The sequence below is a fragment of the Somniosus microcephalus genome, chromosome 2, assembly GCF_052327205.1.
Source record: "Somniosus microcephalus isolate GS21.2 chromosome 2, FLI_Smic_1.0, whole genome shotgun sequence".
NCBI classification, from domain to species: domain Eukaryota; kingdom Metazoa; phylum Chordata; class Chondrichthyes; order Squaliformes; family Somniosidae; genus Somniosus; species Somniosus microcephalus.
This window is the reverse complement of record NC_140988.1, coordinates 132,456,725-132,528,813: the sequence shown is the minus strand read 5'-3', so window position 1 is coordinate 132,528,813 and position 72,089 is coordinate 132,456,725. Positions and strand designations below refer to the sequence as shown.

The 72,089-nt window shown below is 48.9% G+C and overlaps 1 pseudogene; it reads right to left on the bottom strand.

Moving 5' to 3' along the window:
* Positions 1 to 21,222: 21,222 nt before the first annotated feature.
* On the bottom strand, positions 21,223 to 36,488 carry LOC147122957 (uncharacterized; annotated as a pseudogene).
* Between the last annotated feature and the right edge of the window lie 35,601 nt (positions 36,489 to 72,089).

The following is a 72,089-nucleotide window of genomic DNA, read 5'->3' as shown; positions in this document are numbered from 1 at the left end:
GACTGAAAAATAATGGCACCAGTAAATGTATTTATATTCAAAGTGATCAAATTATTGATTAACATAAAATAAATCCTCTGCTCATATTTAATTCTTAACTAAAACCCATCAAAACACTTCTTCGTCATTAGGTACTTTGTTAGTGTATACTGTCTGCATGGTGTAGGGCACCGAAGTGCCTGCATGTGGCATTGGTGAAAGTGAGACTGGGGGAGAAATTCGCTTAGACCCATTTTTGGTCCCAAAATGGTCAACGCGCTCGCAGCACATGACAGAAACCGGAGGCCCGAGGCTCATTTGAAATTGAGCCTCATTGGAATAATCCAGTGGGCTGCAGGTGCCTGTCAGGCCTCCTGAGGCAGCTCACCAATTTGGGCCAGCTGCAGCCCTTGGGGGGAGACGAATGGGAGCAGGGCAAGCACAGGAGGGCAGCCTGTAGTGGTGCTGTAGAGACATGTGGAGCATTCCTGCTCCTCCTGGCTCCACATTAAGGTAAGTTAAAAAGAAAAAAAACACCTTTCTATTAATGGCCTCTAGCGGTCCCTTTAAGGACCACTGGTTAGGCCACACAGAGAACTGGAGAAACTGAGCATGTCTTTTCTTAGTTTCTGACCAATTTCAGAGACCGGTCCTTAAACAGGTGTTAGGCCTCTCATTAGCATATGTAAGGGGCCTAACACATGATTAAGGCGGCCGCCATGGTTTCCTGAATATTGCCTGAGGCAATGTGACATCAGATGTATTTCAGGCATCCTTGCAGCGTGGGACATAGCCGTGCAAAATTGGACCCTTTTGCCCCCTTTTCTCACATGAGAAGTGGAGGCAACACAGGATCCAGTTACACCCCACGTTTCACAGAATCACACAGAAACCCCACAGTGCAGATAGAGGCCATTTCGGCCCATCGAGCCTGCACCGACACATATCCCACCCTCTGAGAATTTTTAGGCCGTTTACATGGTTAATGCCATCTTCTAAATGAATGGTTAAAAAAACAAATCTGTAACTTAGAATGGTCCTGAAATCTGAATACAGCGGCCGAGTGTGTCCGTAACAAATTTCTGCAAGTGATCAAGTTAAGCAGTGAAAGGATTTAAAATTCTGAATTTATCTCCATTAAAAAAGCAGTGAAAAATTTGAGATGAGTATGTTAAAGATTGATATGCTAACACCCCTGATTGATTTCTACCCCAAATTGTCTAAATATTTATTTAAATGTCCAACTTTGTCCTCAAAAGAACTGTACAAATATTTACTGTGTTTATTATATACTTCTGTTTCTTTAGCAATGCAAGGATTATAACTCTGTTGGTTAAAACTAGAACTAGAAAAGAGGCCACATTTCATTTAAAATGATGCCAGTGAGCCTAAATGGTGGAAAATCCAGAATCATGGGACTGCTTTAGCAGCAGAGAACGCAATATTATTAGATTTGTTATTGTAGCATGGTGAGGAGCGAGAGATAATAAAATGAATTTACTAGATTTCAGGAAAGCTGATTGTAAAGCCATGAGAGTTGAAATAGGACCAACTAGGAAAAAAGTGCCAGAGGGGAAAAGATTAACCAAAAAATAAAAAGCTTTCAAGGATACACCAGTGAGGGTGCAAATTAAAGATACATTATCTAGAAATAGAAGGTTAATAACAAGACCTAGCGTGAGGAATTGTAAAGGGGATTAAACTGAGAACGTGTTTGCTGGTGCTCATATGCATATGACCACATGAGGCGTGCATTGTCGACAGGGGCTCCTGGTTTGCTACATGTGTTATAAGAAGGGGATCATTTGTGAAATTCTCATCTGCTCAAGTCAGCTTCATTTTTTTTTAAAGTTCAAATAGTAAGAAAATAGGCATTTGCAGCCAGATTTCCAGTAATGTTTTTCAAATGGTTGGGGTAGCTGCTTTTTTATTTATCTGCAAGTATGATAGGTGAGAGAGAAGACAAGAAAAAAGAGAAAAATGGTTAATTTAAAAAGAGGAAAAATCCCAGAAGGGCTGTACTTTTAATCAAATTTAAAGAGGGAGTTCTGAAAAAATAGACCAGAATTTCAGCATATTGGGACCGAAAATCCATGGCCCTTAGGATTGAATCGTAACATTGTACAGCACAGGACAAGACCATTTGGCCCATCATACCTGTGCCAATTCTTTGAAAGAGCTATCTGTAAGGGGTGGTGTGTGTGGTCAGCTTTGCCTCTGACTCTCTGAGCGGTTCGAATCACTCCCACTCCCTTGGTTCTAGACTTTGGACTTATTTGGGTGTTGTAATGAAATTGCAACAGACAACTGAGTTGGTCAAAAGAATTGAGATTTTATTTTGAGACAGGAAAATATACAACAAAATGTTATACTCTAAAAGGGGGGACACTTTGGAATATGCAAGGGAGAATGACAATAGACAAAATACCTTACCCCTCCCAATCCCACTATACTAACTAGGTTGAATTCCAGAGGACCAGGAAATGCTCACCAAACGACTTTCTTGACAATTGTAGAGGTTCACGATTTCAGGGTTCTCTCTAGTTGTGGTGGTTGGGGCCTGCCGTACCCCGGACGTGGTGGAAGACTGCACCTGCATTGGGTTTTCAGTCTTCGCGAGTCCGCTGATGCGGTCGGGTGCGTATTTGGATTTATCGGGTAAGTACCCAATTTCCTTTGGTTAGGTATAGTTTTTAGAGTCTTTTGTGTTAAATCTTACCCAGGGGTAAGTCAGGCTAGCTTGTAGAGTGGAAACAAGTTTGCGAATCTTCGGTTTTTCCCAGGTTGGTTTCTTGATGGTCGCGGTGGCCCAGTATTACCTAGTTGGTGGTAATATTGTTAGTTGTTGGTTTCTTGGGGCCTTTGGTTGCCGCAATTCCTTCCGTTCTCCTCCTGTTGTCCTTTCGTTGATTGGTCATCCCGAGGCTGATGTCTTTCAAATGAGATGTGCCTCTTTCTGTGTATGTCCGACCTGTACTGTACAGTCTTGGACATTCTCTTCTGTGAACTGAACTGCCTTCTGTGTCAAAGCAGGCCTCAATTATGCTGTTTTGAGGCCTGGCTTATCTGACCGCCAAATCTCCTCTGGTCCATTGTTAATTTTGGCGGGCTCGTTAATTTTAATAGTTTTAAAATTCTTATCGAGTTTCGGGGCTGGTCCCATCTATTTTTAATTGACTTTTAACTAGTTTCAGGATTGCTTCGAAATCAGTTTAAGTGTGCAAAGTGGTTTTGGATGTCTCCCTGAGTAGTTAAACTGTTGTTTGATTGTCTTCTGCTGGGGCCAGGGTCTCTTTTGTTGATTAGTGGCATGTATTGTATTATTCATGTTCTTGATGGCCCTGTAGGTTTCGGCGGGAACTGTCCTCCCGTGGGCCTATTGTCTTTATGTAGAATGACTGGGACGGTCCTGAACATTCTCAGACAATCTGGCCTTTTCCAATATTCAAACTGTCTGTCGCACAGTGCCCAACCCAGTTGCTTTGGTTAGCTTTTCCACAGGCCTGGACATGCCTTTTAAAATAGCCAAATCTTCCTGGGGTTTTCACTTTAAGTCACTTTTGGCCCAATATTCTTTCAAACAGTCCAATATCTCTCCTTTTCTTGGTTTGGGGGAATCTGTAGAATTTTGCGAGCCTTACATAATCCAATTAGTCCCATTCCCCTGCTCTTTCCTCTTAGCCCTATTATTTTCTCCCTTTCAAGTATCTATTCAATTCCTTTTTGAAAGTTATTATTGAATGTGCTTCCTTGCATTCCAGATCATAATAACTTGCTGTGTAAAATAATAAGGGGGGAGGGGAGGAAAAAACAAAAGGGTAGGTCTGTGATAGGGTGGAAGGCAGGAGTGATTAAATGACAAAAGTGATGATGGTGCAAGGTGAAAGGAGATGGTAATGGGACAAGTAGAGAAATAAAAGATGGGTCGAGAGGAGGTGTAAATGGGAATATCAGAATCATCAGCAACAGTTGCCATTGAAAAAATGGTGGCAGAGGTTATGATCTGAAATTATTGAACTCAATGTTGAGTCCAGAAGGCTGTAAAGTGCCTAATAGAAAGATGAGGTGCTGCTCCTCAAGCTTATGTTGAGCTTCATCGGATTGGTGTAGGAGACCGAGGATAGAGAGGTTAGAGTGGGAGTGGTCCAGAGAATTAAAATTTCCCTTTTCCCTGCCTCTGTACTTGCTTAAAACCTGTTACATCTGTAACCTTTTCCAGTTCTGACAAAAGGCCATGGGCGTGAAATGTTTCTCTCTCCACAGAAACTGCCCGACCTGCTGAGCATTTCCAGCATTTTGTGTTTTTATTTCAGATGTCCAGCATCTGCAGTGTTTCACTTTTGTATTGATGAATGATGGTACTGTGATACCAGTCATCCAGTCATATAACAGTTATATATCTTGACCATGGAACTAGAAATATGGTGGGACAGCACTTCCACCCACTTACTGGCCCACTCTTAACTCTGCTGTAAATTGTGAGATCACACAACTAACAGCTGCAGAGAAGGACGTGCTAGTGATCAATGGACTTTCAGCGTGCCTGGCTGTTGGAGATGGGAAGATGGGGGCCCCCCAGCTATCTGCTGACAGAATTAAATATCAGACAGCCACATGGCATACAGCACTCAGTCATGTTGACTTGATGTCAGCAACGAGTGAAATATAATCATGAGTATAATGATAACTTCAAAAATTCTTATCATGACAGTACTCATTCATGTCTTTTATCTCCCACAGGGCCTTCACACATCCAGAGGTCGGCGGCAACGACTCCTCCTCAGACGAGCTCACCCCCTCTGAGGGTGGTCCGTCACAGGACTTATACAGGCCATGCACCAGCTCAGATACTCGCACTTCAGTGGGACTAGCTAGAGAGATAGTTGGGTTTTTACATGGTGACATGCACTTCACAAATGAGCAGAGCAGATGGTGGCGTTAGGGACAGCAGCGGAGAGTCCGTGTTGGAGGGCACAGGACTCGCCAAGCTCTGTTCAGCTGGACACAGATGCTGAACCTCGGGGGCTATCGATGAAGAGGATACTTATTGAGAGCAGCAGCAGAGATTGTGCAATGTACTGGCAGGCGTTCCAAGTGCACTGTGCACGCTTGCAGAGAGATTGGAGGAGTTTGCCTCAAGCTTGAGCGGCATGCTGTCGCAGGCTACTGAGATGATTTCTTCTTCCATGGAAAGAGTGGCCATCTGCATGGAGCATCAAAAGCGGAAATCGAATGAGTGCATGCAGGCCTTCAACGAGGGCTTGCACACTCTGGATGCTACCTTAAATAGGATGAATGATACCCTAGCCTTGGCCTTTCAGCACCCCATTCATCTGTAGCAAAGTGTTCTCCAGCACAGTGGTAGCAGGGAAGTGCAGCTGGGCGATGAGAGAGATGATGACAAAAGGGGACATGGAAATGGGGACTCCACTCAAAGCGCTTCCACTTCTCACCCGTTGGCCCCCCATCAGTCAGTAGCCCACATGCTGTCCCATCTCCCGATGCATGAGGTTGTGAGATGGATGCACTGTTGGAACGTAAGTGAACCTCGCAATAATCAAAGAAGCCTAGGCAGCAATGTGCACCGCTAGTGATGCATTGCCTTCATTTCCGCCTCTTCGTCTTCCTCCTCATCTTTCTCCTCCTCCTCCACCTCCTCCTCCGAAGAGGTTCTGTGCTCTGCACCTTGGTCCTCCTGCAGGTCCAAAACTTGCTGCTGGGTAATGTTGTGCAGAGCGCAGCACAGCACAACCATTCTGGAGACCCTGGCTGGTACATACTGAAGGGCACTTCCAGACCTGCCTAGGCATCTGAAGCGCATTTTCGGTATGCCAATGGCTTGTTCGATGACACATCTGGTGATCATATGGCATTTATTGTAGTGTTACAGGGCCTCATTCCTTGGGTTTCTGAGAGGGGTCATCAGCCACGATTTAAGTGGGTATCACTTGTCTCCGAGCAACCTGCTGAGAATTCTGTTTCCAGGTACGAAGATGTCTGGGAGGGTGGACTGCCTCAGGACGAAAGCATCATGGCAGCTGCCCAGGAATCTTGCGCACACCTGCATAAAGATCTTTCTGTGGTTGCACACCAGCTGCACATTGATGGAGTGGAAGCCCTTGCAGTTGACGAATACTCCTGGGTGATCTATGGGTGCCTTATTTGCCACATGTATGCAGTCAATGTTGCCCTGCATCTGTGGAAAGCCAGCCAGAGATGCAAACCCGAGCGCCCATTCATTCCAACTGGCATCATCGCAGGCAAAGTTGACATAATTGCCAGCCCTGGCAAACAAGTCATCAGTCACCTGTCTTATGCATTTGTGTGCCACTGACTGCAAGATCCTGCAAATGTCTCCAGCAGAGCCCTGAAAGAATCCAGAGGCAAAAAAGTTGAGGGTGGTGGTATTGCTCATATTGCTGCTGCTGTTGCTGTTGCTGGTGCTGGTCCTCATCTGATGTCCAATCTAAGGCAGCATAAGAGGCACCCATTTTCCTCCAAAGATATATTATCCTGTCTTTTTTCCACCAATATTCATTTCTAATCTTTCCTGGGCCCTGGACCAGCTGCACTAAAGAGGGCACCAGGAAACCACAAATGCTACTCCTGCCCAGTTGCCAGGAGACACATAAGAACAGCCTTATGTTGATTCCTCTCCTGGACAGGTTGCAGGCTATCGTGCCTCTGCACAGCTACACAGCTGAAATCACAAACTCAGTCGAGTGTCTTTTCATTGCTTTTTTCATCTCACTTTTTCTTTCATGTCGGAATCATCTAGACTATGGCCTAGAAATTCACTAGCCTTAGCGCCGCTTTTGAGGCGCTAGAGGGACTAGCGCCAGAGTTATGGCCAGTTGAACAATTCCCTGGGGCCCTAAAGCGGCGTTGCACCGATAGCGCTGCGCCGGCACCGATGACGTCATCGGTGTGCGCAGCGTCCCGGTTGCCATGCCGACGGGCCCCAGCGCCGAAATTCAGTTGCGGCCGCCTCGCCCGTGGCAGCCGCAACTAAGGCCTAGAAATTCACTAGCCTTAGCGCCGCTTTTGAGGCGCTAGAGGGACTAGCGCCAGAGTTATGGCCAGTTGAAAAATTCCCTGGGGCCCTAAAGCGGCGTTGCACCGATAGCGCTGCGCCGGCACCGATGACGTCATCGGTGTGCGCAGCGTCCCGGTTGCCATGCCGACTGGCCCCAGCGCCGAAATTCAGTTGCGGCCGCCTCGCCCGTGGCAGCCGCAACTAAGACTCTGGCAACAGAGTCCAACATGTGTTTGCGCCGGCGCATTAAAGGCCCCGCGGCGGCCAGCCGCTTTCCCGCCGGCCGCCTGCCTGCAGCTCCCTCCCCGGACTTCTCCCCCCCCCCCCCCCCGGAACAGATGCAAGCCCGGCACTTGTCCGAGGTGCCGGGCTCATTTTTAAACAGATTTGCGCGGGCCGCGGCCGGGTGCAGGCAGCTCCTCCTTAACGGAAGGAGGAGGCCTGCACTTCCCCAGCCTGCCGCACCGCATCGGGTGCCGCAGCGCCGGAATTGCGGCGCTAAACGGCAGTTAGCGCCCTTTTCCAGGCGCTAAGACCCTTCAGTAGCGCCGGCAGCCGTTTGGGCGCGGCGCTACTGAATTTTTGGCGCGCGCAGGGGGACTTAGCGCCGGCACTAACTTCTGGCGCTAAAGCCCTGGCTAAGCCAAAACCCAATTTCTAGGCCTATATTCCTTAATCAATGGAAATTTCATAGAATCATAGAATCATAAAATAGTTACAGCATGGAAAAAGGCCATTCGGCCCGTCGAGCCCGTGCTGGCTCTCTGCAAGAACAATTCAGCTAGCCCCACTCCCCAGCCCTTTCCCCGTAGCCCTGCAAATGTTTTTCTTTCAGGTATTTATCCAACTCCCTTTTGAAAGCTGTGATTGAGTCTGCCTCCACCACCCTTTCAGGCAGTGCATTCCAGATCCTAACCACTCACTGCGTAATAAAGATTTTCCTCATGTCGCCTTTGGTTCTTCTGCTAATCACCTTAAATCTGTGTCCTCTGGTTCTCGACCCTTCCACCAATGGGAACAGTTTCTCTCTATCTACTCTGTCTAGACCCCCTCATGATTTTAAACACCTCTATCAAATCTCCTCTGAAACTTCTCTGCTCTAAGGAGAACAACCCCAGTCTCTCTAGTCTATCCACGTAACTGAAGTCCCTCAACCCTGGAACCATTCTTGTAAATCTCTTCTGCACCCTGTCTAAGGCCTTCACATTCTTTTAGCAGTCTTTTTTTTACGAAAAAATAGCAAATGCCGGAAATCTGAAATATAGATAGAAAATGTTGGAAAGAAACAGCAGGGGAAATTTTAACTCTCCCAGATTGATGAGAAAGGAGTGGGGGAGCATTTAAAATGGAGCAGCTCCATTTCCCACCCGGTTTCCGCCCATTCACCATGTTACCACCGTTGGTTTTGATGGTGCATGAAACTCCCACCGGAGTCCATTGGCGTCATTAATAAATACAAATCAGGGTCCCATGGTGTACGTTGGCACCTCGATGGCATGTTAACCCACTCCTGAGTGGGTCACCCACCACAGTCACCCCACCGGCAAAGCTGACGGGAAGCCAACAAAGCCCTCCAAAATAAATTTTTAAAATACTATCCTCCCCCGGGCTTCCCCACCCACAACTGTGAGACCCAGGCAATACCCCTCCTCCCAGGCTTACCTTGCTGCCGGAAGCCTTTTCTTAGTGCCACCAGGTGGCCTCCACCGGCGAGCTGCTGCTCTCCCCCCATAAATGGGCAAGCAGGTGACTGGCGGCATTCAAGTGAGGCTTGGAGGTTCAAATCTGCCAGGCCTCCAACAAAGACTTCCGCATGGGATTGCCCTCTGCTTCCTTCGGCTTCTTGCCGGGAGTTAGAATGGGCCCTACCAGTTTACTCAGCATGATCTTAATGTTTTGGCCATAATCGTTCTGACCTGGTGCAGTGCTGGGTGTTGCTTACCACTGTTTATATCAGAGCAGAGCAAACAACAGAACTATAGTGAACTTATGGGGGTGAAATTGGTCTTCGTCAGGAGCACAAAATGCGGTTATAGCGAGCCGGTGGCCTGTGTTACACTGCACTTGATTTCCTTTTCCATTAACTTCAGTGTAAAACGGGCTGCCGATTCAACATGAGCAGGTTTCACACTACTGCTTAAGACCAGATTCACCCCTTATGAGTTGAATTTTGCAAACCAAAAAACACTTAAAACAGTGAGGTGCCTTTTTACCTGTCAATTCTGGATCAGGTTATATATTTCAGACTAAACTAACCAATAATCCTCTAGAGGTGATTCTCCGATTCGATACTCCCAGAGGGGAACAACATTTGGGGGGATTACATGTCAGAAGACCATGAGCACACCTGCAATTTCCCCAGTTTCACTCCCTGTGAGCAGCAGTCCCCACTGAGTGTACCAGATATGTCCTATAAACATATCACTGTGTAAAAATTAAATAAGAGCAATGATAAAATGTTTAACATGGACAATACCCATATTATTGATACAGATTTCCATATAGATCGAGGAAAGGTCTTGGAAAAAAGAATATTGCTACTTTGAATACACTTAAGGGCCATTTCCACAAAACACAAATCTGCATTTATCTTTAATTTTGGACCCATAAAAATATTTATTCAACCAGCCGCACAATAAAGTAAAGCTTTATCTGTCAGGGGTACCTACATGAGGACTCAATTTTCTGCTGCACTGTTCTTCCAAACTCGCCATATGTTATCTTGTCCTCCTAGCTGTTTCTGTATTTTCCCCAACCAATTCCCTTTCCTCCTGTGACCAACTCCATATGTTCTCAGCTGAATTAGCTTTCATCCCAAGTCTGATTTCATATATTCCCTGATGAATTTTCTTAAATCCCAGCCAGCTGGCTGTCTCCTTTTGATCTCTGGTTGCGTTATGGAAAGGAATAAGATGTATGTGTGGTCATTGAAAAGGAACACTAACTTGAAAACAATGCCCCAATTTGAATAAGTAATGCTGTATGCATAACCTGGTGGAAAATGTTCCATTATTGCAGATATACTGTCTGAGGCTGAACCAGACCATTCGCAACCTTGGCGACCTATTTGACCCTGAGCTGAACTTCCGACCCCATATCCTATCCATCAAGAATACCTACTTCCACCTCCGTAGCATCGCCTGTCTCTACCCCGACTCAGCTCATCTGCTGTTGAAATCCTCATCTAAGTCTCTGTTACCTCCAGAATTGATTATTCCAATGCTTTCCTGGCCGGCCAACCACCTTGCACTCTCCATAACTTGAGCTCATCCAAAACTCTGCCTCCTGTAACCTAACTCGCACCAAGTCTCACTCACCCATCACCACTGTGCTCGCTAACCTGCATTGACTCCTGGTCTGACAATGGCTTGATTTTAAAATTCTCATCTTTGTTTTCCAATCCCTCCATGGCCTGACCCCTCCCCATATCTGTAATCTCCTTCAGCCCTACAATCCTCCATGTTCTCTGCAATCCTCTAATTCTGGCATTTGCGCATCTTTGATTTTAATCGCTCCACCATTGGCGGCCGTGCCTTCAGCTGCCAAGGCCCTAAACTTTGGAATTCCCTCCTTAAACCTCTTCGCCTCTCTACCTCTCTTTCCAACTTTAAGACGTTCTTTAAAACCTACCTCCACCTGTCCTACTATCTCCTTATGTGGATCAGTGTCAAATTTTGTTTGATAACAATCCCATGAAGTGCCTTGGGATGTTTTACTACATTAAAGGCGCTATATAAATACAAGTTGTTGTTGTCGTATATATGCATAGCTAATCTAACACAGCCAGTTTTCTCTCTGGATTGGACAGTCAATTTTTCATTGAACTGTCTGGAAATTTTTTAGCTGCAAAAAATCATTGATGTGTAAATTTGTGTTGGGTGGTCGTGCATAACACGTGATAGCGAATCGACAGCCACGTCAGTCTTCCACTTACTTCCGTATATTGTGGAAGCAATAGTTATTTTGATTATTAATGTTCTTAATGATTTATCATCAGCAGAATAGGGAACGTGAAAGTCAAGACAAGGTTACCTACCCGCCCCCCTCCCCCACTCCTGTCTGGTTTTAAACCTAAAAAAGGGTACTAACCCTATCCCTCTCTATCATAAAACCTATGGACATGTAGTACTAACAGAATGTAGAGAATCGATGGGCTGAAGTTTAATCTGCAGGAGCACGTGGGTGTGGGTACGGGTGGGGAGGGTAAAACCAGCAAAATAGTCAGCGCGTCAGGAAGCGGCTTCAACCCGCCAACTTACACATTTCACTCAAGCGTGTTAGGCTGCATGTGCACAACACCCTCGGGAGATGCGGGTTGTCAATGTCCATATGCTAATTGCTCAATTAGAGCGATACTTACACACACTTGAGTTTAGCGTCGGGTCCACGAGTTTCCCAGGCTTCCTGAACCTCGCCAGTGAAAACAAGATGAATACACAGTGGCAAGTGAGGGGCCTGAATATATCTCAGGGAAATATGTCGAAAAGTACTCTGTACTCATAGCTGCTTTCTTACCTGCTAGTGGGAAAGGGTTTATTCACAGGACTTTTGCTGAGAGGTTACTTTCTACACTTTGGAGGCTTGGTCTACCACATCAGGATGGGTGCCACTAATGCTGCCTTAGATTGGACCTCAGTTGAGGACCAAGATGACCAGCAACAGTACCAGTAACAGCACCCGAAGTTTGCTGGTCACAGACCTGTAGCTGCCCACCAGAGAGGAGAGCAGTAAAGAGGGGAGCAGCAGAGAGGTGACTAGCAGAGAAGGGAGTAGCAGAGGGGTGACTAGCAGAGAAGGGAGTAGCAGAGGGGTGACTAGCAGAGAAGGGAGTAGCAGAGGGGTGACTAGCAGAGAAGGGAGTAGCAGAGGGGTGCAGCTCACAGGAGGCACTACCCACGAAACAGGGTCAACAGGCAGAGTCTCAGTTTCCTTGACATATCTGAACATCAGAGTCTCAGGAGGCTCAGGATGTCACGTCAGGTGGTGGCAGACACCTGCAGCCTCCTAGAAGACCTGCTGCCTGCTGGAGCTGGTGGCCACGCATTACCAGTGGCTGTCAAAATCACCACTGCCCTCAACATTTTTGCCTCCCCGTTCCTTCCAGGGCTCTGCTGCAGACATATCCAGGATCTCCCAGTAGGCCGCCCACAAATGCCTAAAACAGGTGACTGATGGGTTGTTTGCCAGGGCCAGCAATTATGTCAACTTTGCCTGTGATGATGCCAGTCAGAATGAGCGAGCACTCAGCTTTGCGGCTCTGGCTGGCTTCCCACAGGTGCAGGGCGCCATCAACTGCACACATGTGGCAATCCAGGCACCTCAAGAACAACCAGGAATATTCATCAACCGCAAGGGCTTCCACTCCATCAATGTGCAGCTGGTGTGCAACCGCAAAAAGATGTTTATGCAGGTGGGCGCAAGATTCCTGGGCCGCTGCCATGATGCTTTCGTCCTGCAGCAGTCCAAGCTCCCTGATGTCTTGGGAACTGCAAGCTGACTTAAGAGGTGGCTGCTAGGCGAAAAGGGATACCCACTGCAAATGTGCTTCATGACACCCGTCAGAATCTACAACACTGAAGCTTAACAGTGCTACAATGAATGCCATCTCACCTCCAGATGTGTGAGTGAACAGATCATCGGCATCCTGAAGATGCGCTTCAGGTGCCTCAAAAGATTTGGAGGCGCCCTTCAGTAAGCACCAACCAGGGTCTCCAGAATGGTCATGGTTTGATGTGCTCTGCACAACATTGCGTAACATCGAGGCTTGGGCCTGCAGGAGGAATAAGGCAAAGAGCTCAGATCCTCCTCAGACAATTCAGAGGGGGAGGAGGAAGAAGAAGAGGAGGAGGGTGATGAGGGTGATGCAGCCCCAGCTGCTCACATTGCTGCCTGGGATGCGATGGATGCACTTATTAATTTAAGGTTCACTTAGGTTGCACCAGTGGACCCATGTCAACAGAAAATGCAACGGCCACACTTCCCTTTCCCCACCCCCAATGTCATTGACATAAAGCAGTCCTGCAGTCAACCAACCACCCTTGAACATCCCCCCATTGGTCCCCATCAATTCATATAGTTCTATTCATCATCAAACAAGTTAAAAGGCAACTTACCGCCCAGCACCCAAGAATGGACAAGATGGGAAAGTGGTGAAATTTATGTGAGCTCCATAAAGAACAAAAAGTTATCAAAACAAAATTTTCTCATACATCCATGTGCATACCATTGTGAAATTACAAAGCTGTATTCTTCCTTTTTCTGTCACTCCTACACCAGAGGTAGAGGTAGGCAGCTCAGATTGCTGCTCTGACTGCTGAGATGCTCTTGGCCGACGTCCCCTGGGTTTTGGAGCCCCTGGTGGCTCCGCCAAAGACTGCTCCACCTGCACCTGTGCAGGGGCAGACTCAGCCATCGGAAGACGAGGGCTACTGACTGAGAGATGGGCTGTGGGTGAGAAGTGGAAGCGCTTTGAGTGGAGTCCCCACTTCCGTGACCCCTTTTGCCATCATCCCTCTCATGGCCCAGCTGCACTTCACTGCTACCACTGAGCTGGAGAACACTTTGGTGCAGATTAGCACAGCCCTGTAAGGCCAAGGCTAAGGTATCTGTCAACCTATTTAAGGTGGCAGACCTGCTGGCATCCAGAGTCTGCATGATAGTGATCAAGGCATGCCTGGTCTCATTTGATTGGAGCGTAAGACAGTCCATGGTGCTGGTCATTCCATCCATGGAAGAACATATCATCTCAATGACCTGCTACATTTCCACCGCAATGCTTGAGGTGGACTCCTCGAATCTCGCTGCAATTGTGGTGAGTCCACTTTGAAGGCCTGTCAGCGCATCACACATTACCTGCTGCTGCTCAATGATTCTCCTCTTCCTCAACATCCCCCGGGGTACAGCTGAGCAGAGCTTGGAGAGGGTTGCACCCTGTGACGTGGACTTGCTTCTACCTGTCTCCACCATTTGCTCTTGCTCACTTGTGAAGTGTGAGTCACCAGGTGAAAACCCAACTTTCTGTCTTACTGGTCCCACGAAGTGCGAGTATCTGAGCTGGTGCATGGTCTGAATGAGTCCTGTGATGATGTACCCTCAGAAGGACTCAGCTCCTCTGAGGACTCGTCACCCGTCACGTCCACTGACTCCTGCGGCACGCGTCAAGGCCCTATGGGAGATAAAAGACATGAATTAGTCCAGGCAAGGTAAGAAGGTTACAAGTTATCATGATGAAGATGATCATATTCCACTCGCTGCTGAAACCAAGTCAACATGACTGAGTGCCGCATGACATGTGGGTGGCTTTTGTTTAATTTCATCACCAGGTAGCTGGGAGCTCCCTGTCTCCCTATCTCCGACAGCCAGGGACGCCGAAACTCTACTAATTTCCAGCGCCCCCTCCTCTGTAGTTGTGAGCTGCGTGATCTGCGGAGGGCCCCCTCCGGTTCTTTCCCTCTCCCTGGTGTTAAGAACATAAGAACATAAGAAGTAAGCGCAGGAGTAGGCCATATGGCCCCTCGAGCCTGCTCCACTATTAAATAAGATCATAGCTGATCATCGACATCAACTCCACTTTCCCGCCCGATCTCCATATCCCTTAATTCTCCTAGAGTCCAAAAATCTATCTATCTCAGCCTTGAATATACTCAAAGACTCAGCATTCACAGCCCTCTGGGGCAGAGAATTCCAAAGATTCACAACCCTCCGAGTGAAGAAATTCCTCCTCATCTTAAATGGCCGACCCCTTATCCTGAGACTATGCCCCCTAGTTCTAGACACTCCAGCCAGGGGAAACAACCTCTCAGCATCTACCCTGTCAATCCCCTTCAGAATCTTATATGTTTCAATGAGATCACCTCTCATTCTTCTAAACTCCAGAGAGTATAACTGTGTTCTGTGCTCTTTTCTCCTGCAAGGAGGGAAAGAACAGATCTATAAGTTCATCCGATGGATAGAGTGCATTTGGTGAAGGTGACTAAGAGAGAAACATAGAAACATAGAAACATAGAGATAGGAACAGGAGTAGGCCATTCGGCCCTTCGAGCCTGCTCCGCCATTCAATGAGATCATGGCTGATCTTCATCTGAGATCTTAGCTGATCTTACCAGTTCAGTACCCCGTCCCCGCCTTTTCTCCGTAACCCTTAATCCCCTTAGCCTTCAGAAATATATCCAATTCTCTCTTGAAAATATTTATTGAATTAGCCTTCACAGCCCTCTGTGGCAGGGAATTCCACAGGCTCACCACTCTTTGAGTGAAGAAATTCTTCCTCATCTCTGTTTTAAATGATTTGCCCGCTATTTTTAGACTGTGGCCCCTGGTTCTGTGCTCCCCTGCCATTGGAAACATTCTCTCTGAATTCAGCCTGTCCAGGCCTGCCATAATTTTATATGTTTCGATGAGATCCCCTCTCAATCTTCTAAACTCCAGTGAGTACAAGCCCAAACTATTCAATCTCTCCTCGTAGGTCATTCCCGCCATTCCAGGTATCAGCCTGGTGAATCGCCGCTGCACTCTTTCCATGGCAAGAACATCCTTCCGCAGATGGGGCGACCGAAACTGTACACAATACTCCAGATGCGGTCTCACCAGCACCTTGTACAGCTGTAGTAAGGTATCCCTATTCCTATACTCGAACCCCCTTGATATGAAGGCCAACATACCATTTGCCTTCTTAATCGCCTGTTGCACCTGCATGCTCTCCTTCAGTGACTGGTGCACAAGAACACCCAGGTCCCTCTGCACTTCCCCATCTCCCAATCTATTGCCATTTAGATAATAATCTACCCTCCTGTTTTTACCCCCAAAGTGGATAACCTCGCATTTATCCACATTATAGTGCATCTGCCACGTATCCGCCCATTCCCCCAACCTGTCCAAATCGCACTGTAGCCTCCTGACATCCTCATCAGAGCCCACCCCTCCTCCTAGTTTAGTGTCGTCAGCGAATTTGGAAATATTGCATCCAATTCCCTGATCCAGATCATTTATATATATTGTGAACAGCTGGGGTCCCAGGACAGATCCTTGCGGCACCCCGCTGGTCACTGCCTGCCACTCCGAAAACGAGCCGTTTATTCCAACTCTCTGTTTTCTATCCGCCAGCCAGTTCTCTATCCACGTTAATACTTTGCCCCCAATCCCATGAGCCTTAATTTTGCATGATAATCTTTTGTGTGGAACCTTATCGAAGGCTTTCTGGAAGTCAAGGTACACCACGTCCACTGGCTCTCCCCCATCTATTTTACCAGTTACTTCCTCAAAAAATTCCAGCAGATTAGTCAAACACGATTTACCCTTTGTAAATCCATGTTGACTCTGTCCGATCCTTTCCCCATTTGTCAAGTGCTCCGCTATTTTATCCTTAATAATGGACTCTAGCATTTTGCCCACAACCGATGTAAGGCTTACTGGTCTATAATTCCCTGCTTTCTCTCTACCCCCCTTTTTAAATATTGGGGTAACATTAGCTACCCTCCAATCCACGGGTACTGTTCCCGAGTCAATGGAGTTCCGGAAGATGATCCTTAGAGCATCTGCTATCTCCAGGGCCACCTCCTTAAGTACCCTAGGATGTAGTTTATCAGGCCCCGGGGATTTGTCGGCCTTCAGTCCCCTCAACTTACCCAACACCATATCCCTAGAGATACTAATTTCTGTCAGCTCCTCCCTCTCATTAGTCCCTATGTTTGCCGATATTCCTGGGAGGTTATTTGTGTCCTCCTTTGTGAATACAGAACCAAAGTATGAGTTTAATTGGTCTGCCATTTCCTTATTCTCCATTATATATTCTCCCGAATCGGACTGCAAGGGACCGACTTGGGATTTTACCAGTCTTTTCCTCCTGATATACCGATAAAAGCTTTTGCAGTCTGTCTTTATGTTTGCTGCAAGTTTACTTTCGTATTCTATTTTCCCCTTCCTGATTAATCCCTTTGTCCTCTTTTGCTGTATCCTGTACTGCCCCCAATCTTCCGGTCTGGTGCTTTTTTTTGCCAGTTGATATGCCCTTTTTTTTGATTTTATGCTGTCCCTAATTTCCCTCGTTATCCACGGTTGAGCCACCTTTTTAGGTTTATTTTTATGCCAAACCGGTATAAACATGTTCTGGAATTCTTCCATTCTATCTTTGAATGCTTGCCATTGTCTATCCACTGTCAATCCCCCCAGAAACACCACCCAATCAATCTTACCCAATTCCCGTCTCATACCCTCGTAATTCCCTTTATTTAAGTTCTGGACCTTAGTCTCTGATTCAATTTCCTCACTCTCCATCTCGACTGAGAGCTCGATCATATTATGATCGCTCTGACCCAAGGGGCCTCGTACAAGAAGATTGTTGATAAGTCCCTTCTCATTGCACAATACCCAGTCTAAAATGGCCTGATCTCGAGTCGGCTCCTCGACATATTGGTCCAGATAACCGTCCCGAAAACATTCCAGGAATTCCTCCTCCTCAGAATTTTTACTAATTTGGGTAGTCCAATCAATATGTAAATTAAAGTCACCCATGATGACAGCTGTGCTCTTATCGCACGCTTCTCTAATTTCCCTTTTTATGCCTTCCCTCACCTCCATATTACTATTTGGAGGCCTATATATCACACCCACTAACGTTTTCCTCCCCTTGCTATTTCTCATTTCTACCCATACAGATTCCGTTTCATCCGAGTTAATATCCTTCCTTTCCATTGCATTAATCCCCTCCTTTACCAGCAATGCTACCCCACCTCCCCTACCTTTTTGCCGATCCTTCCTAAATATTGTATATCCCTGGATGTTAAGTTCCCAGCCTTGCCCACCCTGCAGCCACGTTTCTGTAATCCCAATCAAATCATACTTGTTTACCTCTATTTCCACAACTAATTCATCCACCTTGTTCCTAATGCTTCTAGCATTAAGATACAAAGCCTTCAGGCTTGCTTTTTTCACACTCTCATTATGAATTAGTTTGGCCCTTTGTGTTTCTCTCCTTTGCTTATTGCTTCTCACCTTTCTACCATCTATTTCTGACTTCATATGACTTCCCTCTTTTCCACTATCTAGGTTCCCATCCCCCTGCCAAATTAGTTTAAATCCTCCCGAACCGCCCTAGAAAATATTACCCCGAGGACATCGGCTCCCTCACAGCTCAGGTGTAGACCGTCCCCTTGGTACAGGTCACTCCTCCCCAAGAACTGGTTCCAATGCCTCAAGAATTTAAATCCCTCTCCCTTGCACCACTGCTCAAGCCACGTATTTAGCTTATCTATCTTACTCTCTCTAAACTTATTAGCTCGTGGCACTGGTAGCAATCCAGAGATTACTACCTTTGAGGTCCTACTTTTCAATTTAGCTCCTAACTCCCTAAATTCAGCTTGTAGGACCTCCTCCCTCTTTTTACCTACATCGTTGGTACCTACATGTACCACGACAACTGGCTGATCCCCCTCCCCCTTCAGAATGCTCTGCACCCGCTCCGAGACATCCTTGACCCTTGCACCAGGGAGGCAACATACCATCTTGGAGTCTCGGTCTCGGCCACAGAAACTCCTATCTATCCCCCTTACAATTGAATCCCCTATCACTATAGCCCTATCCCTTTTTTTCCCACCCTTCTGTGCAGCAGAGCCAGTCATGGTGCCCTGAACCTGGCTGCTGGTGCCTTCCCCTGATAAGTCATCTCCCCCAACAGTACCCAAAACGGTAAACCTGTTTTGGAGGGAGATGACCGCAGGTGACTCCTGCACTACCTTCCTGCCTTTACCCTGCCTTTTGGTCACCCATTTACTGTCTGAGCTAGCCTTTACCTGCGGTGTGACCAACTCACTGAATGTGCTATCCACAACATCCTCAGCATCGCGTATGCTCCAGAGTGAGTCCATTCGCAGCTCCAGCGCCGCCATGCGGTCTGCTAGGAGCTGCAGCTGGACACACTTCCTGCACACATAGTTGTCAGGGACAGTGTCCCTGATTTCCCACATGGCACAGGAGAAGCATGACACGGGTCCGAGCTGCCCTTCCATGACTTAACCCTTACAATACCCTTTTATTTACTACGATTTAGCTTAACTATTGAATTCTACTTAGAATAAGTTTGTGAAAGTACTCACCAACCAGTCACCTACCTGTTTTCTGGTGTTGTATTTTCACTGCCGCCTCCTGTCCTGGAACCTTCTCCACCTAGGTTAGGCTCCTGAAATAAAATAAATTGAACCTACCTTTTCAACTTCCCCTAACCCCTAAAAGGTTAGAGGAGGTGGAAGGGTGGGAGACACTACACTGTAGTGTTTCGGGTTTAGCAACAGCTCCACCTATATAAGAGTTACTGGCCTCCTGCTCTCCCGTCTGCACCAGCTGTGAAAGAAAAAGCCCGCGAAAGGTGAGCTTTTAAACTCACCAGTTACTGGCCTCCTGCTCTCCCGACTGCCCCAGCTGTGGTCTCGGGCCTCGCCTCTCTCCGGTTTTTATACCGGCTCTGAATCACTGCTCCCGACTGGTCTCGGGCCTCGCTGGTCGCCGGGTTTTCTCCCGAGCTCCTCCTCGCTGCTCCCGCTGCTCCCGACTGGTCTCGGGCCTCGCCTCTCTCCGGTTTTTATACCGGCTCTGAATCACTGCTCCCGACTGGTCTCGGGCCTCGCTGGTCGCCGGGTTTTCTCCCGAGCTCCTCCTCGCTGCTCCCGCTGCTCCCGACTGGTCTCGGGCCTCGCCTCTCTCCGGTTTTTATACCGGCTCTGAATCACTGCTCCCGACTGGTCTCGGGCCTCGCTGGTCGCCGGGTTTTCTCCCGAGCTCCTCCTCGCTGCTCCCGCTGCTCCCGACTGGTCTCGGGCCTCGCCTCTCTCCGGTTTTTATACCGGCTCTGAATCACTGCTCCCGACTGGTCTCGGGCCTCGCTGGTCGCCGGGTTTTCTCCCGAGCTCCTCCTCGCTGCTCCCGCTGCTCCCGACTGGTCTCGGGCCTCGCCTCTCTCCGGTTTTTATACCGGCTCTGAATCACTGCTCCCGACTGGTCTCGGGCCTCGCTGGTCGCCGGGTTTTCTCCCGAGCTCCTCCTCGCTGCTCCCGCTGCTCCCGACTGGTCTCGGGCCTCGCCTCTCTCCGGTTTTTATACCGGCTCTGAATCACTGCTCCCGACTGGTCTCGGGCCTCGCTGGTCGCCGGGTTTTCTCCCGAGCTCCTCCTCGCTGCTCCCGCTGCTCCCGACTGGTCTCGGGCCTCGCCTCTCTCCGGTTTTTATACCGGCTCTGAATCACTGCTCCCGACTGGTCTCGGGCCTCGCTGGTCGCCGGGTTTTCTCCCGAGCTCCTCCTCGCTGCTCCCGCTGCTCCCGACTGGTCTCGGGCCTCGCCTCTCTCCGGTTTTTATACCGGCTCTGAATCACTGCTCCCGACTGGTCTCGGGCCTCGCTGGTCGCCGGGTTTTCTCCCGAGCTCCTCCTCGCTGCTCCCGCTGCTCCCGACTGGTCTCGGGCCTCGCCTCTCTCCGGTTTTTATACCGGCTCTGAATCACTGCTCCCGACTGGTCTCGGGCCTCGCTGGTCGCCGGGTTTTCTCCCGAGCTCCTCCTCGCTGCTCCCGCTGCTCCCGACTGGTCTCGGGCCTCGCCTCTCTCCGGTTTTTATACCGGCTCTGAATCACTGCTCCCGACTGGTCTCGGGCCTCGCTGGTCGCCGGGTTTTCTCCCGAGCTCCTCCTCGCTGCTCCCGCTGCTCCCGACTGGTAGGTATGATATTGCATAAGGATGAGGGTGAGTGGGAGTGTTGAATGGATAGATGGAGATGAGGGGAAGTGCATAGAAAAAATACGGTGGGTGCACCTACAAGGTAAGTGGGTGTGAGGCGTGATGGAGTAGGCTTGAAAAGGCAGAGTGAGGGGTTGGGTGATGCGCACAGCACAACATAGGTGAATGTGCCACTATACTCACCTTTCCAGACCTGCTTAGGTCATTAAACCGCTTTCTGCACTGAATCCAGTTGCATAGCACCATGCTCCTGCTGCTGACCTCCTCTGCAACCTCCAACCATGCCTTCTTTGTCTGAGCAGCAGGCTTCTTCCTCCCATTGCTAGGAAACAGCATCTCTCTCCGACCCCTCACAGCCCTGGCAGCACATCCAGGGAGGCATCAGTGAAGTGGGGTGCAAGGATTTCGCGCCTGGACTCCATTCTCACACTTCCAGTTCACTGACAGCCAACTCTAACTCCTTCAACTTCCATCTTTGGGTTGCCCCTTTTATACTGGAGTTGGGATTGCATCATGCCGGGCCACATCATGCCCGCTGCTGCTGATTAGATGGGAAACCTGGAAGTAAAATGATAATAAGACGGCTGAGTTAAAAAACCACTGACTGATGCGCTGCATTTACTTCTGAGTTTCCCACGCGCTATCGGACCCCTCTTACTCCCAGCATGTCGCAAACTTAAAATCTGTGCCCCTGTTTCTAGATCCTGGTCCCTGGGCACATGCCATTGCCCATTATTCAGAATATTTATCAATATCTGTGTAAGAACATTATTTTTAGGAACACATAAAAGCTGTTAGGTCGTCTCACTATAATCCCTTAACTCCTATTGATTTAGAAGAACAGGGAAATCAACTGCTTGGCCCATATTGATTTTCTTTACTCCCAGCCAGCAGGCTGTCTCCCTTCAGTCTCTATTTGCGTAATGAAAAAAAAATAAGATTTATGAATTGTTCTTATAAAGGAACACTAACTTGAGATGCCATGCCCAAATTCAATCTGCATCTGAATTTAATATTCTGGGTAAAATGTGCACCCAATCCTTTCAACTGTTCATTGCTAATCAGCAACTTGCTTGTCCACTGCCCCTTCTGATGACAAAGAGCTGGGCTCCTTCAAACAACTGCAGCAAAGGCTCAGGTCTGAGCTGCTGAACCGTGTATGTTCGATGCTCTCAACCAGGCGGAATTTGTTCGGAAGCTCCGTTTGTGTTCTTTTTATATAAACCAGCCCACTCCTTAAATCGGGCAAGGTCATTCCTGATTTCAGAGTTTATACATTGTTGGTTTGAAGAGTGGTCAGAGACAGCATCTGGGGAGTGCTGGATTCTTCAGGCAGGCTATAGTGCATGCATATATTATCACCAGCCTACTTTCATTTCCCATGCTCCAGGGCAGTTTTCTGGAATATAGAAAATTTGAATGTGCTGATTTTAATGTATGTGTATTGCTGCTGATAACTTCCTAAAGGGCTCTACTGTTCAAACCATCAATCTATGAATGTTCCTACTGAGAAATACTTTGTCTCCTGTAAGGACAGGATGCCTTATATAACAAAAGACAAATTAACCAGCTGGACACTTTCTGTATACTTGGCTACATTGAACATCCAAAATTCAGTATCACAGACCCAAGACTCTCCTGTTTCTGTTTGAAGGAATGGGCCAATTTACCACCAGGGAGAGAACATAAGAACATAAGAACATAAGAAATAGGAGCAGGAGTAGGCCAATCGGCCCCTCGAGCCTGCTCCGCCATTCAATAAGATCATGGCTGATCTGATCCTAACCGCCAATCTACTATCACAGAACCATCTCCTGAATCTAACAGAATTAGACACACGAAATAGGAGCAGGATCAGGCTACACGGCCCCTGGGCCCGCTCCGCTACCCACAGGGCCATGACCGATCTGAACCTAGACTCATGTCCAAATTCCTGCCCGCTCCCCGTAACCCTTAATTCCCTTTACTTCTAGGAAACTGTCTATTTCTGTTTTAAATTTATGTAATGATGTAGCTTCTACAGCTTTTTGGGGCAGCATATTCCATGGACCTACCACCCTCTGAGAGAAGTGGTTCCTCCTCATCTCAGTTTTGAAAGAGCAGCTCCTTATTCTAAGACTATGCCCCCTAGTTCTAGTTTCACCCATCATCAGGAACATCCTCCCCGCATCCACCCGATCCAACCCCTTCACAATCTTATATTTTTCAATAAGATCGCCTCTCATTCTTCTGAACTCCAATGAGTAGAGTCCCAATCTATTCAACCTCTCCTCATATGTCCATCCCCTCATCCCCGGGATTAACCGAGTGAACCTTCTGTGTACTGACTCGAGAGCAAGTATGTCTTTTCTTAAGTATGGACACCAAAACTGTATGCAGTATTCCAGGTGCGGTCTCACCAATACCTTGTACAACTGAAGCAAAACCTCCCTATTTTTATATTCTATCCCCCTAGCAATGAAAGCCAACATTCCATTGGCCTTCTTAATCACTTGCTGCACCTGCATACTAACCTTTTGAGTTTCGTGCACCAGGACCCCCAGATCCCTTTGTACTTCAGTACTTTCCAGTTTCTTGCCATTAAGATAATAACTTGCTCTACGATTTTTCCTGCCAAAGTGCATAACCTCACACTTTCCAGTATTGTATTCCATCTGCCAAATCTCTGCCCACTTACTTAGCCTGTCTATGTCCCCTTGCAGGTTTTTTATGTCCTCCTCACTCACTACTTTCCCTCCCATCTTAGTATCATCTGCAAACTTTGATATGTTACACTCGGTCCCCTCCTCCAAATCGTTAATATAGATTGTAAAGAGTTGGAGACCCAGCACTGACCCCTGCGGAACACCACTAGTTACTGATTGCCAGTCTGAGAATGAACCATTTATCCCAACTCTCTGCCTTCTGTTAGATAGCCAATCCTCTATCCATGCCAGAATATTACCCCCAATCCTGTGATTTTTTATCTTAAGCAATAATCTTTTGTGTGGCACCTTGTCAAATGCCTTTTGGAAGTCTAAATACACTACGTCCACTGGTTCCCCTTTATCCACCCTATATGTTACTTCCTCAAAGAACTCCAGCAAATTTGTCAAACATGACTTCCCCTTCATAAAACCATGCTGACTTTGTCCTATTAAATTATGTTTATCCAAATGTCCTGTTACTGTCTCCTTAATAATGGACTCCAAAATGTTACCTACCATAGATGTTAGGCTAACCGGTCTATAGTTTCCAGCCTTCTGTCTACTGCCCTTTTTAAATAAGGGTGTTACATTAGCAGTTTTCCAGTCTGCCGGGACCTTTGCTGAGTCCAGGGAGTTTTGGGAAATTATTACCAATGCATCCACAATCCCTACCGCCACCTCACTCAAGACCCTAGGATGTAAGCCATCAGATCCAGGTGATTTATCCGCCTTGAGTCCCATTATTTTACCGAGTACCACTTCCTTAGTGATTTTGATCGTGTTTAGCTCCTCCCCCCCTTTAGCCCCCTGTTTGTCCAGTGTTGGGATATTGTTAGTGTCCTCTACTGTAAAGACTCTACTGTAAAGAGGAACAGAAGAGGAGGCTTCTGTCACTTAAAGTGCTTGGAATAAACATAAGGGTAGAACATCCAATTAACGAAGTTTACGTCCAACCACTTAACATTCCACTGAGCATCATTCTTACACAAGGATTAACTGGTTTCAATTAAATGGGCTGACACTCTTTAAATGTTGCTCACTTATCCACTCTTGCATACTCAATCACAGTCAGAACATCTCTAGCAATGGCTTACCTTCCCATCTCCTGCACTGTCACCTTGTGAGACCCCAAGGGGGGTATTTTCCAGAGAGTCAGCGGGTGCAATCGGTGGCGGGTCAGGTGGGAAAATGTTTTTTTTTGATAGCGGGATGGGACCCCGCTGTCCACCCACCACCATGTACCTTTACAAAATGAGCAGAGCTGAGCTGAGCAGCAGCGGGGGAGGCAATTTAAATCATTATGACCTTGTTAACAGAGGATTTACAACAATTATGAGCTCACCTTTATAATTTACCAGCTTGCCAATGGGGTCCTCGCTGCTTGGGGATTGTTACATTGTTATAGTATCACATTGTTAAATGGAACTACTTTGGTACGGAACTACTTTGGTATGGTGTAGTTATATTGCTATGTGGCACACTGTGCACGGGCTGTGCACAGCGCAGCATGAGACATCTTGTATCACTCCGCACCATGCGGCAGCACAGAAACAAAGCAGAAATACAGCTAAGTAAAAGCAGTAACTAAAATGAGCTAAAAGTGTCTGTATTATTTATAGTATAAGAACACAAGGAGACACAACAGGGATCACATCTGTTAAGCTGGGTGGGAGTTGAATGGTCAAGTAATCATCTCATTACTTGACAGCTGTAAATGTGCTATAAAAGCTCCCATCTCACTACTTTTAGTGCCCCTAAAAAGTTAACACCTCTGCACCGTAAATTCAGTTGGAGCGCCCCAAGCAGGAGGCGGGGCGCTACTGGAAGTGCTCCCTCCTCCTTCCTGGGGCGCTACCATTGAATATTGCGGCGCTACGTGCAACAGCGCCACGTGCATCGGCACATAGTGCCATGGTATTGCAGGCCTCCCTCCCCTGATTAAAGTGGAGGGGCCTAGCACTGCGCGCACCGGGGCCCGGCTGGAACACCGAGGATCGGGGTGCCGAGAAAGCAGCCTGGCACTCAAGAGGAGTGCCAGGCTGAGCGATCGTGGCCGGCACCCTGAATAAAAGAGGGGAAAGGGGCAGGTGCTGGCAAGCGACCAGAAAAAAAAATGGCCACCCGACACCTGTCCCTTTAAATACCACCGCCGTGACCCTGTCAGACATATCGTCCGGTGATAGGTCAGGGGGTGCAGCCGAAATTTGTGGCAGGGCACGAGCGGGAGGTGCAAAGCAACCCAATTTTTCCCCCATAGTACATTAAGGTATGTTGTATTGTTGTATCTTTGCTGGTGGCAAGGCAAGTTGATAAGAAGGTTAAGGAATCGCAAGGGATAATTAGCTATGTAAATAGGGGCACGGAATACAAAAACAAGAGAGTCATGCTAAACTTTTACAAATCACTGGTTAGGCCTCAACTGGAGTATTGTGTACAATTCTGGGCATCGCACTTTAAGAAGGATGATAGGCCTTGGAGAGGGTACAGAGGAGATTTACCAAGATGATACAAGGGTTGAGGTACCTCAGTTATGTGGAGAGATTGGAGAATCTGGGATTGTTGTCCTTTGAGCAGAGAAGTTTAAGAGGGGGCCTAATAGAGATATTCAAAATTATGAGGGGTTTTGATAGAGCAAGTAGGGAGAAACTGGGTCCTCTAGCAAGTGGGTCAGGAACCGAAGGGCACAGATTTAAAATAATTGGCCAAAGAACTAGAGGGGAAATGAGAATTTTTTTCACACAGAGGGTTGTTAAGATCTGGAATGCATTACCTGAAAGAGTGGTGGAAGCAGATTCCACCGGATCTTTCGAAAGGCAATTAGACATGCACTTGAGGACCAATTTGCAGGAGAGAAAGCTGGGGTGTGGGATTAAATTGGACAGCTATTTCAAAGAGCCGGCATAGGCACAACGGCCCGAATGGCTTCCTTCTTTGCTGTAAGATTCTATGCACCAAGATTACGAGTTCATTGGTGACATCATTCAAAACCATACGGTAAACTTTCTATCTCTCTACCATCTCTCATGATCCCTTCATTGTCTGTGCAGTCAGAATGCTTTTCAGACATCCAGTCTTGTAAGTGTTGTAATTCACTCCAGTTAAAAATTGGGAAGACCAATTCCATCATCTGCTCCTCCTGTCACAAACTCTACATCACCAATTCTATCCCTCTCCTGGCCACTAGAGTCATAGAGTCATAGAGTCATAGAGTTATACAGCACGGATAGAGGCCCTTCGGCCCATCGTGTCCGTGCCGGCCATCGCGCCCTGTCTAATCTAATCCCATATTCCAGCATTTGGTCCGTAGCCTTGTATGCTATGGCATTTCAAGTGCTCATCCAAATGCTTCTTGAATGTTGTGAGGGTTCCAGCCTCCACAACCCTTTCGGGCAGTGAGTTCCAGACTCCAACCACCCTCTGGGTGAAAAAGTTCTTTCTCAAATCCCCTCTAAACCTCCCGCCCTTTACCTTGAATCTATGCCCCCTAGTTATTGACCCTTCTACTAAGGGAAAAAGCTCCTTAGTATCCATCCTATCTATGCCCCTCATAATTTTGTACACCTCAATCATGTCCCCCCTCAGCCTCCTCTGCTCCAAGGAAAACAAACCCAATCCGCCCAGTCTCTCTTCATAGCTGAAGCGTTCCAGCCCTGGTAGCATCCTGGTGAATCTCCTCTGCACCCGCTCCAAAGCTATCACATCCTTCCTGTAGTGTGGTGACCAGAACTGCACACAGTATTCCAGCTGTGGCCTAACCAGTGTTTTATACAGCTCCATCATAACCTCCTTGCTCTTATATTCTATGCCTTGGCTAATGAAGGCAAGCATCCCATATGCCTTTTTTACCACCTTATCCACCTGTTCCGCCGCCTTCAGGGATCTGTGTACTTGCACACCCAGATCCCTCTGACCCTCCGTCTTGCCTAGGGTCTTACCATTCATTGTGTATTCCCTTGCCTTGTTAGTCCCCCCAAAGTGCATCACCTCGCACTTTTCCGGGTTAAATTCCATTTGCCACTGTTCCGCCCATCTGACCAACCCATCGATATCGTCCTGCAGACTGAGACTACCCTCCTCGCTATTTACCACCCTACCAATTTTTGTATCATCCGCGAACTTACTGATCATACCTTTTACATTCATATCCAAGTCATTAATATAGACCACAAACAGCAAGGGACCCAGCACCGATCCCTGTGGTACCCCACTGGCCACAGGCTTCCAGTCACAAAAACAACCTTCGACCATCACCCTCTGCCTTCTGCCAATAAGCCAGTTTTTTATCCAACGTGCCAAGGCACCCTGGATTCCATGGGCTCTTACCTTCTTGACCAGTCTCCTGTGCGGGACTTTATCGAAGGCCTTACTGAAATCCATGTATACCACATCCACTGCGTCGCCCTCATCCACATACCTAGTCACCCCCTCAAAAAATTCAATCAAATTAGTCAGACATGACTTCCCTTGACAAAGCCATGTTGACTATCCCTGATTAATCCTTGCCTCTCCAAGTGGAGACTGATTTTGTCCCTCAGAATTTTTTCCAATAATTTTCCCACCACTGATGTTAGGCTCACTGGCCTGTAGTTCCCCAGTTTTTCCCTACTCCCCTTCTTGAATAATGGAACTACATTAGCGGTTCTCCAGTCCTCTGGCACATCCCCTGTGGCCAGAGAGGTTCTGAATATGTGTGTTAGAGCCCCCGCAATCTCTTCCTTTGCCTCACACAGCAGCCTGGGATACATTTCGTCCGGGCCTGGGGATTTATCCATTTTTAGGCCTGCTAAAACCGCCAATACCTCCTCCCTCTCGATGTTAATGTGTTCGAGCATATCACAGTCCCCCCGCCCTATTTCTATGTCTACATCGTCCCTCTCCATAGTGAAAACAGATGCAAAAATTCATTTAGAACCCCTCCTACATCTTCCGGCTCCACACACAGATTGCCACTTTTGTCCCTAATGGGCCCTATTTTTTCCCTAGTTATTCTCTTACCCTTAATATACTTATAAAACATCTTAGGATTTTCCTTTATTTTGCTCGCCAGTGTTATTTCATGGCCCCTCCTTGATCTCCTAATTTCTTTTTTAAGTATCCCCCTGCACTTTTTGTACTCCTCTAGGGCTTCCTCCGTCTTTAGCCTTTTGTGTCTGCCAAAAGCCCTCCTTTTTTTTCTAATCCATTCTCGTGTATCCCCTGACATCCAAGGTTCCCTGTGGTTTTTGGAACCACCCTTGACCTTTACGGGAACATGTTGCCATTGTATGATCTCAATCTCCCTTCTGAAAGCCTCCTATTGCTCCGATGCGGATTTTCCTACAAGTAGCTGATCCCAGTCCATTTTGGCCAGATCCTGCCTTATCCTATTAAAATCGGCCTTCCCCCAATTTAGGACCTTTATTTCCGGCCCATCCCTGTCCTTTTCCATGACCACCTTAAATCTCACCATATTATGGTCACTGTCACCAAAGTGCTCACCTACTAGCACTTCTTCCACTTGGCCGGCCACATTCCCTAGAATTAGGTCCAGTACCGCCCCCTCTCTTGTAGGACCTTCTACATGCTGGCTCAAAAAGCTCTCCTGGATGCACTTTAAGAATTCTACACCCTCTGTGCCTTTCACACTCTGACTATCCCAGTTAATATTGGGGAAGTTGAAATCCCCCATTATTATTACCCTATTATTTGCACATTTCTCTGAGATTTGCCTACATATCTGTTCCTCTATCTCCCCCTGACTGTTTGGAGGCCTATAGTACACTCCCAGCAAAGTGCTTGCCTCCTTCTTGTTTTTAAGCTCCACCCATATGGCCTCATTAGAGGAACCTGCTAATATGTCATCCCTCCTTACTGCAGTAATTGACTCCTTAATTAATATTGCTACACCCCCTCCTCTTATACTCCCCCCCCTCTGTCTCGCCTGAAGATTCTGTACCCCGGAATATTGAGCTGCCAGTCTTGCCCCTCCCTCATCCATGTCTCCGTGATAGCAACAATATCATACTCCCATGTGTTTATCAACACCTTCAGTTCATCCACCTTATTTGCAAGACTCCTTGCATTAAAATAGATGCCATCCAGCCTTGCCCTTGTATATTTGCCCTGTCTACCAAGCTGACTTGTTTTTTTCTCTATAATTGGCAGCACATCACCCCCTATTTCAGCTCCCCTCTGTATCCCACCCCCCTGCCAAGTTAGTTTAAACCCCCCCCAACAGTGCTAGCAAACCTCCCCGCAAGGATATTTGTCCCGCTCTGGTTCAGGTGCAACCCGTCCGACTTGTACAAGTCCCACCTTCCCCAGAAGCAGGCCCAGTGATCCAGGAAAGTAAAACCCTCCCCCCTACACCAACTCTTTAGCCACGCATTCATCTGCTCTATCCTCCTATTCCTATACTCACTAGCACGTGGCACTGGGAGTAATCCAGAGATTACAACCTTTGAGGTCCTGCTCTTTAATCTGTTACCTAGCTCCCTAAATTCTTGATGCAGGACCTCATCCCCCTTCCTACCTATGTCGTTGGTCCCAATGTGGACCACGACCTCTGCCTGCTCACCCTCCCCCTTAAGAATGCCCTGTAGCTGCACAGTGACATCCATGACCCTGGCCCCAGGGAGGCAACAAACCATCCTGGAGTCACGTTTGCGGCCACAGAAACGCCTATCTGTTCCCCTTACAATAGAATCCCCTACCACTATTGCTCTCCCACTCTTTTTCCTCCCTTTCTGAGCAGCAGAAGCGTCCCTGGTGCCAGGAAGCTGGCTGCTGCTGCCTTCCCCTGGTGAGTCATCCCCCTCAACAGTATCCAACTTGGTATACCTGTTTGAAAGGGGGATGTCCGCAGGGGCCCCCTACACTTCCTGCCTGCCTCAGTTGCTCCGCCTGATGGTCACCCCCTGTGCAGCCCTACCCTGAGGCGTGAACAACTCGCTAAACGTGCTATCCACGACCCTCTCAGCATCGCGCATGCTCCAAAACTCATCCACCCACAGCTCGAGCGCCACAATGCGGTCTACAAGTAGCTGCAGCTGGATGCATTTCCCGCACACATGGTCGCCAGGGACACTGGCAGCGTCCCTGACTTCCCACATAGAGCAAGAGGAGCAGAACACGGGTCTGAGCTCTCCTGCCATGACTTACTCCTTTAATTAATCTAAAAATTTATTCAATACCCCAGTTACAGGTATACTCTAGGGCACTTTATTTACCAACTGTCCTCACTACAACACAGAGCCCCTAGAAATTTAACACCACAGAATTCAAGCTTGTAATGAAAAGAGAGAAATACTCACCAACCAATCACTTACCTGCTCCCTGGTGACGTCACACCCTGATTACTTTTTACCTCTCTGCAACTTCTGAGCTCGCAGACTGGAGTTTGGTATGCCTCTCCTGGCCCCGCTGCCGCTTTTATTACCTCGCCGCCGAGTCTCCCACAGGTCCCGCCTCTTGCTGCCTGCCGCCGCTGCTCTGAGGCCTCTCCTGGCCCCGCTGCCGCTTTTATTACCTCGCCGCCGAGTCTCCCACAGGTCCCGCCTCTCGCTGCCTGCCGCCGCTGCTCTGAGGCTGAGATGTCTCAGAATGTATTTCCTACACACCTGGATAATTGATAGGGCTTTTGGATGAAACAGTGTAGACCTTCACAATGTAATGTGACATGATGAATTTTCCAATTCATCGAGTTCAAATTTCCAGACAGAATCAAAGATATAAGAATATTCCCCAGACTGAAAAAGACCAAAATCCTCTGAAGCCTTACATGTCAATCATCCTTGATTAATGCCATAATAGTAGGGATATTGCATATGTTGAAGCATGTCATAATCTGTTATGCCATTCCTGAATTCAGATGACTTTCATCACAAAAACAGACTCCATCCGGATCTTTCATATCTGCTGATGACATGATCATGCATAATTTGATAAGCAACTGGGATAAGAGCCCTGTATCCTGTCTTCAGATCATATAATCTGGCCTGGGTCTGGCAGACAATCAGTCAAACAATCTCCATTTTGAAATTTGTTGAGGAAGCAGAGCTTCCTTTTTAAATCGACCTACTTTAAAACACTGCATGAAATAAAAATACAATTCTTCCCTATTTGTCACAAGATGAAAACATCACTTTGTTACAGTTCTTACTAATTAAATCCATCCAAACCTGCGAAAAGGAGTCATTTTTAATGCAAACACTATGACCTAAATTTTGCTGTCTGCATTGGAGTTTATCTAAATTTAATGGCATTATTAAAGAAAAAATGTTTCCAGTGGCAAAATTACTGCTTATTGAGAGTTTCTGCTCAATATTAATACTTACCATCATTATTAAGAGTCAGTGAATTTCATAATTGAAAGCTGGAAAGGTAGGAATACTAACCAGTTACAATTTGTAAAGATAAGTTCCAATGAAAAAAGCTGAGTATTTAGTCCAAGTTAAAGTTGAATTTTTTTAGCAACAAATGACAGTCCGCTCACAGAAACATATCTTTCAGAAGTCATTCATGTTGTAGTTACTACACAAGGGAGGGTGAATTACCAAGGCACAGGGTTCTCTCAGGTTTCCTGTAAATGACAAGGAATGTCTCTGAATTTTTAGGCTGACCAGATAATTAATGGATGAAATAGATTCATTGTAATTTCTATTATGCTATTTGGACCTAAAACTTCGGGGGTTTAGCGCCAGCCGTTAAGGCCCGTTTTGAGGAAAAATGGCGACCAGCTCGCTTCCACTCCTTTCTGGTGAGTCCCACGGCAGCCACCATTTTGATCAGGTCGGCAGCGTTGCCGTTGCTTGCGCTCGCTGCAGAAATGGAAATGAGGCAGATCATGACGTCAATGAGTGTGCAACGCTCACTTGATGCACGATCTACCATTTTCTTCATCGGTGCACCACTTACTGCCCTCTCTTAATCACGACCAGCTGACCAAGCATTCAGCAGCAGGAAGGAGCCTCCAGCAGTGATATTTGAATGGATCACCATCAACAACTTGCAGCTGACATGGTTTCTCTGTTTAACAGGCTCTGTGTAACTTTCTGCAGCTCTTGAAGCTTTCAAAACTTATTTCAAGTTCCTGAGGTGACAGGGAGTGTTGGTGCAAGTGGAGAACAGCTTAATTCTCATTTAAAAGCTTCTGCTCACAATACTTGCTCAGTCATGGGGGCTCTACTTGCAGTCCCCCTCGCACTCGATTATCTGTGGGAGAGGGAGCAGAGGCAGCGAAGAAGATGAGACGATGTGTGCAGAGGGAGGAGGAGGAGGGCCAGGAGGACTCTCAGCAGGAGGCCTTAACCACCTAGGGTCTTCCAAGAGCACTTCTGCTACCTCCACTTAAGCGAGGAGCAGTGTATTAGGAGGCTCCACTTCACCAAGGAGGTGGTCACAGAACTCAGCCACTTCCTGCAACCGGACCTGCAGCCTCAGAGCAGGGCGACCACAGTGCTGCCAGTGGCCCTCAAGCTCACCGTGGACCTCAAATTTATTTGCTAGCAGATCCTTCCAGTCTGCAGCAGGAGATATAGCTAACATTTTCCAGTTTGCCAGCCATCACTGCACCCTGGTGGTCACAGAGGCTCTCTACTCCAGAAGAAGGGACTTCATTGTCTTCTCTCTAAACAGAAAGAAGCAGGATGAGCACACCTGTGGCTTTGCCAGGATAGCGGGCTTTCCCATGGTGTAGGGCATCATCGGCTGCACACACGTGGCTTTGCGGGCATCGCATATCAATCCTTATATGTTCCATAGCCACAAAGGCTACCACTCATTTAATGTGCAGTTGTTGTGCACCACACCCAGTGCGTCATGTTGGTCAATGCCCACTATCCTGGCAGCAGCCATGATGCCTTCATCCTGCGGCAGTGTGCCAGCAATCTTCCAGCCACCATGTCAAACCTGAGGATAGCTGTTTGGAGACAAGGGCTATCCACTCTGCACCTGGCTAATGACTCCCCTTAGCAACCCCACCACTCATGCCCAGCACTCATATAATGAGAGCCTTGCTTTTACCAAGAACCTCATCGAGCAGACCATTGGGCTACTGAAGCAATGGTTCCGCTTTCTTGACTGCTTAGGAGGAGCCTTCCACTGTTTGCTGGTGTTCCATTTCCTGATGGTCTGGTGCAAGCTTCACAATTTGGCCATCAGGAGGGTGCAGCCCTTGCCACCAGGGATTGTGGGTCCACCTCAAGAGGGGAAGGAGGGAGGAGGAGGAGGAAGAGGAAAAGGAAGAGGAAGAGGACAAGGACGAGGAGGGAGGGAGGAGACAGGCAGCAAATCCCCCTTCTGGGCAGGCTCCCTGTGAACGCCTCATCAGACTCCGATTCCAGGGAATGACACCCCAGATCCCTGTTGCTCACCACTTCCACATCATACCACCATTCTGTCACAAATCATCACAGTGTCCTCCTGGGCACAAAGCTGAAATGAGAGCCACCACAAAACACACATTCCAAACAAAAATCATCAATTAATCAGAATCCAATCAACATTACAATATCAACTAATCACCCTTGCCAATCCCTTAGAGCCTGTCGTTCATGTGCCTTTTCTGTAAGGTTCACAAAATTTCGGCAGCCCCTGAAGAATATTTGATTAAAGAAAACCTGGTTGGAATGTACTTTAAAAACCCAGGACATCAAAGATGGCTGTAGCCGGCCCTGTGGCAAAAGAGAAAGACAGCCTGTATGAATAGGAAAGGAGGATCTCCCAGCACTGGCTGAAGAAAGGATTGAAAAAAAAACAGCTTCTGAGTGCTTAAGTACTTGAAGCTGTCAATCAACTGCGGTTAGGAAGTTTCAACACGGAACAAAGGACTCTGTTTACACAAGCTCTCAGCAGTGTTGACTCAAGGGCTTAAGTGGTTGCTGTCAATCAAGTTGCGGTTGGGCGGTAACCACAGGACAAAGGATTGTTTGCACTAGCACTCAAGTACTGTTTACCCAGCACTCAAGAAACCAGCAGGACATTTCAAACTGGGACAGCTCCATTCACAAACCAGTTAAATGAATGGGAAATGCATTATAGCTGCATTCAAACCCATTATGGTCAATGGGGCCAGATCGGTCCCTTTTGTGTAACCCAGATACGTCCAGATTTGGGCGCGAAGATAAGGGCTCCCAATGGGGTATAAAGGTAGCCCCTCAGGAAGCCATTCTCTCTCTACTGTCTCGACTTCAGTGCCCTGCCTTCGAGAGGATCGTCACAGCCCGCCCAAAGAAGTGGAATACCCGCAGTTACTTTTGAATTACTGGGGTATCTCTACTTTGGGCGGTGAAAAATCCAAGGCAGACCACAGGGCACGGAGCAGGCGTTTCAACATCGTAGACTGGTGAGCATAAACTTTCTGGCCCATTACAAGGCAACCTAGATAGGTATAAGGGGTGGGAACTAAAGGGGAATTTTGTTAAATTGTCATTTTAGTCTATTTTCCCTCGATGTGTCCATCTTTTCTCCTCCCCGTTAAGTAAAAGTGTGCTGTATTATTAATTATTTTCACTGAATAGCAATTCATTCTTTATTTCAATATAACATTGGTTTTCTTTGCACCAAACCACTGGTCTCGTTTTGTCTATATCGCTACTGAAATAATTCCGGCGGTCAGAACCAAAGGGGAAGCGATTCGAACCGCACGGGGCTGGAACAGCTCAGACACACGGCTGGCTGACCAGGCAAAAACCCCAAACCAAAACCCCCTACATTTCCTACTCTAATGCTCCTACGCAGTGCTCCTCCAATAGCTGCAGCATGACTGATGGAAGGGTGCTGACTTTCAGTGGTGGAAAGTACAGATGGCCTTCCAGGACAACCTCGACCTGCTGTGGGCCTAGAAGGTCCAGCTGTAGACTGCACCACATCAGCATGGGCGGCAGCAGTTTGGGCTGGCTGGCTAATAGGCAGCAGCAAAGGCAATGGCAGAGTGGCAGTGGTGTCATCCTGAGAGAGGACAGCAGGTTCTTACTCCACAACCTACTGCCGCTCCCCCGGGAGGCACATCAGCATTCCTAGCCATCTGTTGGAGGACAGATTGCTGGCCTGCTGCGACACCCTGCAAGCCCCTTTCGCCACTTGTAAACCCAGCAACAATGGCAGCAGTCTGAGCTTGCGTGGAAGCAAGCTGAGCCTGCAGGAGAGCAGCCTGTGTTTCCACTGCCGCACTGAGATGTTGGACCGCTTCTGCCTGTGCGGCAATGGAAACCACAAAATCGCCCATAACACACAGCATCATGGCTGGGTCCACAAGGTCTCTCCTGGAGTCGCCCATCATTTCCATCCTGGAAATCATGGGCTCCAAGCTCTGCACAATGCCCCATCCAATGTTGGAGCCGGACTGCTCCATGCTCCTTGACATTGACAAAAGGCTCTCTGGCAGGCTTGCCAATGCACCTAGCATTTCCGTGTACATGCCCATCACCCTTCTTCTGAAGGCTGCCCCATCGAGATCATCACCTGAGTCCTTTGCAGCAGAACGTGTACGCAAACTCGCCCACCAGGGAGCTGGCCCCTGAGCTACCCTTTACCCCTGGCCTTGCTGCAGCCCACTCATGCCCAGTGCCTCACCATGTGCAGATCCCGCCTCTATACTCCCCTCTTAATTCCGCGCAGTGCCACTTTTCTGAGCTGGTGTCTGTGAGTGTCAGATGCAGTGATGGTGTGTCTTCTTCTTCTCCTCCATCACTCTCCTCCACAACTTCAGGGACAGGCTGTGCTGGTGGCACTTCTTGGGTATCTGAAAGCAGAAAGGCACATGGGTTGGGTTCTGGTGAGGGAAGGGGGAACGGTGGAAAGCAAGATATCCATGCATACACCATCAGCAGCTTGTAAGTGAGAAGAGATTGTGGGATGAGGGGGAAGTGGGATGTGAGAAGAAGGATTAGGTATGACCATATCGTCATTATCAGTAAGGGCTTCAACTTGACCCGTTGCCACGGCCTTGGTCACTGCCCCTCCAATGATGTCCAGCACAACTTCTTCCAGGTCGCTGAGATTCTGTATAGCAGCTTGGCCACCTCCCATCTGCCGCTGCTCCCTTCCTGTTTTGTGCCATCTTTGCCTGCAAGTTAAAGCGACGTACATCAGTGAGTGTGCGGCAATGTGTTTGGGTGATGGGCCTGCCATAGTTGAATAGCTGTTGGTGTGTGCAAGGTGTGAGATGTGGGTGTGAGTGTTGCAGCAGTGGTAAGGGTATGAGGGTGAAGTGAAGCTCTGATTGTGAGGTATGAGTGGTGATAGGTAGAGATTGTAGGTGAGTGATGGGGGTGTGGTGGTGCATTGAGCAGTGTGTGAAGCTTGTGGTGCAGGTGGTGGGCTATGGCATTTGCTGAAGCCTTCACCCACCTTGACCTGCAGTGTGAGGTCATTAAACTATTTTTGGCGCTGGATCCATGTCTTTGGGACCACATTGGTGGCCGTAACGGAGTTAGCTATCTCCTCCCAGAGCCTTCTGTAAGTAGCCTTGGATGGCTTCCTGCCACCCTGCGGGAACAGCCTTCTTGGAACATGTGGTGTATGTGCCTTTAAGAGCAATGGTGGTGTATGTGCCTTTAAGAGCCCCAGGTGTACGTAATGCCAGTAATTGCCACTTGGGCTATATAAGCCTGTGTATTGTGTATATCCTTTAGACCCCCCCCAGACTTGCTTAGTAAATACCTATGAACCAACTCCTGTCTTCAGTGTCTTTATCTACACACGGACACTACAGTGGCGATGAAGTGGAAACGGACTTACCTGCAATTCGGCAGCACTCAAGGACATCGATTCCTCCAGCGTCCAGAAGACTCAAGGAAGTAATAGAAACTGTGGTTTCACCAGCTGGCCAAGCTAGTGGCAGGTACTGCGCTAATCCTTCCTGGGCGTCAGGCTGGGGCTCCAGCGGCGGGCTCTACAGCTGAGACAAGCAGCGAAATCGGAGGCAAGCAATAACGGACTGGGAGGGTGCACTCGGGAGACGGCCGGCGCGGCAAGCAGGTCAGCATTTAGACCTCCGTCGGGAATGAGTCTCCAACAGTGAATAAACGGAAACCACAGTAAAACAGCGTTGTTATCGGTAGCAGCGGCGGGGAAGCGCGGGAAGCGCCATATCGTTGCTACAGAGAAAAAAAAGCGCGGGAAGCGCCATATCTTTTTTTTGAAATGCCTAAGTCTGGCAATATTGATGCTTTTGATAACGAAACAGAGCCTAACTTTGGCAATATTGATGTTTTTGATAACAAGATAGAGGATTGGACCACATATGTAGAAAGAGTGGAGGTGTTTTGCACCGCAAATGGAATAGAAGATGAAAAAAAAGCTTCAGTTCTTCTGGATCTAATGGGCGCAGAAACATACAAGCTGTTACGCAACTTAACCACTCCAGCCGAACCGATGGACAAGAATTTTGAAGAGATTGTTGATACCCTACACTGCCAATTCGAGGCAGGACTGGCAGATTCTCTGCAAGACAAATTCATCTGCGATCCCCTAAGTGTAGAAACACAAAAGAAGGTACCTTCTAGAAAAGATTTAACACTGGACAAGGCTTTCAGTGCAATAGGAGTGGCAAAGATAAAGCAAAGGCCACAGGACTTCGGCACCCATGAAATGACACGGGGTTTCAAGAAATGTTATCGATGCGGCAGATCCAACCATGACCAGAGGGATTGCTGGTTCAAAGAAAAAGCATGCAAGCGATGCGGAAAGATAGGACACATTCCACGTGTATGCCGATCTGAAAATAAAAAATCCACTAACGGGAAAAGAATCAATAAGGAAAAGCACAGAAAGGTACAAATGATGACGGACAGTAGCTCCAAAGACCAGAAGAGCGATAGCGACTCTGGGAACAAGAGGCTAAGCTCTCTCAAATTACACAATGTAATTGCCAATGAAGATTACCAAACCATTTGGGTTACCCTCACAATAGCAGGGTCCCCAGTTAAAATGGAGCTAGATACAGGATCAGCTCTAACCGTGATAAATCGACGAGATTACGAGAGGCTATTTTCGCATATACCTCTAAAAGACACATCCATTATCTTAAAAACATATACGGGGCAGAAAGTCTACCCCAAAGGAAAAATAAGGGTGCCTGTGGTATACAACGGCAAAGAAATACAAAAGTTGTATTTATACATTCTACAAGATGGTGGTCCACCGTTGTTGGGACGTGAATGGATAAGGAAGATACGTTTAGACTGGCACTCCATTCAGGCACTGACGGTGACCAGTAAGGAAAAAAATAATGATGACATCATACCTGAACGATTAAAAGACATCTTGGCCAACGCCAAAGAAGTGTTTCAAGAGAAACTAGGAACCTTGAAAGGCATCACCGCCTCAATAAAAGTGGAAGATGCAGCAATTCCCAAATTTTTTAAGGCAAGACCGGTGCCATACGCAATACGTCTGGCAGTTGAGGCAGAGCTGGAGAATTTGGAAAAGGCAGGCGTATTATCCAAAGTAGATTGGAGCGAATGGGCAACACCCATCGTTCCAGTCATGAAAAAAGCATTGAAAAATAACTCTGAGGAACAGAGAAAAATTCGCATCTGTGGGGATTTTAAGGTGACTGTAAACCCGGTCCTTCACACGGTACAGTATCCTCTTCCGAGGATAGAAGATATTTTCGCCTCACTATCCGGAGGGAAACGTTTCACAAAAATTGACTTGGCACAGGCATATCTACAGATGGAGGTTGAGGAGACCTCTAAAAAGTATCTCACAATAAACACACACAAAGGCCTGTACCAGTACAATCGACTGGTTTTTGGAGTAGCATCAGCTCCAGCTATCTGGCAAAGAGCTATGGAGCAAGTCCTGCAAGGGATTCCGGGGACTCAATGCTACCTAGACGACATCCTTATAACAGGAGAAAACGACAACGAGCACCTTGCCAATTTGGAGCAGGTGCTCACTAGGCTGAAAGAACGGGGCCTACGAGCAAATCGCCCCAAGTGCGAATTTTTCCAAAATCAGATATCATATTGTGGCCACATAATTAATAAGGAAGGGTTGCATAAGTCACCTGAAAAAATTGAAGCAGTTATAAAAGCCCCAGCACCTGAAAATGTTTCACAATTAAGGTCATTCCTGGGATTAATAAATTACTATCATAAATCTTTACCGAACTTATCAACTATTCTACACCCTCTTAATGATCTTCTACAAACAGGAGTGATTTGGAAATGGAACGAAGACTGTAAACGTGCCTTCCATAAATGTAAAGACTTAATCACATCCGAGAAAGTTTTGGCTCATTACAACCCATCACTACCAATCAGACTGGCGTGCGATGCATCCCCTTACGGCATAGGAGCGGTATTATCCCATAGATTCCCTGATGGCTCAGAACGGCCGATAGCTTTTACGTCACGCTCATTTAACTCAGCTGAGCGTAACTATGCCCAAATAGACAGGGAAGCACTCAGCCTGGTATGGGGAGTGAAGAAATTCAACCATTACCTACACGGACAAAAATTTACCTTGCTGACTGACCATCAACCCCTCATCTCCATATTCAACCCTAAAAAAGGTGTCCCCATTATGACGGCACAAAGACTACAGAGGTGGTCCCTTTTTCTAGGGGCACACCAATACAACATTGAATACAAAGGGTCAAAACAGCATGGGAATGCTGATGGTTTATCGCGCCTACCGTTGCCAACGATAGAAGAGGCACCTACAGTAGACCCAGTAGAGATATTCCACTCTACCATAGTGGAATGTCTACCGGTGACAAATTCTGCTATTGAAAGGGAGACAAGAAATGACCCTACTCTCTCACGGGTCTACGATTTAACAGTGAAGGGATGGCCAGCACATGGCGAGCCACTGTTGCCAGCATTCTCACAAAGAAGAGAACAGCTGTCAGTGTGCCGAGGAACCTTGATGTGTGGATCCAGAGTGGTGATTCCACCCAAACTCCAGGATAAAGTGCTAAAGGAGCTTCACGAGGGGCATCTGGGTGGAGTGAAAATGAAGAACCTAGCTAGGGCGTTTGTATGGTGGCCAGGTATCGATGGAGACATCGAAGAAATGACCAAGAGCTGCCTAGGATGCCAGAAGGTCCAAAACGCTCCACCACAAGCCCCTCTACATCCATGGGAGTGGCCCTCATCTCCCTGGCAAAGGGTGCACATCGACTTTGCTGGTCCATTTATGGACTCAATGTTTCTAATCGCAGTTGATGCACACTCCAAGTGGCCGGAGGTAATAAAGATGTCCTCCACCACCACGGAAAAAACCATCACAGTATTAAGGACCATATTTGCCAGGAATGGGCTGCCGGAACAGATATGTTCTGATAATGGACCGCAATTTGTGTCCGAAGAATTCAGAAAGTTCTTAAAGAACAATGGGGTAAAGCACTACACGTCCGCCCCATACCATCCCGCCACCAATGGATTGGCTGAAAGGTTTGTCCAGACCTTCAAGAAGGCCATAAAGGCCATGAGTAATGAAGACATAAAACTTCAGCACAAGGTGGATAACTTCTTATTTGCATATAGGAATGCAACACATATGGTTACTAACCAAACTCCCGCCATGATGTTCTACAATAGAAACCTAAGATGCCGGCTGGATTTGGTCAAGCCCAACATCCGAAGGGACGTGGAGAACCGGCAGTTTCAGGGCATGAATGAAAAGCCAACTAGGACCTTCCAGATAGGCCAACCGGTTTTGGCCCGGGACTACCGTACCGAGAAATGGCAGCCTGGAACTATCTGCACACGACTAGGACCACTGATGTATACCGTGGACATCGGAGAAAGCATAATAAGACGCCATGCTGACCAAATCATCAAGTCATCCGAAAAGGGACAACCTACACCACCACTCTATACATCTAACGATGAAGTAGATATACCCATATCTACCTCCGATCCGGTGAGACTGGAACCCGATGAACCCGACACTGGCATTCAAGCCGAATCAGCCTTGCCAGAAGAACCTACTACACCACCAGAAACTACTACACCCCCGAGGCGTTATCCGGACCGAGTCAGGAAGCCTCCTGAGAGACTAACTTATAATTAATTAATACAGCAATGTATCTTATTTTGCATATAACATTTAATTAATAATTACTTAAAATATGATGTACTAGTTAGCTAGAAGGGGAGGAATTGTGGTGTATGTGCCTTTAAGAGCAATGGTGGTGTATGTGCCTTTAAGAGCCCCAGGTGTGCGTAATGCCAGTAATTGCCACTTGGGCTATATAAGCCTGTGTATTGTGTATATCCTTTAGACCCCCCCCAGACTTGCTTAGTAAATACCTATGAACCAACTCCTGTCTTCAGTGTCTTTATCTACACACGGACACTACAGAACAGCCATGACCAAAGTTTCCAGTGTAGCATCTAAGAACCTTCGTGCTCACTCCCTTGGTTGCTAAGCCGTGTCTTCAGCCTGACTGACAATGAAGTGCTGCTGCAACAAAGTACCTCCCCTTTAAGTAGTGCAGAGAGCCTGGGCGAAACATTACAGGTCATTGGACTGCACCTGATATTGGTCACCTGGTTGAGCGCTAAGCCAATCAGCAGCATGTTTAGCGCTGAGATCAGTGATCCAATCATTATAATGAACAGGCAGCACGAATTTTGCGTGCTGCCTGGACCACTTTCAACGGGTGCAGGCAGATTGCGCAGGCCTTTGACACCGCCCATTTTGGGCCTAATCCAATTTCTAGGCCTTGGTACCCTTAAGTAAAAACTACAACAAAAATAGCCAGATTCATGGAGGTGTCTGGAACCAACAACTATTGCTCTACTCTCTCCATCGGAGTATTCTTAATATTAATCAGGCGCCAGGCAGTCTACCATATCTACATATAATAAATTAAATGAGGACTCATAACAAAAGGGCATGTCACCTGTGTCAGACCTCAATTGAAAATGAAACAACGGATATCATGAAGCATGTCATCGTCTTGTATAGCATACAGAGTACAGATAGCTATGATCAAAAAAGCTATTGTTGAATAATGTGATACTGATTTTCAATGGCAAGCTAGTAATATAACAATACAGCATACCTTACTGTACTGTAAATGCCAAACATTTCAGAGTAATGCAATTTAGCTAACACAAACACATGGTACAGTGTCATTTTGGGCCAGATTTTGCTGTAGCAGAGCTTCTACTGGCATCTGCCATTAGTTAGACTTGGCCCTGCACCCCTCAGCTCAAAAATATTTTGCCCACTAAGTTGCTGAAAGTGTGAGCTAATAATGGTGCAGCAAGGGAAACAGGATATCTGGGAGCTGAGCGAACAGGGCAGCCAATAGTGTGTCTCCTTAGCCAATGAGGTTTAAGGATTGGGAAATAAACAGTGGAAGGACAGAGAAGGAGGATGAATTAAAGGGGGTGAATTTGATGTCAAATCAGGTACAGAACGAGAAACAAAGAGAGGGAAGAAAGTATTGGATTAAGAGAGAGAGAAAAAGAGACAGAAAGGAAAGTAAAAACAAAAATGTTAAAATTTTAAATTTGACAATTTAAAAAATCTCCTAAAAGAATTCACCACCCGAAGGAATGAGGCAACACATTTGGAATAGTTAATTTTTGGTGTCAGAGTGGTTGATTGGCAGTCATTAACAATTAGCATTATGCTTGTAATTACTAGCCCTAAATATCTGCGGCGGGTTCAGTTCATATCTACCATGCAAATACAGCAACTTCATGACATTTCATTCATGTCACTGGTAAGGCAAACATGAAGCTAACGGCAGAGCGGCACAACTCAGATGGCAACTTTTGGATATTCACATTTAACCGTGCATTTGCCCCTCGCCTGAAGTTACTGTACCATTTATGCATAAATAGCGGATAGGGCCATTAGTGTAAAGTCTATGGGTTGTGCAGTTAATAAATACACAGACTTCAGAAGTAACAAACAAACAGGTCTTTACTATTCGAAGGTCAGGGCGAATCTGCCCCCGCAATCCTGCCACAACACTTATATACTGGTGTGGTCACTATCGGTATTACAGTATACAGAAGCCAACAAGTAGTGCCACCCCTAAAGTAGTTCTCTTAAAGGTGAACGGTTACATACAATAGTTTCCTTAAAGGTAGACGGGTACATACACTACAATCCTCCCTTTTTAGCTTTCAACATACTAAGTCCATAGTGAACATACATTCTAACATATATACAGGTTTATGTAAGACAGTTCATAGATTCAGTCTTTCTGGGGGTTTCCGGATTCTGTCCGGATAACGCCGCAGTGGTGTCGTCATTTCAGGCGGGCTAGGAGGTGCTTCTGGCAAGTTCGATTCGGCTTGAAAAGCCGTGTCAGGTTCAGCTGACTCCAGTATCACTAGATCGGAAGTAGGTGTTCTGGGTATCTCAGTCTCAACCTTACCCGGAGAAAGTGGTGAAGTCGGTTGCCCATTTGTGGCGGACCCTATGATTTGGTCAACATGACGCCTTATTATATTGTCTCCAATGTCCACGGTGTACATCAACGGCCCCAGCCTTTTCCCAATAGTTCCAGGCTGCCATTTCTCAGTACGGTAGTCCCGGGCCAAAACTCGTTGACCGATCTGGAAAGATCTAGTGACCCTGTCGTTCATGCCCTGGAATTGCCGGTTCTCTACGTCTCTTCTGATGTTTGGTTTTAGTAAATCCAGCCGGCATCTTAGGCGTCTATTACAAAACATCATTGCGGGAGTTTGATTTGTGACCGCATGTGTTGCATTTCGGTATGCCAACAAAAAGCTATCCACCTTATGTTGTAGACTTATGTTTTCATTACTCATGGCCTTTACGGCCTTCTTGAAGGTCTGGACAAACCTTTCAGCCAATCCATTGGAGGCGGGATGGTATGGGGCTGACGTGTAATGTTTAACCCCATTGCTCTTTAAGAACTTCTTGAATTCTTCGGACACAAATTGTGGTCCATTATCAGAACAGATCTGTTCCGGCAGGCCATTCCGAGCAAACATAGTCCTTAACACTGTGATGGTTTTTTCCGTCGTGGTGGTGGTCATCTTAATTACTTCCGGCCACTTGGAGTGGGCATCCACCGCTATTAGAAACATCGAGTCCATAAATGGACCAGCAAAGTCGATGTGTACTCTTTGCCAAGGCGATGAGGGCCACTCCCATGGATGCAGAGGAGCCTGGGGTGGCGCGTTCTGAACCCTCTGACATCCTAGACAGTTCTTCGTGATCTCCTCTATGTCTCCATCAATGCCTGGCCACCACACAAACGCTCTTGCTAGATTCTTCATCTTTACTCCACCCAGATGTCCTTCGTGCAGCTCCTTTAGCACTTTCTTTTGGAGTTTGGGTGGAATCACCACTCTAGATCCACACATCAGGGTTCCTCGACACACTGACAGTTGTTCTTTCCGCTGTGCAAATGCTTGCAGTGTTGGTTCGCTCTGTGCTGGCCATCCCTCCACCGTTACATCATAGACTCGTGAAAGAGTCGGGTCATTCCTTGTCTCATTCTCAATCATTGAGTTTGTTATCGGTAGACACTCCACTATGGATGAGTGGAACAACTCTACTGGGTCCACTATACTCGCTTCTTCTACCATCGGCAATGGCAAGCGGGACAACCCATCAGCATTTCCATGCTGTTTAGACCTTTTGTACTCAAGTTCGTATTGGTGTGCCCCAAGTAACACGGACCACCTTTGTAACCTTTGTGCTGTCATGGTGGAAACGGCCTTATTTGGGTTGAATATGGACACCAACGGCTGGTGGTCTGTCAGCAATGTGAACTTTTTACATTGTAGGTAATGGTTGAATTTCTTCACGCCCCACACAAGACTGAGGGCCTCCCTATCTATTTGGGCGTAATTTCGCTCCGCGGGTGTCAATGATCGGGACGCGAAAGCCACTGGCCTTTCCGAGCCATTTGGTAGCCTGTGCGAGAGTACTGCCCCAACTCCGTACGGGGAAGCATCGCAAGCTAGACGAAGGGGTAATGCTGGGTTGAAATGAGCCAACACTTCTTCAGAGGTAATCAACTCCTTGCTTCTGCGAAAAGCCTTTTTGCATTCTTCACTCCACTTCCATGGTGTTTCTTTCCGCAACAGGTCATTCAGCGGATGCAGCACCGTGGATAAATTTGGCAGAAACTTGTGATAGTAATTAATCAACCCCAAGAATGATCTTAACTGTGATACGTTTCCTGGAGCGGGGGCCTTCACGACCGCTTCTATCTTTTCAGGTGACTTATGCAGTCCCTCTCGGTCAATGACATGACCGCAGTATGAGATCCGTTTTTGGAAGAACTCACACTTCTTGCGATTAACCCGAAGGCCATACTCCTTCAACCTGGTGAGTACCAGTTTCAAATTCGTGAGGTGTTCTTCCTCATCTTTTCCCGTGATTAAAATGTCATCTAAGTAGCACTGCGTGCTTGGAATTCCTTGTAACACCTGTTCCATGGCCCTCTGCCAAATTGCTGGCGCCGAAGCTACCCCAAAGACCAGTCTATTGTAGCGATACAAGCCTCTGTGAGTGTTGATGGTGAGGTACTGGCGTGACTCTTCCTCGACCTCCATCTGTAGATATGCTTGAGCCAGATCTATTTTCGTGAAATGCTTCCCTCCAGCCAACGAAGCAAAGATATCTTCAATCCGCGGAAGCGGGTATTGTACCGTGTGAAGCACCGGATTCACAGTGATCTTGAAATCTCCGCAGATACGGACCTTCCCCAGTCCCCCTGGCTTATTACTTGGTGAGGACTTCATGACGGGAACAATGGGCGTGGCCCACTCACTCCAGTCCACTTTTGACAGAACCCCTGATCGTTCAAGTTCTTCCAGTTCTGCCTCCACAGCTGGTCGTATTGCGTAAGGTACCGATCTGGCCTTAAAAAACTTTGGGCTTGCATTTTCTGCAATCTTAACCTTTGCTTTAATTCCTCGCAGTGTTCCCAGTCCTTGCTGGAATACCTCCTTAGCTTCGTCCAATATTCTGGACAACCGTTCAGGTTTGACATCCTCTTTTCCAGAATCCACCGTCATGGTGTTTAGTGACTGCCAGTCCAACTTTATTTTTCGGATCCACTCCCGTCCCAGAAGTGGTGGTCCTCCCTCAGGCAATACATACAGGTCCAACCGGTGATGATCTTTATCCTTGTATCTCACCTTGACTTCTATCTTTCCGATGGGGAATACTTTGTGCCCCGTGTATGTCTGTAGTACTAGTTCCGTATCCCGTAGTGGAATATGCTTGAATTTTTTTTTATAGTCATGCTTATTCATGACCGTCAACGCCGATCCAGTGTCCACTTCCATTTTTACTTGGACCTTTGCAATCTGTAGCGTTATCCAGATAGTTTGTCGGTCAGCTTCATTGCTCACGTTGTGAATTCTCAGACTGTCCAGTCCTTTGCATTTGGAGTGTGAGACCGACTTCTGTTCCCTCAGACTCTTCTTAGTCACCTCTTGCACCTTCCCGTACCATTTTTGTGGTGACTCCTTATTGTTGTGCGTTGCTCCTGACCGGCATACCTTAGCTATGTGCCCGATCTTGCCACATTTCCTGCATTCTTGGTTTTTAAACCAGCATTGATTCTGGTCGTGTGTTGTCTTCCCACAACGGTAGCATTTTATTGTGCTCGAAGTAATTTGGTCCACCCCTAGTGCCACCGCCTTTAGCTGCATTTCCGCCATTCCTTTCGCTGCGGCTTCGTGCGATGCAGCTATGAGGACAGCCCTGTCCAGTGTGAGGTCATTTTCTTCCAGTAGTCGCTTCTGCGTTCCTTCTTTGGACAATCCGCATACGAACTTGTCACGCAGTGCCTCTGTCAGATTCCCTCCGAACTGGCAGTATTTCGCTAGCCTACGCAGTTCGACCAAGTATTCCGCATTGCTTTCGTCTTTCCTCTGCGTTCTTGCGTAGAATTTGAATCGTTCAGCCAGCATCAACGGCGTGGGGTTCAAGTGATCCTTCAGCACTGCTACCATATCATCGAAAGTCTGATCTGCCGGTTTAGCTGGTGAGAGAAGATGCTTCAACAACCCAAATGTTTTCGCCCCCATCATGTTAAGTAAGGTTAAAGCTTTTTCATCCTTAGCTATTTTGTTAGCCTTACAATGTATCTCAATACGTTCTACGTACGTGGCCCAGTCTTCTATCTCCGAATTGAACTCGTTGATGTCCGCCCGCTTAGGCATCTTCCTTTCCTTGGGTACAACACAAGTATTTCTTTAAGTATTCTTATTTATTTGTTTATTTCTAAGATGGCGGTTTTCCCCGCGAAAATGGCGGTTTCCCGCTCTTTCCTTCTCGCCCCGCCCACTTCACTGGCGGTTTCCCGCTTCTGTCGTCTTCTCCGCCTAATGGCGGCTTCCCACGTTTCTTCCCTGGTGGAAGGGGTACGCTTTCCCCACAGCGGACAGGTTCAGCCGCTGGGCTGGCTTCCGCACAGCTCCCCTTACTCGGCTCTGTCTTTTCCTCCCGCCCGCACGGTTCTACCGGCGCTGGGTACACCCCGTTAACGGAGGACAGTTCAGCCGCTGGACTGGCTCTCGCGCAGTCTCTCTCTCCGTACCCGGCTCTGTCGCTCTCTCCCCCGCACGTTCGGTTCCACCAGCTCTGGGTACCCCGTTGGTGGAGAACAGCTCAGCCGCTGGACTGGCTCTCGCGCAGTCTCTCTGTACTTGCTCGGCTCTGTCTCTCTCTCCCACCCGCACGGTTCCTGTTCGCCTCCCAGCCCTCTCGCAGACCGGTATTTCCCTCCCCGGCTGCGGCTGGGTTTCTCTTCCCGCGCCTACTCCCAGTCTCAGCGCTTCATGGCTGCGGTCGCTGCCCGGCTTTTCCCGCCGATCGAGGTCCGACTGTCTCACGACGCCGTTGGACCCGACTTTCTGACCGGCTCCGTTCCCCCTCGACCGAGGTCGAGTGCTCTGCCCTTATCCTCCGGATACTTCTACACCTTCCCCTACTCACAGTCTCCGCGGCCGCCTTGTTTCCAGCTGATCGGCTCACTCCGCACCGTGGTAGAAGGGTAGTCAGTGCCTGTTGCTGCTGGAAGCTTTTGTTGCTAAAGTCTTCCTCCTTCCTCCTGCTGCAGCCTCGTGTTTTCTTTCAGCAGCACGACGAGGGCGGTTGCCTCTCTTCGACGCTCTTCGTTGCTTTGGTAGTCTTGCCGCAGGGTACGATCGGACTCGTCGCCACTGTAAAGTCTGTGGGTTGTGCAGTTAATAAATACACAGACTTCAGAAGTAACAAACAAACAGGTCTTTACTATTCGAATGTCAGGGCGAATCTGCCCCCGCAATCCTGCCACAACACTTATATACTGGTGTGGTCACTATCGGTATTACAGTATACAGAAGCCAACAAGTAGTGCCACCCCTAAAGTAGTTCTCTTAAAGGTGAACGGTTACATACAATAGTTTCCTTAAAGGTAGACGGGTACATACACTACAATTAGTCTCACTTATTTTGACAACAAAATCTGGCCCATTAAATGTTCAGCTTGGCTTGGTGGTAGCAGCATTGCCTTTAAATCAGGAGGTCATGAGTTCAAGCCCCACTCCAGGGAGTTAAGTACATAATCTATGATGACACTTCAGTTGATACTAAGGGAGTGCCATGCTGTCTCTCAGATGAGATGAGCTCTCTGCCAACTGGTCAATGCAAAAGATCTGAAAAGCATAACAGTTCCCCTGCTTTCTGAACCAAAATATATCCCTCAATCAGCACCACTAAAACAGATGGTTTGGTTATTTATCTCATTGCTGTATGTGGGACCTTGCTGTGCGCAGATCGGTTGCCCCGTTTCCTACATTACAACTTCAAAAATACCTGATAAGCTGCGAAATTCTTTGGGACAACCTGAGGATATGAAAGGTGCTATATAAATGCAGATTCTTCCTTTTATTTACAATACCATTAGACATTCAATGAAATTAACCAAACAAATTAAGCAAATAACAAAGAAAACATGTCACCAACAATTATAAATATTTTGGGGGTTTGGAGTTCAATCATACTTCTCAATTGCTAGTGCATAATTTCAATAACATTGAAAATGATAGTATGGATTATCTAGTCCTCGTGCTTAGCTGGCAGCACTGGTGTGCAGCAGGCAAAGTGCATGCATACACTTGGTACAGCTGTTCCTGCCACAGCTTCTGGTTCTGGGTCATTAACATATTCAATACAAGAGCTGGGTATGGTGTATTGTTATGTAACTGGCTTGTCATTGAAAATCAGAATCACATAATCAACAATTGTTCTCAGGGTGGGGGAGGGCAGGATTTTTGGCACTGTGTACACATGGACAGGATTGTTAATTAAATGGCACCATGGATGCTGCTGGTGAAACATCTTTGCAGCTTGGAAGAGTGGTATGTCAGGCTTTCATAGAGGAGGCATTAACCAGCGTGCCTGAGCCACTCATTTAACTAACAGTCATGTGCATTATGCAATGGCCCAATACATTGTCACTAACATTGTCCTCTACATTAAATCAACTACCACAGATGATAATTTTTCTGATCTGATTTCTTATTCTGCACCATCAGAAGTAAATTCTTTGAACAAAGTTGAAATAAAGTATTTTTCTGTAAATGATGTCTATCTGCTTTTGCTGTGTTTTCACCTTTACTCTGGTGCCTAGGTGACAATATAAGGTGTGTCTCTTCTACAAGCTTTATCACTGCTATTTCTAGGTTCACACCCAGTGGATAGTGGCAGTTAGCCCCTGGGGATAAGTGGAAACCTCCTGAGATTGAGATGGCCCTGCACCTCTTTGTGCATCATGAGATAGCATTGCGACTGGTTCCACCACATTTGCTGCTACAGTGACTGGCTCATTCTGCCTGCTTTATGGTGAATCATTTGAGTGGAGCTACAGAGATGTGGAATCGCCCTGAGAAGGAACAGTCTCTTCTATAACTATTCTAGCCATGCTCCTGCTGTTGCTCACTGCCACCGCCACCGCCCCCCACCACGCCCTGGGCAGCTAAGAGGTTTGTTAATCCATACCAGAAGGTTCTCTGAACCCGACCCTCCAACTTGTTGAAACTGCACAAGACAGTCCATTGTAATTTAAAGCCCAAGGCCTAATAACAGATGTTCCTATTCTACAGCTGAGAGCGAGTGTGAGCTGACCCTCCAGCGAGTATGTTCCTGCTCCGCTAGTATCACCTCCACTAGTTCTTCCTCATTCGGAATATCTGGTGCTCTTTCCACAAGCTCACTACCTAAATCAACCAGGAAAATGTACCTGTTCTAGTGCTTGTAACAGCTGAAGTGACACAGGGTGATGTGAGATGCTGACTTCTTCTGCTGCATTGGAAGCTGCAAATGATTCAAAGGGGGCATCTATAGAAACAGAAGAGAAAATATGTTAGAACGCTGATGCATGACACCCCTTCAAATGTTATATACCTTGCAACAAATTATGCATCATATTGATGCGCTTGGGTATATGCTTTTGTGACAGTGAGTGAGTGTATTTATGGGCAGAAGAAATATCAGGAAAAGAGTGATACTAGCCTTCAGCTAGTTTGGGTTTGGAAAGGTTTTGCGAAAACAGAAGGGGAAGAGCCCATGGCGACAGCAGTCTCAACCTTCTTTGTGGGGCCTAAAGGAGCACTCCTGCCCTCATGGCCCCACAGAAATCATTTTTACACTTACTGTGGTATCTTGAGGTGGCCATAGATGGAGACGGACACAGGTTAACTCCGTAACATGGTTTAATCAACACTTGCACATAAAAGCTTCTGCCATGAGGCAGCAAAAACAAAGAGTACAACCAGTACAGACCAGACTTAACTCAGGAGACCAATTGCCACAGCACCACCTGGTGGATTAGGTTACTCATAACCTCCCAGGTTACTACACTCCTCCTCCCTTAAGATTGCCATATGCAATTCTTAAACAATAACCCTTACTAGGTACTACGTTTTAATTAACCAGTATGCTCTAACCATGGTTATCCCCTGACTAATTTAACAGGTTTGTATAAGTCTTTCTGGTTGCTTGCGAATCCTTTGTGAACGTCTTAATTCCACTTGCAGTGGATTCTCAGATTCACTCGCACTTCATATTGGAGTAGTCTCTGATGTTGGTTTTACTCTGTCCCGCTGTGGCCTGGCAGTACCAGTGTCCACTGGCACCTTATAAGCCGTGCTGGGTCCTGGAACAGCCTCCTCTACTGCCCTTTGTTCCATCTGAGGCAGTTCTCCCTGCTGCCGGCTGAAAAGCTGATCCACATGCCGACAAACCCCTCGACCATCCCCTAGTAACACAGAGTACGACACAGGTCCTGTAATGTCCTGGATTAGCCCTGGTATCCATTTAGGTCCATAGCCAAAGTTCCAGGTGTACACAGAGTCCCCTATGGTGAAATGGCGAGCTTTAGTATGTTTTTCATGGTACGCTTTTTGGTTTGTTTGTTTTGTCTCAACCTTGCTTTTGAGATCTGGGTGTATCAGGTCTAACGTGCACCGCAACTTTCTCCCCATCATCAACTCAGCTGGAGAAAGCCCCGTGGTAGCTTGGGGTGTTATACGATAACTAAACAAGGCTCTATTGAGCTTGGTCTCCAGGGTGTCACCTGAGCTCTTCCTCATGAGCTCCTTAAAAGTCTGCACGGCTCGCTCGGCTAACGCATTTGAGGCTGGGTGATATGGAGCCGAGGTGACATGTGTGATTCCATTCCTTACCATGAATTCCTTGCTCCCTTCACTAACAAAACACTGTGCATTGTCGGATACAATCATTTCTGGAATACCATGCATGCTGAAGCTGTTCCTGAGACAATCCAGTGTGGCATCAGTCGTTGCAGAGCTCACTGGATAAACGTCGATCCACTTTGAGTGAGCGTCTACCAGCACCAAAAACATTTTGCCCATAAAAGGTCCCGCATAGTCTATGTGAATTCTCCTCCAGGGTTTGCTGGGCCACTCCCAGGGATGGAGTGGTGCCCCGGCAGGTGCTTTCCTCTGTTCCTGACATATAGTGCATGACTTTACCTTTGACTCAATTTCAGCATCCAAGTTAGGCTACCACTGTAACGGCTTCAGCGGCACTTCCCTCTGCTCGCCGCCTGAGGGCAGTTTTTGAGGCTTCGGTGCACTGCTGCCATGCCTTTGGGCCCCTCTCCTCACCTGTTTCTCGAGTAATTGATCTCATCAGAGTAATTAGGCTAGTTAATAAAGCTGTTTAGGTCCCTGTCTTGTCCTCTTTTAATTGGACCAAGTAAATTAAACAAATAAACTGTAATTAGGACTGTAAAACTTTAAATAAACCTTAGCAAATCAAATAAAAATTTGGTTATCCAAATCAATTATGCACTCCAGTCCCCGCGGCGCCCACCGGTCATGGAAGTACTCGAGCGTGCTGGCGAACACCGCGTGCTCCATCTCCAGGGCCACCCGGGCGCGAACATGGCCACGGAAGAGAGGGAGGCAATCTGGCTGGACGACCCCCTCGACCGCCCGCTGCCTGGACCAATTCATGGCTTTTTTAGCCAGGCCCAGGAGCAGTCCCACGAGGAGGTCCTCCAACCTGCCCGCTCCCCTCCGCACCGGGTGACCGTAGATCAAGAGCGTGGGACTGAAGTGCAACCAAAAATCGAGGAGCAGCCCCTTCAAATAATGGAAGAGGGGCTGCAACCTCTCACATTCTGTATATATATGAAAAACGGACTCCTCCAGGCCGCAGAACAAACAGGCGGCCTGGGAGTCCGTGAACCTACTTAAAAATATATTGCACGGGACTGCCCCATGCAACACCCTCCAGGCCAAGTCCCCAATAGAACAGGGGAGGACTCCCGCATAGAGAGCCCTCCATTGGGGACCTCCGCCTCCGCCGGAAGGCAAGACGGCACGCCAAGGCGTGTCCGGATGGCAGGCGAAGATGGTAAAGTGGAGAGTGTGCAAGAGCAGCCCATACAGGAAACCCCTCCGTGCGGAATGAAAAGGCACGGAGGGTATTTCCTCGAGACGGCTCAAGTTGTGAGGCGCCGGTTCCCGAGGGGAGTTTCAGGGCTGGGCGCCGATAAGGAATTCCGTCCGAACGGGGGAAAGCTCGGACGGGATTGACCCACGTGCTTGAGCCGCCTTGATACACCTTGTGGCGCCGGGGCGCAGCGTCGCTTTCATCGATTCGATGGCATTGACCGCGAGCTGGACGTTGGCCCAAGACATGCGCCGCGCCAACTCCTCCGGCGCCATCCAGCCCGCTCCTCCACCATCGAGCAGGTCCCCGACTCTAGTCACCTTGCCAGGCACAGCCCTGCGCTCTGCCAGCCACCCGAACCCGCGGATGTGGAGGTGCGGATTCCTGAACAGCGGATCCCGAAGGACAGCCGCCATTCCTGATGGGGGAGAGCTCCGCCTGGAAGCGACGTAGTTCCAAACCCATAGCAGTTCCCGGTAGAAGACAGGCAGCTCCCGCAGACTAGCACACGTGCCGCCCACTTCCAAAAACAGGAGCTGCATGTCATAATTGAGGCCGTGCAGCTGGCGGAAAAAATACGTCGCCAGCGCACACCATCTCGGAGGATTCTCGACGTACAGGTATCTCTGCAGCGTCTGAAGACGGAAAATTGCAGCCTGGGTGCGGAGGCACACCAGCGCCTGACCGCCCTCCCTAAGCGGGAGACTCAGAACCGTGGCAGAGACCCAGTGCTTCCTTTTGTCCCAGAAGAAGTCGGTGAGCTTCTTCTGTATCTTGGCGACAAACGCAGGGGGAGGGATCAAAGTGACCAATCGGTACCACAACATGGCGGCCACCAGTTGGTTTATGACCATCGCTCGACCCCTGTAGGACAACACTCCGAGCAGTCCTGTCCAGCGTCCTAAGCGAGTGGTGACTTTGGCCTCCAACTCTTGCCAGTTTGCCGGCCAGGCGTCCTTGGCAGGGCTAAGGTAGACTCCCAAGTAGAGGAGGTGCGTGGTGCTCCAGGCGAAGGGCCTGAACTCCTCCGGCAGGGAGTCCACCCGCCACTGACCCACCAGGAGTCCGGAACATTTCTCCCAGTTGATCTTGGCGGAGGATGCGTCCGAGTAAATCTGCTGGCATTCCCGCATCCTCCGCAAGTCAGCGGGATCCGTGACTGTGAGGAGCACGTCATCGGCATAAGCCGAGAGGACCACCTCCACGCCCAGCCCTTGCAGAGCCAGTCCCATCAACCTCTTCCGCAAAAGGCGCAGGAAAGGCTCTACGCAAACAGCATATAACTGGTCGGACATGGGGCATCCCTGACGCACCCCCCTCCCGAAGCGAAGGGGCACCATCAAGGACCCGTTAACTTTAATCAGACACTCTGCGGCAGCGTACAGAAGTCGGATCCGGGCGACAAAATGCGCCCCGAACCCGAATGCGTGCAGAGCCCCAAAGAGATACTCGTGATCTACCCTGTCGAATGCCTTCTCCTGATCCAGGGAAAGGAAGGCGACCGACAGACCAGCCCTCTGGGAATGGTGGACCAGGTCCCAGACCAGATGGATGTTATCATGGATGGTCCGGCCTGGGACTGTGTAGGACTGGTCGGGGTGGATCATGTGGACCAGCACGGCGCCAAGGCGAGCAGACATGGCCCTGGCAAAAATTTTGTAGTCCTTGCTGAGGAGGGAGACCGGGCGCCAGTTCTTAAGGAGGCAGAGATCGCCCTTCTTAGGCAGCAGGACAATAACCACCCTGCGCCAAGAGAGGGGCATCTCCCCAGTCGCCAAACTTTCCCCCAGGGCCCGCGCGTAGTCGCCCCCCAAGATGTCCCAGAACGCCCTGTGGAACTCCACGGTCAGCCCGTCCAGCCCCGGGGACGTTCCCCTGGAGAGCTGGCGGAGGGCGCCGGTCAGCTCCCCCAGACACAGAGGAGCGTCCAATTTTTCGGCGCCCTCCAGGCCGACCTTCGGCAGGTCCTCCCACAAAACTCTGCACACATCCTCGCTGGACAGATCCGGAGCGAACAGAGCCCCGTAATAGGCGTGGGCCTCCGTGCTGATTCCCTCCGGATCCGAGACCAGAGATCCGTCATCGGCCAGCAGCCCCAAGAGCTGCTTACGGACCCCCCGTCTTTTTTCCAGCGAGTAGAAGAAGGGGGAGCCGCGGTCCAGGTCCCGCAGGAACTGGATCCGCGACCTCACGTACGCGCCTCGGGACCCGACGAGCTGCAGGTCCTTTAGCGCACCCTTCTTCTCTTCTTACACCTTCCGCAGGGCCGGGTCCTCGACGACTTGACCGAGACGGGACTCCAGGTCGAGCACCTCCTTCTCCAACCGCCCGACCCAGGCCTCCCGTCTCTTGGTCGACCCCTTCGCGTGCTCCTGACAGAAGAGACGGACGTGAGCCTTGCCCACGTCCCACCATAGACTCAAGGAGGGGAAGCCCGCCCGCTTCCTTCTCCAGTCAGCCCAGAACCGACGAAACGAATCCTGGAACCGCGCGTCCTCCAGCAGCAGGTTGTTAAAATGCCAGTATGCGGACACCCCCCGTGCACGCAGCGGAACGAGCTCCGCCCACACCAGGTGGTGGTCCGTGCACGGCACCGGCCGCATGGAAGCCGCCGGAATGCAGGAGACGTACGCCCGGGAAATATAAAGGCGGTCGATTCTGGACCTTCCTTCTCCAGACCTCACGCTAGTGAAGGCGCTGGAGTCGGGGTGGAGATGTCGCCAGACGTCTACCAAGTTGAAGGACCCGACCAGGTCCCTCAACTTCTCCATCGCCGCCGGGCATTGCTGGGGGGCAGAACGGTCCCTCGCCTCGAGGTTGCAGTTAAAATCCCTGGTGTGGGTGTAGCTCTTCACCCCAAGCTTTTTAGTTATTAAAGAGAAAGGTGATGGGGCCACAGAAGCAGCGGGAGCAGCCGTGGCTGTGGCTGCCACCACCGCATATGACCTAGTTGGCCCCGTCACCGGCGAAGAAGTAGACGCCATTATGGGGTGGTTTTTTAAAAAGAGCTACACCCACCCCAAGTCACAGGCCTTAAGATGTTGAAGATGGCCTCCAGTTTTTTAAAGTCCTCCCTTGAGCAGAGGGAGCTGTTAAATTGAAGGCACACCTCTCCCCTTATTGATTGGAATTGGGAGAGGGGCCTTCTCCCCTCTGCTCAAGTGGCAATTAATTAATAAGTAGACTAGAGGTGCCTCTTGAGAGAAAGGCAGAGAGAGACAAAGAGAGAGAGAAAGGGGGTGGGAAGGAGGGAGGCCGCAAAGGCAGGGTCGTCACTCAGGATGGTGGGTGGGTGGGTGGGTGCCGGCAGGGGTGCACTCTCCGATGGGAAATAAAGACTCTAATGGTGTTCTTCTGGCAGGGGGAGAAGATGTCTTTGCCTGGGAAAGCTGGAGAAGCCCAGGCTCAGTCCTGCACCAGGTCTTAACGATGTTCAATGAAATTAAAGGCTTCACCTAGGCAGCTCCAGCTGTCCCAGGCCAGGCAATAGAAGGGGGTGTTTGATAGTGGTGTGTGTGGCCTAGTGTTCTACAAGAGCCACACACACACACAGACACCCCTTGGTGTTCCGGTCTTCTTTCCTCCCCCCACCTACAATACAAAGTCTTTTGGAGAGTGCACCAAACAACACCCACCTGCAGATGTTCAGTGAAGATGTTATCCTTCCCTCCTTCCAAGCAGTTGATGGTGGGTGTTGGTTGTTGCTTCTCTCCCCTCTCTCCCTCTCCTGGAATGGAGGCCAATTTGGGGAGGCAGTGGTGGAGAGACCTCTCCTCTGGTAAGTGTTGGCCTCCTTTTTCCCTCTCCTCCCCTCTGTCCTCTCTCTCCAGGTACCTCAGTTGTAGTACGATAGCAAAATACTGCAGATGTTGGAAATCCGAAATAACAACAGAAAATGCTGGAAAAACTCAGCAGGTCAGGCAACATCCGTGGAGAGAAATGTGAGTTGACGTTTCGGGTCGAACCCTTCTTCAAAACTGGAAAGAAAAGAAACTAGATCGAAGGCAGGGCTGCGATCGGACAAAAGAATAAAAGAAACAAAAGAAGTAAAAGAGATTAGAAGCTAGACGAGATGGTAATAGGCTGAGATTAGGTGTAAAGTGTACTGGCTGGGCAAGAGATAGTTGCCAGGTGTGAGAGAGAAACAAAAGGAAAGGGGGGGGGGAAAAGGAGTGGAAAAATTACAAGAAAAAATGAAATAGGGGCCAAGGTTATGATTTGAAATTGTTGAACTCGATATTGAGTCCGGAAGGCTGCAGAGTGCCTAATCGGAAGATGAGGTGCTGTTCCTCGAGTTTACGTTGAGCTTCCGTGGAACAATACAAGAGGCCAAGGACGGTGAGGTCCGAGTGGGAATGGAGCGGTGAATTAAAATGACAGGCGACCGGAAGCTCGCGGTCACCCTTACGGACTGAACGGAGGTGTTCCACAAAGCGGTCACCCAATCTGCGTTTGGTCTCCCCAATGTAGAGGAGACCGCATCATGAGCAGCGAATACATTACAGATTGCGAGAAGTACAAGTAAATCACTGTTTCACCTGGAAGGGGTGTTTGAGGCCCTGGACAGTGGGAAGGAGGGAGGTATAGGGGCAGGTGTTACATCTCCTCCGCTTGCACAGGAAGGTGCCAGGCGAAGGGGAAGGGCTGTTTGGGGTGATAGTGGAGTGGACTAGGGTGTCTCGGAGGGAGCGGTCCCTGCGGAATGCTGAAAGGGGAGGGGAGGGGAAGATACGTTTGGTGGTGGGATCACTTTGGAGGTAGCGGAAATGCCGGAGGATGATCCGTTGAATGTGGAGGCTGGTGGGGTGAAAGGTGAGGACAAGGGGAACCCTATCGTGGTTCCGGGAGGGAGGGGCAGGGGTGAGGGCAGAAGTGCGGGAGATAGAACTGACACGGTCGAGGGCAGTGTCAACCACGGTAGAGGGGAATCCTCGGTTGCGGAAAAAGGAAGACATATCTGAAGCACTGGTGTGGAAGGTGGCATCGTCGGAGCAGATACGGCGGAGACGGAGAAACTGGGAGAATGGAATAGAGTCCTTACAGCTGTTGTAGGTGGTAGTGGTGGTCTGACGTTTCTCCTTCTCCTCCTCTCCCTGGTCAAGGAGACCACCACTTTCCACACTGCTGCAGCTTGAACCAGCAGCACAGAGAGCAAGGCAGAGAATGAATAAAGCTGTGAGGTCCAGTCCCTGTCTTGTCTCTGTGCCTCTGGCCTCACCTGTCTGTTATTAAAGTATTTGTCTCCTGTGTCTCATTTGAATAATTGTGTACTGTGACCAATTAGGTCTGTATTTAAGCTTCCTGTTTCCTGTCCTCTGGGCTCAGTCCTGGGTTCGCCTGCCTGCAAGTAACAGCTCCTGCTGTGTCTCTGGCGTTCTCGAGTCTCTCTATGTTTTCGAGTCTCAACTTAATCTCCTTTTGAGTGTTACCATGTCTCTGTGTTTTTGAGTATCAAGTGAAGCATCTTTCGAGTTCTACCCGGTCTCGAGTCCTTGGATAGGTTTCCTGCGCTTGGGTCCACTACCGAAACCCTAGCATAACGGCCCCGTGAATGCACGGCCCCGTGACAACCACAGGTAGCTCCTAGCCAATCCTTTCATTCTAGTCATTCCTGGGTGCGATTGATGCAACTGTTCCATCAAAGTAGAGCGTCCCCGCTCTGGGACTATGATGCGTGCTCCCCATAGCACACATCCATCTTGGACACTGAGCTCGTGCTGTATCTGTCTGTACGGCGCGAACTCTGGTCCCTCACGGTGATCTGGCCAGCCTTTCAACACATACTCACGGACCCTTGACAGAACGGGGTCCTTGGCTGTCCAGCCCTGGATTTGTGCTGAAGTCATCAGGGGACTGATCTCCTGATCCAGCATCAGGACGTGCACCTCAGGGGAAGTACTGTGAGGAGATTTTGAGAGGGGCAGGCGGCTGAGAGCATCAGCGTTCCCGTTTTCCTTGCCGGCTCTGTACATGATCACATATTCATAGGCTCTTAGTATTACTGCCCATCTCATTATTCTCTGTGATGCCATTTGAGGCACCACTTTCATCTCATTCAGTAAGCTAATAAGAGGCTTGTGGGCAGTACTGATTACAAACTTCCTCCCATATATGTACTTATGGAATTTCTTTACTCCAAATATAATGGCTAACCCCTCTTTATCAAGCTGTGAATAGTTATTTTCCGCAGCTGTGAGCATGTGTGAAACAAACCCGATGGGCCTTTCCGCTCCATCTGGCATGCGGTGGGCCAACACTGCCCCCAATCCATAGGGTGATGCGTCGCAGGACATTATCAGCTCCTTCTTCTCATCGTAATGCACTAACACCCTGCTGGACTGAAGTAGCTCCTTTGACTGCTGAAACGCTTTCGCTTGCTCTGGCCCCCAACGCCATGGCTCCTCCTTTCTCAGCAGTTTGTGCAGGGGTGCCAGCAGCATCGATAAGTTTGGAAGAAACCGGTTATAATAATTCAGGAGCCCTAGATAGGCTTTCAGTTCAGTCACTGAGGTGGGTGCAGGTGCATCCTGCACTGCCCGCACTTTCCCTGGTAATGGATGGAGGCCTGTGGCATCCACCCAATGTCCCAGGAATGTAACTTCCTTCTCCATGAAACTACACTTACTCCGTTTCAGGCGTAGCCCCGCCTCTTCCAGCCGCTGTAGCACTTTGTCCAGTGTTTTTACGTGATCCTGATCATCACTTCCTGTTAGCAGAATATCATCTAAGTACACGGCCACCTTTGGAATGCCCTGCAGAATGCCCTCCATAGTCCGTTGGAATATTGCTGGGCTAGAACTGACACCAAATGGTAACCTGGCATATGTGAACAGCCCCTTGTGCCTGTTCATCGTGACAAACTTTTTTGATTCTTCATCCAGCAATATCTGCTGATACGCATGACTCATGTCCAGTTTGCTGAATCTTTATCCCCCAGCGAGCGATGTTAACATGTCCTCCATTCTCAGAATGGGGTACTGTTCCAGTGATGATACTCTGTTCACTGTTAACTTATAGTCACCACACACCCTTACGTTACCGTCGGGCTTCAATACCGGGACTATTGGTGCCGCCCAGTCTGAAAATTTCACTGGTTCTATTACTTTGTCCTTTAGCAGGCGATCTAGTTCTGCCTCAACCTTGGTTTTCATTGGAAAAGGTACTGACCTTGGTTTAAAGAAACGAGGCATGGCATCACTGGCTACATGAATCTTGGCTGTGGCTCCCCTTAAGGTGCCCAGTTCGTCCTTGAACACTAACTCATGCTTCATCAGCACTTCTTGCAGTGCCTCTGTACTGTCCTCCATTTTATTCATTGCCTGCCAGTCCACACTCAACTCACTGATCCACCCTCGCCCTAACAGGTTTGGCCCTGACCCTGCTACCACTACCACCATAAGCTCTTTGGTGACTCCTTTGTGTTCCACTTGTACTTCGGCCGCCCCCAAAATGTCCACCTTCTGTCCTGTGTAGGTTTTGAGACTAATGGGGCATGTACCTAGCTCTGGTACTTTTGCTTCCCCCCATAGCTTGGCGTACTCAGTCTGCGACATTATGGTTACACTACATCCGGTGTCAATCTCAAACTTTACTTGACCTCCGTTCACTATCAAATACTGAGTGAGAGGGGGTACGTTGGGCCTTGAAGTGTCTATACTGTATATAGTGAAAACCTCCTCGCTAGGCTCACTAGACTCTTCCTCCTCTTGTATGTAATTTGCCCGCTTTGTGTACTTCTCCCTCCCCCTTTAGCATGCTTTGCCCCTTTAGCACTGCTTCTCTCACTCACTGCCCTTTTACAGACTTTCTTTAAGTGCCCTATTTTTCCACAATTGTGGCACTTTGCCTTTGCAAATCTGCAGTCCTTTGCATAATGGCTCATCCCGCCACATCGGTAGCAATCCCCAACCCTGACTGGTGGACTTTTCGCGCCAGCTTCCATCTTGAAAACAGCTCCTCCCACTGGTTTACTCCATTTCTCCTTGCTCATACTGTTTAAGTCCTTAATGTCCTTGTTAGCCGTCTCCATGGCTTGTGCTTTTTTAAGTGCCATCTCAAACGTTAATCCTTCTTCTGACAGCAACCTTTGCTGTATACTGTCGTCGTTAACTCCGCATACTAGTCTGTCCCTTAACATGACTGTGAGCGTATTTCCAAAATTACAGTCCTGTGCAAGCTTCCGAAGCTCCTCCACATACTCAGTAACGCTTTCTTCCGGCCTCCTAATCCTCGAATTGAATTTCCATCTCTGTACTATTTCACTAGGTTTCGGATTGAAATGATTCTTTAGTAGACTCACCAACTCGTCAAAAGATTTTTCTCCTGGCCGCTCCGGGCTCAGCAGATTCCTCATCCGTGTATAGGTTTGCGCTCCCACACAACTCAGTAAAATGGCCCTTTTCTTTTCAGCACTGTCCACCTTGTTTGCCATAAAGAAATGGCTCAGTATTTCACAATACTCCTCCCAAGACTGCGACTTGCTGTCAAAAGGTGCCACGGAGCCTACCGTTCCTGCCATCCTTGGAGTCCGGTCACTTCAGCCAAAAAATCAAACTCCATTTCGACTCCCGCGGCCTAGCCTCGTGCTTTTCCGACTAGTTTGCTAACCAACCCGAGCACCTCTTCCGAATACTCCATAACTATGACTGATCCACCAAAACTTTTCCATCCTTTATTCTCGTCGCCAAATGTGGTATCTTGAGGTAGCCATAGATGGAGACGGACACAGGTTAACTCTGTAACATGGTTTAATCAACACTTGCACATAAAAGCTTCTGCCATGAGGCAGCAAAAACAAAGAGTACAACCAGTACAGACCAGACTTAACTCAGGAGACCAATTGCCACAGCACCACCTGGTGGATCAGGTTACTCATAACCTCCCAGGCTACTACACTTACCTGTAAAGGCTCCCACTTCTTGCCAAGCAGGTTTTACTGAGTGCTGTGTCTGCGGCAGACATTCCTCCCAGTGGGCCATTAAAGTGGCTTCAGGTCCTATGTACATCACATGTACTCATGAGGCTCCTGCTTGAGTCAGGGAGGCGCAACAATTGTCCAACAAAACAGAGGCATTAAAGTGGGCACGCAGTGATAAAAAGAGTGGTAAATGTACTTTGTTTCTCTCTCCATAGATGCTGCCTGACCTGTTGAGATTTCTAGCGTTTTCTGAGTTTTTTCAGATTTCCAGCATCCACAGTATTTTGCTTTGTTAAGTGTACTGTTTGGGTTTTAACTCCAATACTGTCCAGTTTTCACTGGACAGAAGGTGTTAAAATTTCCCCTAATATTGCTGCCCAAAATCTGCTCCCATGCTAAAAAGTACTTACAAAAATTCCCCTTAACCCTTGAGAAGCATCTCGGTAAGGGCTGTTCAGGCCTTCTTATAGCTGATGGAGATAAGCTCTAGCAGAATTGGGCAAGAAAAATATTTTAAATGAAAATTAAGTTAATAGCATACAATCTGACTGATGAGTTAATGATATGTAAAAAGAGCAGTAGTTCTAATGATCTCTTTATTGACAGAAATGACTCATACAGCAGTCTTTATTCTTATACTTTGAAAAGTTAAGTGCAATAATGATTTAATGAAATAATATACATCAATCTCAAACAATACTCTTACTGCTCACATGTGAGGTTACATCATTGACCTTACTCTCTGTTCTGTTTTGTTCTGACATCTCCCATTCGAACTGAACTTCATTCTGTGCTATGATGCTGGAAAGGTTGCAAATGAGATCAACAACAACAAAAACAACTTGCATTTATATAGCGCTTTTAATGTATTAAAAATGACCCAAGGTGCTTCACAGGAGCGTTATCAAACAAAAAAATGACACTGAGCCACATAAAGAGATATTAGGACAGGTTAGAATCATATGGTTAGCACAGGTATGTCTGATGAGACCAGGGAAATCGGCCAACTCAGCAGGTCCAGGCCGGAATTGTGGACTTGCCACTATTCCAAGTCACAGGTGCTGGACTTTCCTGCCTTGCTGCCATGGCCCTCACCTACCATGGTAGATGAAAGAGGGGACCTCTCCTTCAGTCTGTGAATTTTGGCAAGGTCTGCAGTGGAGGTCCAGAGCAGGTGCAGTTCAATACTTATGCCATGATGACCTGCGGAATTTCAATCTGATTTTATCTGTGAGTGCTATAAATAAACATATTCAAATTTCCGAGACATGTCTTGCAAATAAAAACATCATAAATGCATACAAAGTAAACTTTTGCAAGGTAAGGATTATCCTCATTCAATAGGACCGGTGAATTTGTGTGAGGAGCTGCATGTTCAATTTGCAGTGCTCCCAATTTTCCAGTGATTCATTGTACTGACTGAAAAATTGGGAATACCACAAATTGGGTGTTCTGACCTCCACAAACAATTCTCCCATCTGCACTCCAGATGCATTTTCTTCATTTAAATTAACTGAAGAAAAATCAGGCAGGTTCCTTAACAGGTGTATGCCTGATTTTCCAATATTCACGGTGCCCAAGTGACCCAGTGCGCCTCGGCATAGACCCAGGAAAATCTCCCCTATGATCTCCAGAGTTGGAAAAACACAGTTGTGCATTGGTTGAACCAGCTCAAAAAATGTGCAATGAATAAACTTACATTCTGTTGTGAGTGTGCTACAATGAGAGAAAAAGTAAACCCTTGGGGAAACACTGTGTGTATGTAGATAAACCTGTATAATCCCCTTTTAACTGCTGTATTCCCCTCCCCCCGCAAGACAGTTGCAAGCTGAGAGGAATAAGGCACGTTCAGACTTGCCTGCTGCTGAGAGAAGGAAAACCAATCAGATTCCAGCAGGTGACCAATCCGTGAGTCATCACAGGTTCGCGGGCTTCACGAATTCAGTACTGTATTGTGAGAGTTGGAGTAAAGACCTATTTCTTGTAGCTCGTTGTGTTGCCTATTTCTTTACGCGGGAGACCGTAGTCCCCCACATTGGTGACCCCGAATGTCGGCGTCCGAAGCCCCTGACTCACGCAGCCCTACAGAGGCCAGCAACGATCCAATGGCAACCAGCAGCAGCCTGATGTCGGCCGGCGCCGCGTCCTTGAAGCTCCCCACCTTCTGGGAACACCAAGCACCAACTTGGTTCGGCGTACTCGGAGGCCCAATTCACCCTTCGCAGGGTTCAAGATGATGAAGAAAGGTACCTCCACGTAGTCTCAGCACTAGCAAGCTCTACCGCCGCCGAAGTTCTCGACCTGCTGGGGAACCCACCATAGACCGGCAAGTACTCAACCATTAAGGGCCGCTTGCTGCAGGCTTTCGGCCTGTCCAGGGAGGAGAGGGCCCACAGGCTTCTCTCACTACCAGGCCTCGGCGATTTGACCCCGACCCAGTTGATGAGCCGGATGCTTGCGCTCCTGGGCTCTGAACCGCAGTGCTTCTTGTTTCGGGCCCTTTTCCTCAGCCTGCTTCCTCAGCAGGTACAGACTGCCCTCGCGGGGTCCCCGATCACAGACTGCGTACAACTGGCAGCCGCCGCGGACAAAGTCTTCGCCGTCGCCCAACTCGGCTGTGCAGCCGCGAGGCTCCCCGACACCACAGAGCACGCGCCGCCACGCCAGGCTGCGGAACTATGCTACTACCACGCGCGTTTCGGCCACAAGGCCCAATGCTGCAGAGCACCCTGCTCTTTCGATCAAACCAAGATGGCCGCCCGGCCCAACGCACCAGCTCCGCGCCGCCGCCTAGGCCCGCTCGACCGCACCCCCGCCGCCACGATGGCCATCGGCACCGCAGGTAAACTGCTGTACATAACCGACTCTCTTTCAGGGCGCAGATTCCTTTGCGACACCGGAGCCCAATGCAGCATAATTCCTGCCTCCCAGCTCGACATCCAGGCAGGCCGCAGCAGCCCACCCCTCGTGGCGGCAAATGGCGCAGCCATCGCTACTTTCAGAAAGCGACGGGCCGAGGTTTGTTTCAACGGCCAGCGATTTACGTGGGATTTCGTGACGGCCTCGGTGGCACATCCCTTGCTGGGCGCCGATTTTCTTTGCGCCCACGGACTCCTGGTCGACGTCCGCGACAGGCGCCTGATTGACGCAGCAACTTTCGCTTCACTGGCCTGCCAGCAGAGCAACAGCCCGGCCCTCATCGGGTCCTGCTCCACCCCGGCGCATGACGACTACGCCCGCCTAGTCGCAGATTTCCCGAGGCTCACACAACCGACCTTCTCAGCCGCGGCAGCCAAGCATGGGGTCGAGCACCACATCGCCACTACGGGACCACCAGTGTTCGCTCGAGCCAGACGCCTGGACCCAGCCAAGATGGCGGTGGCCAAGGAAGAATTCGCCACGATGGAAAAACTGGGCATCATCCGCCGCTCGAACAGCCCTTGGTCGTCCCCCCTCCACATTGTGCCCAAGCCGGGCGGTGGCTGGCGCCCCTGCGGCGACTACAGACGGCTGAACGACGCCACCACGCCCGATAGATACCCCATTCCGCACATCCAAGACTTCTCGGCACACCTAGCAGGAAAGTCCATCTTTTCCAAGGTCGACCTGATTCGCGGCTACCATCAGGTCCCCGTCCACCACGCAGACGTCCAGAAGATGGCGGTCATCACCCCCTTCGGACTGTTCGAGTTCCTGCACATGCCCTTTGGGCTTAAGAACACCGCACAGGCCTTCCAACGGCTCATGGACTCCGTCCTACGGGACCTGAGCTTCCTGTTCATCTATCTGGATGATATCCTCGTGGCCAGCACCAGCAAGGCCGAGCACATCGCGCATTTGCGCTCCCTTTTCCAGTGCCTCAGCCAACACGGACTAATCGTCAACCCGGCCAAATGCCAGTTCGGAGCAGCCCAAATTGACTTTCTCGGCCAAAGATTCTCGCCAAGGGGAGCCATTCCCCTACCTTCCAAGGTGCAGGCGGTGGCGGACTTTCCCCAGCCCACCTCGGTCAAGGCACTGCAGGAATTTTTGGGGATGGTTAATTTCTATCACCGGTTCGTGCCCAAGGCCGCCGCACTCATGCGCCCCCTCTATGAAGCCACCAGGGGCAAAACAGGCAAAGAGCAACTCACCTGGTCCAGCGAGATGGCGACAGCCTTCCACCAGACCAAAAGTGCCTTGGCCAATGCCACACTACTGGCCCACCCCATCCCGGGTGCCAAGACCGCCCTCACCACGGACGCCTCGGATTACGCCGTCGGCGCCGTCCAGCAACAGTGGGTCGAAGGCGCGTGGCAGCCACTGGCATTTTTCAGCCGACAGCTGCGCAAGAACGAGCAGGCCTACAGCACGTTCGACAGAGAGCTCCTGGCCCTGTTCCTGGCAATCCGGCACTTCCATTTCCTCCTGGAAGGCCAGCCGTTCACCGCATTCGTGGACCACAAGCCGCTCACTTTCGCCATGGTCAAAGTAACCGAACCCTGGTCCGCGCGCCAACAGCGCCAACTCAACTTCATCTCGGAGTTCACCACGGACATCCGCCACGTCACCGGCAAGGACAATTTGGTGGCCGACTGCCTCTCAAGACCCTCGCTCCATGCAGTGCACCTGGGCGTCGACTACGCCAGCATGGCGAGAGACCAGGCCGCCGACGCGGAGATCCAGGCCCTCAGGACGTCAACTACCAGCCTCACCCTGGCCGACATCCACTTCCACGCAGCCGGCACAACCTTCCTGTGCGACGTCTCAGCCCCCTCGCCTAGGCCGGTCGTCCCATCGGCCTGGCGCAAGCGGGTTTTCGACATCATCCACGGCCTCTCACATCCAGGGATGCGTGCATCTCAGAAACTTATGTCCGCCAAGTTCATCTGGCCTGGACTCCACAAGGATGTGAGAGACTGGACCAACACATGCATGGCGTGTCAGCGCGCTAAGGTCCAGCAGCACACCAAGGCGCCATTGGAGTTTTTCCCGGTGCCCGAGAGGCGTTTCGGCCACGTCCACATCGATCTGGTAGGCCCCTTGCCGCCGTCGCACGGTTTTACACACCTGCTCACGACCGTCGACCGCACCACCAGATGGCCCGAGGTGGTTCCCCTCGCCTCCACCACCACGACTGACGTCGCGCGAGCATTCGTCTCGACATGGGTGGCCCGGTTCGGCGTGCCGACCGACATATCCTCGGACAGAGGCCCCCAGTTCACCTCCCATTTGTGGAATGCCATCACCGCCGGCCTCGGCACCAAGTTGCACAGGACAACAGCCTACCACCCGCAGGCCAACGGGCTCTGCGAGCGCTTTAATCGTTCTTTGAAAGCTTCCCTCCGCGCCAGCCTGGCCGACACCAGCTGGATCGACAAACTACCCTGGGTTCTCCTGGGATTGCGCACCGCGCCCAAAGAGGACCTTCGCACCTCCGCGGCCGAGATGGTTTACGGCCAACCGCTCAGAGTACCAGGCGACTTCCTCCCCCTGACAGCGGAGCCGTGGTCGGCCACCAGACAGCTTTCCCTGCACCAGGACGTGGCCCAGCAATTCCGTCCAGTGCCCACTTTGCAACACGGCCAGCAGCCATCCTACGTGCCTTGAGACTTACGACATGCTGAGTTCGTCTTCGTGCACCGGGACACGCACAGAGGCCCGCTGCAGGCACCATACACCGGCCCCTTCCCAGTATTGGAGACGGGGGACAAAGCTTTTCTTATCGACGTCGGCGGGAAGCTGGACCTTATTTCAGTAGACCGCCTCAAACCGGCGCACCTGGACCTCAGCTTCCCGTTTCGGCCGGCTCTTCCCCCACGGCGGGGCAGACCTCCCGCGTTGGCGGCGGCCCCACAAGAGGACCAAGACACGCCAGAACCTTACTTTCCGGCCGCCGCCCCACCTTCGCCGGCAGCCCGTCCAGCCAGCCCACCGGCAGACCAGCCGACGAACCAACCGGCCGACCTCCCAGACAGCCCTCCTCACACGCCAGATGGCTACTACAGCCGCTACGGCCGCTTGGTCAAACCTACGCAGAGAATGACTTTTACAGTTAACGAGGATTCTGGGGGGGCGTATGTGGCGTTGCCACATTGGGGAAACACTGTGTGTATGTAGATAAACCTGTATAATCCCCTTTTAACTGCTGTATTCCCCTCCCCCCGCAAGACAGTCGCAAGCTGAGAGGAATAAGGCACGTTCAGACTTGCCTGCTGCTGAGAGAAGGAAAACCAATCAGGTTCCAGCAGGTGACCAATCCGTGAGTCATCACAGGTTCGCGGGCTTCACGAATTCAGTACTGTATTGTGAGAGTTGGAGTAAAGACCTATTTCTTGTAGCTCGCTGTGTTGCCTATTTCTTTACACGGGAGACCGTAGTCCCCCACACCCTCATTTAGTGCAGAGTGTTCCGCGAGTAAATGAAAGCTCCACATTTCAAAGGAAACAGTTTTGGAGATTAGTCATCACACCTCCCTTTGATTTGTTGAAGTTGTCAATAACTTCTAACAAAAAAGCAAAAATGTACAAATGAATCAATGCATTATTTGGTTTTGAGAATGTTTGATACAGAAGGAATGTCTTTTTTTCTGATGAAAACAAAGGTATATAATGATATACTTCCCATACTAAGGACCTTTAATCAAAAAGGGAAGGTACTTCACTTGTATGTTGACCAAATAAATCTTTATGCGAAGACATGTTATGAATATTAAGAAAGATAGATTCAATTCAGAATAAGCAAGCAGATTGACATAGCAAGAGAAGATTTCTGCTGTGCATTGTGTGTAACAAAATCATTAACCCAGTTATAAAAAACGGGCATACAATTTCACTGCACATAGTGCACAATATAAATCTTCCTTCAGAATGAGTAAAAAAGAAATTCCTGTGAGGACAAATAAATGGCTTGCAGTTATTCTTGAGCTGGTCATTAGAAAGAACTCATTAACAATTCATCATCCAATGTTCCTCTCTGCCTCAAATGAGTTGGGGTGGAGGAGCACAGGTAACACTGGGATCTCTGCAGTATGACAGACCTAACCTACATCTCATCACTGTGGCACTTAGTACTGCTATTCACATACACTGCACAATTGCTCTCCTCCACGTAATTTTATAAATTTGCAACAGTATTAAAACCTCCACACCATTTCCCAGCCTCAGAGCTACTTTGAAGGAAATTCAGCCATTTATAATTTGATCATTCACTTCAGGTAGTTAGGTAACTCATTTTAAGAGTGCAGATTAAATATTGTCTGAAATTTGCATCTTGCACTGGCTGTCATAATTCTGTGAGGACTGACACAGTGACTTATACATTTTTAATGACAAAGTTTGCAAAATTACTTTTTAGTCCACAGAGAAACAGATGCAGCACTTTATGTTGTTTTAAAATCCTTATTCTCTACCGTCCACCCAAATACCACACCAATTTTCTCAATGGGATATCTTCTCTGCTTTTCTCCCTGTGCCTCTGCGCTGAGCGACTTCTCATCCTTGGTAATTTCAACCGCCACCTCAAATCATCTTGCTCACTCTCCTCTGAGTTCACTGCCCTCCTTTCCTCCCTCAATCACTCCCTTCATGTCAACTCCCCCACACCTATACACGGCCACTCCCTCGATCTTATCATCTCACGTGGCCTCACTATCCCCTCCGTAACCATCACCGTTTTAAGGCAATCTCCGACCATTTCCACAACTGGTCTAATCAACCATCACCAGATTCGACTAGATCATATAAAGCACTACTGGGTCCTGCTCTCCATCACTAAAACCGCCCATTATCCAGGATCATCCAGGATGGCAAAAATAATACCACCACTAACCATCTTCTCAAACCATCCTCCCCTGTCTCCTCCTCTCTCACCTGAACAATAAATGTGAGGAGCTCACCGAGTTCTTTGTCAAAAAGATTGAGAACATCCATTCAACTGCTTCTACTTTCAATTCCCCCCCTTCCCCAGCCCACCGAACCTTACTTCCTTTCCATTTTCCCCCTGCCCTAACCCTAAATTTGCATATTTCTCTAATTTCTCTCCTGTCCCTCTTGCCCTTTCAAAGCTCATCTTGTCAATGAGACCGACCTCCTGCTCCCCCGACCCTATTCCTACTGAATTGCTGACCACCCAATTTTCCTTCTTGGTGCCCATGTTAGCGGATATTGTTAATTGTTCTCTCTCCTCAGGCATTGTCCCCCTTTCCTTCAAATCTGCTCTCATCACCTCTCTCAAAAAAAAACCTTGATCCCTCTGTCCTTGCTAACTATCGCCCCATCTTCAACCTCCCTTTCCTCTCCAAAGTTCTTGAACATGTTGTCACCTCCCAAATCCATGCCCATCTTTTCCAGAACTCCTTGTTTGTATCCCACCAATCAGGCTTCTGCCCCTGCCACCATATCAAAACTGCGCTTACCAAGGTCACAAATGACATCCAATTGACTGCGACAAAGCTAATCTATCCCTTCTCGTCCTTCTGGAGCTGTCTGCAGCCTTTGACACGGTTGGCCACAAAATTCTGCTCCAACGCCTCTCCACCATTGTCCAGCTGGATGGAACTGCACTCACCTGGTTTCATTCATATCTTTCCAACTGTAACCATAGAATCACCTGCAATGGCTTCTCTTCCTGATCCCGCACTGTCACCTCTGGTGTCCCCCAAGGATCTATCCTTGGTCCCCTCCTATTTCGCATCTGTATGCTGCCCCTCGGTGACATCATCCAGCAACACAACATGAGTTTTCACATGTACCTGATGATACCCAGCTCTACCTCTCCTCCACCTCTCTCGAACCCTCCACCGTATCTGTGCTATCAGACTGCTTGTCCAACATCCAGCGCTGGATAAGTAGAAATTTCCTCCAATTAAATATTGGGAAGACCGAAGTCATTGGCCTAGAAATTCAGTTGCCTTAGCGCCGCTTTTGAGGCGCTAGAGGGGCTAGCGCCAGAGTTATGGCCAGTTTAAAAATTCCCTGGGGCCCTAAATTGGCGTTGCACCGGTAGCGCTGCGCCGGCACCGATGACGTCATCGGTGTGCGCAGCGTCCCGGTTGCCGTGGTAACCCGCCCGAACTCCGAAATTGAGTTGCGGCCGCCTCGCCCGTGGCAGCCGCAAGCAACGTTCTGTCAGAGGTGCCTTACTCCAGTTTGCGCCGGCGCATTAAAGGCCCCGCGGCGGCCGGCCACTTTCCCGCCGGCCGCCTGCCCGCAGCTCCCTCCCCGGACTTCTCCCCCCCCCCCCCCGGAACAGATGCAAGCCCGGCACTTGTCCGAGGTGCCGGGCTCATTTTTAAGCTGATTTGTGCGGGCCGCGGCCGGATGCAGGCAGCTCCTCCTTAACGGGAGGAGGAGGCCTGCACGTCCCCAGCCTGCCGCACCGCATCGGGTGCCGCAGCGCCGGAACAGCGCCGCAATGGGGCAGTTAGCGCCCATTGGGAGGCGCTGAAACCCTCCAGTAGCGCCGGCAGCCGTTTGGGCGCGGCGCTACTGAATTTTTGGCGCGCGCAGGGGGACTTAGCGCCGGCACTAACTTCCGGCGCTAAAGCCCTGGCTGCGCCAAAACTCAATTTCTAGGCCATTGTCTTTGGTTCATGCCACAAACTCTGTTTCCTTTCCACTGATTCGATCTCTCTCCTTGGCAAGTCTCTAAGGCTGACCAAGTCTGTTCACAACCTTGATGTTATATTTGATCATGAATTGAGCTTCCTATCCATTCTATCACTAAGACCGCCTGATGTAAAAAGACTACTGAGCACTTGGTTTGAATATAAAACAAGGCTTTAATCAACTGTTTCACAACCATGAGATTCTAGTTACATCACTAGTTCCTGGTTATAAAAACATCCTGAGCAAGCTGGGCCCACGCCCAAGTATTTATACCCCTTGGATGGCGCCACCAGCTGGCCGCCCAGTGTT